This window comes from Rhynchophorus ferrugineus, unplaced genomic scaffold (assembly GCF_030347505.1).
Source record: "Rhynchophorus ferrugineus isolate W39M unplaced genomic scaffold, kcgeb_rfMv2 rfM11, whole genome shotgun sequence".
NCBI lineage: Eukaryota > Metazoa > Arthropoda > Insecta > Coleoptera > Curculionidae > Rhynchophorus > Rhynchophorus ferrugineus.
In genome coordinates this window covers 9,209,257-9,275,658 of record NW_027472590.1, presented here as the reverse complement: position 1 = coordinate 9,275,658, position 66,402 = coordinate 9,209,257, and the positions used below count along the sequence as shown (strand labels likewise).

Sequence of the window (66,402 nt, the reverse complement as noted above, 5' to 3'; positions counted from 1 at the left end):
TAGCGACCCGCCCCGGCTTCGCACGGGTGCAATGCTATGGGTGCTGATATTAAATTAAATACACTACAGAAAAAATATGAACGTTGTATATAAAAACATAGCGGCCCGCTCCGACTTTGCACGGGCATAAAATATATATGCCTATGTCACTCAATGAAAACATGATTAAAATCGATCCAGTATTTTTGGTTCATTCATTACTGCCCTTGGCCTGCACGCATTAAATTTGGAGTAAAACAATTCTTCTTCCCCTATACTTACTATGAAGATTTCCTGCTATCTTTGGAATATCTAAATTCATACAATTTTTATTACATTACACATTTTTAAACGCAAATTTTAAATTTGTAATATCTCCGAAAATATTTGTTTAATTTACATGCTGTAAGGAACCATATTGATCTATATTAATTGCACACTGTATTTAAGGTACTTAATTCGATAAGGATTAATGCCGTATTGCTTAAAATAGCTTCGTAAATAAGCCATTTTCTCACGTAAAAAGTAAACAATAAAAATGGTTAATGTGGTTTATCCCTAAAAGATAAACATATACCATCGCGGACTTTTTTGTAGACCTTTTTATGGTGTACAATACTGTAGTACATTAATTTGATCTAACTCGTAGGGTTAGGCAGCGTTTTTGCTAATTGCTAAATAAGCCTAAAAAAATAGGTTAATTTACGACATCACGTTAGAAACCTCTAAAATTAGCAATGTTGCCTTAGTATATTATGCATGTATTATACATATAAACCTTCCTCTTGAATCACTCTATCTATTGAAAAAAACCGCATCAAAATCCGTTGCGTAGTTTTAAAGATTTAAGCGCACATAGGGATATAGGGACAGAAAAGGCGACTTTGTTTTATACTATGTAGTGAAGATAACAGAACAATTGAAAAGTCCCCCGCCTGACGCATAGATGGAGTTACTAGAATTAAAACTATATGTTTTTTTAGTTAGCCCAAACTGATCTAGATCTGACTAGATCTTCACTGCCCCTTCATAAATATGTCATTTTATCAGTTTTATAAAAAAACAACGTTGTCGATACATTATTCAGTTCAAGTTCTGTTGACTTCTCCACTCTTACTCTGGCTGCAAGCACATATATACCGATGGCTCCAAATCTCGCAGCGGGCTTGGCAGTGCATTTGTTGTGGACAACCGGCCATTCCGTTTCAAGCTCCTTGAACAGGGTTCAGTCTTGACCGCTGAACTCTTCGCGATATTCAAAACATTATCGTACATCTCAACACAAATCTTCAAAGAATGGCTAATCCTGACCGACTCCCGAAATGTTCTCCACTCTTTCCTGGAACAGAAGTTCAACCATCCCCTGGTCACCGACTCACTGTCAATCATCCGTGCCCTCTATCTGAATGTCTTGTTTTTCCACTTGCTTGTTAATGTCATCAAGATCATACCATTTCGAGTATCGTTTCCATTTTAAGCATAATATGGATGATTTACCAGAACTGATCCACAATTTTTTTTGTTTCGGTTAATTAAAAATAAAATTAAAATATTTTAATCATTGTCACTTCTCGTTATTAATTAAAACAATCCAAGGAAACTAATTAACTCGTTAATCATTTATTAATAATGTCAGACAAAATACGAAATTCTCATCATCTCTCAAACTGCCATTGATCTCTCAATTGATCCGCATTCCCGTTAAGAAAGAGAAATAAAACAAAATAATAAAAATGTCCGCCAATACGTCAATTATCATTTATTACATTCGATTAGAATAAATGAAAAGTATTTGTAATAAAAACAGCTTTCGTTCGGTCGTTGGAAAGTAATTTATTTAGTAATTAGGTCGTAAATGTTTATATAATTCAAATGTTTTGATTATATTCGATATTAAATATTGCAAATGTGCTTAATTTTCTTTGAACATAATAGAAACGAAAACTAATTGAAAATAATTAAGGATTATTTTGATGCAATTTTTACTGATTTTTCAAAAAAAAGGTTTGTTGTGTTTCTTTAAAATAGTAGTATCTAGTCGCTGAATTTGCTTCTGAAGCAGTTTCAATTTATGGAGTATTTGTATTGTATGGATTGGATGACTTCTTGTCATTAACAAAATTGTTTGCACTTAAAGTTATACATTTACCCTTCTTTTGTTATGGTTAACTAAAAAATTAAAACAAAATTATCTGTACGCTTATTACAAGCATATTTTGAATAGTATTCCTTTGTTATATTCTTTTATTCTGATTCAAAATTAATAAAGTTTGACTATAAATACCTATAAATGCTATACCATAGATATTATACTAAATATGCTATAACAAAAGAAAATCTGTTTTTTTAAATCTCTATACGTGTTCTTTGAATACATGAATTACGGTCTCTGAATTAGTTTTGGTATCATTTTTAGTGTATAATTATTTCTGTTCTTCTCCTTTTCTTTTTATACATTTGTGATAATTTTCACACATATTTTCATACTGTTGCATTAAAGTTAGTATGTTAATATTTTTTTGAGCATTCTTTGTTAAGTCCTATAACTTAACCAGTCATACGAATAGTTAAACGATAGCCCTATAGGGTTACATTAACTGTTTTTTAGTTTCATTTATCACATTTGCCGCACGTAAGAATACTATTGGCATATATTTGTTCTTGGAAATATATCTTTAAATTTCGTTGATATATATTTTCGGATATATAAATGGAAATATTTTTGTTTAATATTTATTTATTACATTGTTACTTGTCGTTGTAGAATAACCTACAATTTATCTTTAAAATAACTGAAATGTAGGTACATATCTAGGAGGTCCTATCTTATTTTCTGGTGTAATAATGTTTAGGTATTAATACCGTAGTTTTAACATTTAACGCTGTCTATTAAATGAACCTCATCACATATTATGTTTGCTCTAGTTTGATTGGAACATTTGCCAAATTACCTAAACTAGGTAGCGGTCACCAGGGTTTGAAACATTTCTTATATTCAGTCATTGTTTCTTTATTCCTATTTTTCCTCATAGAGCGTGTACTTTTACTTGGAATATCCATTGTAATATTTAATAAAACGACTGCGTAATTTATTGAGTAAGTATCTACGACTAAAAAGAGAACAATAAGATATTTTTAAGAAAAAAATTTAACCAACTTCAAATAATAAGAAACTCACTAAAAAGTAAAAAAAATAATCAAACTTTGAACTCAAGTTAAAATAAAATATGTACATAATAAACGTTGTAATAACTAAATAAAAATAAACAAAAAACTTTTTTAACCTATCTACTACACGTATTTTATATTTTACTATATACACACAGTTTAGCTTAATACCTACCTAAACCTATTTATTTACAATATTATTTTAACTACTACCAACTTATCACTTTGAAGTCAGTGCCAAGCAACAAATCATATTCGAACGTACGTATTGTGCGTAATTTAATTAACGGCACCGACTCTAAAATTATTTTTCACTATTAGATATCGGTTATCAAAATATATAAAAATTCCTAATATGTACCTGAAGTTGTTTTGGAAAGAAATGTTTCAAACAAGCAAAACTGTACCAATATAAATGAGTGTTATCAAAGCTAATATAGATAAATATTCCATCAATACTTTCAAGATTCTCTAGGCGGATGAACTAAAGCTACTGTAAATGAAGAACAATATTTTAAAAACAAACCAATAAGCGGCTTACTAGAACCAGTTCCAAGCAACCAATTAACAATTTTTTCTATACAAACGATCCTTTGTTATCTAAATCCACTAATTAAGCATTCATTCTGACGTGAACGTGATTGGTTATAGAAATTAATGGTCAGCTGTCTTTATAAAAAGGAAACAAATAACGCCATGAAAAACCGTTTCTGTTCTTAGTTCTATTCTCTTTATATCTCGCATTTTCAGTCCAAATTATCGCGTTTTACAATGAGCCTTGTTGAAAGATACGCTCTCTGCTATTTAATATCCACTGTTCCACGCCTTTCACTATTGGCATGGACGTAGGACATAAAAAATTACCTATCAAATTTCACATATATTCAGAAAAACCGCCATATTATTTACACCAATTTGCTTTAATTAGTAGCGAGCACTACATATGATTTGTAATAATATAATTGTACTATTTTCATTGACTAATATGTTTTAATAGTTTTGGTTATTAATTATTTGTAAATCTGTTATTGTTCGAGTTTTTTTGTCAGGACTAAGTCTTCTTTGAATATCCATATTTATTTTCTTTTGTACAAATTATAGGTAATTATATACCGTAATATACTACAATGTTTGGAGCGATTTGGCACCAGAAACCTTGGTTGAAGCACAACATTTTTACAAATTCTTTACATTCTACTACTAACTATTAAATTAATATTACCAACTTATAGAAAAAATAGATCTTTCAGATCCAGAGGCAGAATCCATCCAGAGGCGCTGTCGACCAACGTAGAAAGCTTGGAGCAGCCTCCTGGACATAAACAAAGCTTTCGACAAGATCTCGTACGATGGTTTGATCGTTCTAATCAAATAATATCTCTTTTACGGATTTTTCCAGGTCAAAATCAGGAAAACATTTTCAAGTCGAAAACAAGTTAATGTTGGCGTACCTCAAGGTTCTCCGCTTCCTTATTTAACCTCCTTGTTTCAGATCTGCCAAGAAAAGAGCACATTGATGTTGCGTTTTACGCTGACGACACTGCTTTCTTTACGACCTCCGGCAGTCAAGTGGTTCACATTCTGGAGGTTGCAAATCAACCCCATGAGAACCCAGGCTATCATTTTCTATAAGAAGCGTTACGCACTGCGCGTCAGACAACTTAAGATTGACACTGACGGTTCGGTGGGTATTCCCAAATCTAGAAAGCAATCCAGAAAAGATTGGGGGATAGCAAACCTGGTATCTTCTCTTATCTGCCCTTATAGCAGACTTCCCTTCAAATGCTTATTTTAATAGATGTTAATTCGGTCCGGGTTTCTCTACGGATCTAATGTTTACCTCAAGTTTGTTACACCCAATCAGGTGAAACGTCTTCAAGTTTTCCAAAATAAGCTCCTTAGGAAAATCTTAAACGCTCCATAGTTTTCTAGAAATAATCAAATTCACAGGGAAGCTGATAAACAACAACTCAGCTCAAGTTCTTCTGAAAACGCGATTGTTTGCAAGCTGGTGGACATGCTGGGAGGACTGCGTCACTGTTAACCTCTCCTTTTCCAAGCTGAAACGACCTCATCCGTCACTATAGTTATAAATCTTGCCCCCATGCGACAGCATCCAGTCATGTGTTAACAAAGTTTGCGAATCTATAGTCAGTTTAACTATATATTTTTCCGCAGGGTCCTCGTGCCCAATAACGGCTGCTTAATAAAGTTGGCGGGTGCTTTATCCCCAAAATTTAATGTTGACCCACAGGGGTCAACTGTGAGACAGTTTCTGTTTAATGTATTGGTAAGCCCAGAGACAGTTCCACATAATCCGGTCCAACTTGTCACTCCAGGGCAAGTTTCCGCGACCAGATATGAGCCATTTACTCCAGTGCCTGGTTTTAGGCCAGAACGAAAAAAAAAGTAATTGAGTATAGGAAAATGTGGTGACGAAGGCGACGAGAGGCAAAGACACGGTCAATGAAAATTGAGAAATAGGAAGGAACTGAAGAACATTCAACGAGGTAAAGCAGCGAGTAGGAAAAATAGCACAAATTAGAAAGACATGCAAAATGTGTAAGATGAGAAGTTTGAGTAGATGAGGACAGGCCAGTAAAGAGAATTTGGGGTACGAATTTAAAAAAATTAAGCCAAATCAAAGTATCTCAAAATAAATCTTGATGCAAAATTTCACTAAAAAAGAAAACAAAAGAATTGAAATTAAAATGTATTGGTTAATTACAAGAAAATCACAGCGAAAACTAATATAATAAGTTTTCCGGGATAGAGTCCTGAAAATCTATTGCAACATATTCTCCAACATATTCTCTATTTAGTAACAGACAAATGTCACACAGACACACATCTAGCGAATGTATTAGGCATTTTGATATCAATATATATCACAATTATATCTGTTGTTTTAAAAATATGTTGTTTCACTTATTGGGAATAATTATTCCGTTCATTTGTCTTTTAACAAACTTATAAAACTTACATTAAGTTAACAAAACTTTGAAGACAGTAATAGAGAAGACTAATAAGACATTTTCAGATGGAGTGTAACACAATATCTTAATAAATGTTTGAATGTATAACAACCAGTTTTCAGCGGGTAATGTACTCTTCAGTATGTTTATTTATTTTGAACATAACAAATGATAAATCCATGTATCTACGTCGCTGTTATATGATACAAAGAGTTATATGGACATTATTTTAAACAATGCTGTGTGTTTTATTATAATAGTATCTACGGCGTGATTCGTAAGAGAAACAGCAAAAAATTGAATTTTAACTGTCGACTATGTGAAAGGATATATCAACAAGAATTTTAATGTATCAACTTCATCGATTATCGAATACTGGTAATCGTTTCTTATTTCTTACAAGTTATAGAATGTGACCAACGTTCGAGTATAGTGTTTTTGTGTCTAATATTGTTTATAAACTAATTTCGACAAAAGGCTAGTACACGTTACGGATATAATTACCGGTGATTTCTCCGAACTCAAAATAAGGCTCAAATTTCACTGTTAGGTGATACATTCAGCAGATGCCTTCGGTGTGCATAATCATTAGGGTTCAACTCTTGTGCTTGTTGGACCTTGTTAGCATGAAGCACTACCATCTAATTCAATTATTCTAAATTTTTCGATTTTTCGATGTTTCTCTTCACAGTAGGTAATATTTAATAACATCATCACTACATAATATAAAACAAAGTCGCCTTTTCTGTCCCTATATCCCTATGTGCGCTTAAATCTTTAAAACTACTCAAGGGATTTTGATGCGGTTTTTTTCAATAGATAGAGTGATTCAAGAGGAAGGTTTATATGTATAATACATGCATAATATACTAAGGCAACATTGCTAATTTTAGAGGTTTCTAACGTGATGTCGTAAATTAACCTATTTTTTTAGGCTTATTTAGCAATTAGCAAAAACTCTGCCTAACCCTACGAGTTAGATCAAATTAATGTACTACAGTATTGTACACCATAAAAAGATCTACAAAAAAGTCCGCGATGGTATATGTTTATCTTTTAGGGATAACCCACATTAACCATTTCTATTGTTTACTTTTTACGTGAGAAAATGGCTTATTTACGAAGCTATTCAGGAGCGTGCAGGCCAAGGGCAGTAATGAATGAACCAAAAATACTGGATCGATTTTAATCATGTTTTCATTGAGTGACATAGGCATATATATTTTATGCCCGTGCAAAGTCGGAGCGGGCCGCTATGTTTTTATATACAACGTTCATATTTTTTCTGTAGTGTATTTAATTTAGTATCAGCATTGCACCCGTGCGAAGCCGGGGCAGGTCGCTAGTGTAATTATAGTAATATTGTTCAACAATGAAAATCATGCACTCAAATAGTTTTCTATTTTGACCGTTTCCTTTATGGAGTTACAATACATTATTGGTACAAAATGAAGAAAATACAAAACCATGGGAACACCCTATATAATAGTCGTTTGCTGTGTCTATTTTACATTATCTGGCATTATAGATGGATGATATTAATCAATGTTTATTTTCTGCATATAAAATGGACGTTTTATTACCATACGAAAAAGTTAATAGGGATTATAGGGAGTTGTAACTGAGAACAAAGAAAGAAATCGAGAGAATAACTCGAAGTCACGATGAAAAACCCAACCTTAATACACGGTTTTGTTTTTTCTTTACAAAGAACCAAACCTCTTGAGATACAATAACAGTGAATAATTGTTGGGAAATATTTTACTAAAATGAAACCTATAGGTAAATACAACAGTTAAATTGGTTATTATTACCTATATCTTTATATATATAAAATTTTGCTTAATAGGAATTTACTATTATTTTGTTAATTTCAGCTTGCGTAAATAGTAGTAGAGCAGAAGGAAAAAAGATCTGCAGATGGCAGATGTGATTATGCAGAAACGTCGTCAAAACATTAAGGGTTATCTTAAGAACAAAACGCCGAATGCTGTTGAACATATAAATCTTGAAACATCATTCATCAAATCTTAATCTCAATCAAATATAACAGTTAATTAAAGTTATTAAAAATTAAAGTAAATTAAATACACTACAGAAAAAATATGAACGTTGTATATAAAAACATAGCGGCCCGCTCCGATTTGCACGGGCATAAAATATATATGCCTATGTCACTCAATGAAAACATGATTAAAATCGATCCAGTATTTTTGGTTTATTCATTACTGCCTTTGGCCTGCACGCATTAAATTTGGAGTAAAACAATTCCTCTTCCCATATACTTACTATGAAGATTTCCTGCTATCTTTGGAATATCTAAATTCATACAATTTTTATTACATTACACATTTTTAAACGCAAATTTTAAATTTGTAATATCTTCGAAAATATTTGTTTAATTTACACGCTGTAAGGAACCATATTGATCTATATTAATTGCACACTGTATTTAAGGTACTTAATTCGATAAGGATTAATGCCGTATTGCTAAAAATAGCTTCGTAAATAAGCCATTTTCTCACGTAAAAAGTAAACAATAAAAACGGTTAATGTGGGTTATCCCTAAAAGATAAACATATACCATCGCGGACTTTTTTGTAGACCTTTTTATGGTGTACAATACTGTAGTACATTAATTTGATCTAACTCGTAGGGTTAGGCAGCGTTTTTGCTAATTGCTAAATAAGCCTAAAAAAAATAGGTTAATTTACGACATCACATTAGAAACCTCTAAAATTAGCAATATTGCCTTAGTATATTATGCATGTATTATACATATAAACCTTCCCCTTGAATCACTCTATCTATTGAAAAAAACCGCATTAAAATCCGTTGCGTAGTTTTAAAGATTTAAGCGCACATAGGGATATGGGGACAGAAAAGGCGACTTTGTTTTATACTATGTAGTGATATATATATATATATATATATATATATATATATATATATATATATATATATATATATATCATACACCTATACATAATATTAAAATTCAACATAAAAAGTTCAAAATCCTTGAAGCTGTGTAGCTGTCAAAAAGCGATAGTGTTTTCTTTTATTTAATACGACAAATTATTATTATTAAAGGAAATCGAGCGCCCGATCGGGAAAAGAATCACATAAACAGTGTCATTAAATCATTAGTCGAAGAAAAAACACGAAGCCTACCGTGGGGTATTAATTATAACGCTCAAGGTTTTGCCATTTCTAGAAATTAATGGCTCTCAAGGCATATAATTTCTAATCAAAGATCGGATTAATGCAGATTTCTCTGCGCACAATGCAATATGGGTCAAAGCAAATTCACATATTACCGGCTCCAGCTGTACCGTTGCTGTAATTTTTGCTTTTTGGGTGAGGTGATTACAATAAACTATGAGACAATGAGATGGGAATATTGTATGTGTTACTGGACGGGTATTTTCCATAAACAAATGTGTTTGCCAAGCGAAATATTGTTTTTATTACATTAAATTGAAGTAGACAAAGCGTATTTGTTTAAAATGACCAAGATTTGCGTGAAATTAAGCTTATCAATAAAGTGAAGTGAAAATATGTCCACAGAGAACTCATAAAACTTAATGAAGTTTGAAAATAATTGTTATATATGCCCCGTGGACGAAACTGGACAACAATTTATTAAGTTAATGATTTTTCTCTCATAACAGAGTAAAGGGAATAATTTCAAAATGATGTATTACTATACCTTGTTTTAACGATATTTTCAATATAAGATCTGAAATGTATTTGATATAAAACATAAATTAAAATAATAAATGCCTGTATATTAAAACATATTAAAACATTAACAATTTTAACAATAATAATTATCACTAACATTTTTTAAAAGGCACTTAACAGATCAATTGAAAAGTCATCAGTCAACACATTTTTATTGACAAAATTAGTTTTTTTATTCAACATAATTCCATTCAAGGGTGACACACGGATTATAGCGACTATCCAACTTTTCGATACCATTTTTGTAGTACGATTTGTCCTTTGCTTCAAAATAGGCCTCAGTTTCAGCGATCACCTCTTAATTCGACGAAAATTTCTTCACAGCGAGCATTCTTTTGAGATCTGAGAACAGGAAACCATCGTTGGGGGCTAAATCTGGAAAATACAGTGAATAAGGAAGCAATTCTAAACCGAATTCATGGATTTTTGTCATCGTTTTCACTGACTTGTGACACGGTGCATTGGCTTAGTTAAGCAGCACTTTCTTTTCCTTCAAATACGGCCGATTTTCGGCGATTTCGTCCTTCGAACGGTCCTATAACGCTATGTAATAGTCGCTATTGATGGTCCTTCCCTTTTCAAGGTAGTCAATGAAAATTATTCAATGCGCATCCCAAAATACAGACGTCATAACCTTACCAGCCGATTGTACTAGGATGACTGGCGATTGGACTTCAGACTGAAATGATGGAGCCATGTTTCATCCATTGTCACATATCCACGCAAAAACCCGGGTTTATTACGCTTGATCACCTTCAAACACTGCTCAGAATCATCAACTTGTCGTTGTTTTTGGTCAAAAGTGAGCTCGCGCGGCATCCACTTTGCACAGAGCAATCTCATACCCAAGTAAGATATGATGAATATGATACAAGTTCAGTTGATATCACTAGAGTGTCTGCTATTTCATTCAGTTTCAATTTGGGTCATTCAAAGTCATTTTGTGAGCATTCATTGCGTTCACCGCCTTTGGTGCTCATTTCACCATGTCTAAACTTAGCAAATCAATCCTTGATGGTTAGTTTTCCTAGGGCGGTGCCCGGAAACTCGACATCAAGCCAAGTTTTCGCTTCAACCGACTTTTTTCCCTTCAAAAACCAATATTTTATCGACAAAATAAATTCCGTTTTATCTATTTATTTCACAATAACAAAAATTTCTTCACTCAAAATGCTATAATTCACAAACTAATGATCCGCCAGGTGTCAAATTTATACACGCAACTTTGGAGAGTTAGGGCTAACTAAAAAACTAGTAGCGCCATCTATGTGTCAAGCCCCGGGGTATTTTCAATTGGCCTATTAAGTTTTAACCGTTCAAGTTTATTCATATAATACCACCGGATCCTCAAAAAGGGGACATTTCGTCAAGCTTTATGGCACTTAAATCTGGAGTTGTGTCAGCAAGGGCAATAACATTTTAGAATAAAGCATTAAAGAGCATCATTGAATCATCCTAGTACTACCGATTCAGAGACATCCACCGAGATAATGAATGCAATTGATCAAACTATCACCAGCATCGGACAAGTGTTACTTAGTCATGTGAATGTTGAATCTCTCCAGCTCCTTGACAATACTAGTAAAAAGACTCAAGAGGATGAAATTTCATGAGTTAGAGAAATAGCGCCTCTGCAAAATAGAGTATTTCGCAACTTGTTAATTTCAGGTTAGTTAAGTTACCAGTAGAAATTAGTAATATAAATACCATGTATCATTTTAAGGTACAACAAAAAGTGCTCATTAATCTACATAAGAGATCAGCTTATAATTACTAGGGATTAAAAGACCTGTAATGGTTATTTTAAATTAATAATTAAAAAAATAACAAATCAATTAGAAAGTCCCCGGCCTGGCACATAGATGGCACTACTAGAATTAAATCCATGTGTTTTTAGTTAGCCCTAACAGATCTGGCCCCCAACGATTATTTTCTGTTCTCAGGTCTGAAAATAATGCTCGCTGAAAGCTACTTTGGAAAAAAAAGGAGAAATTGTACTACAAAAAATGGTATCGAAAAGTTGGAGGGTCGCTATAATCAGTGTATCACCGTTGAAAGGAATTACGTTGAATAAAAGAAATTGCCAAAAAATGTGTTACTATGGTAGGCCGGGAACTTTTCAATTGATCTGTTATATCGGGTAGAATATCCAACCAAGGTTTTCATTTTTTCCTTTGTTCAGCCTATATCGAGTGAATTGGTGACCATGGCATCAAACCCACACGAGTATTTAAAATCCAATTATTCAAGACATTTAACTTGCTGATGTTGCAAACCAAAAGAACCGGGTAAAATTCCTTCCCTATTGCGAATTTGTAAAAAATCGCGGTTGGCATTGAGACTGCATCATAATTTCCAATGCAAAATATCAATAACGAGCAAAATGAGCGTACTATTAACAAAATGACCCTTGCCGACATTGCAATTTCCTACATTACTATAAAATACGATATTATAACTGACCTACTTTTGATCATGTAACGTTTATGATACTGGGTAAGAGTAGAATCCAATATTAGGGTTTTTTCCTATGATTCTATTAATAAAAAGTTTTTGAAGGCTAGTTCATGAAATTCCTCTACATTTTTCATCATCATAAGAATAAAAAAATGTTGTTATTTTCATATTCCGATCTATTTTTAACCAGCGGACTGGTCTAGTTTTCGAGTATTTCTTTTATATCTGGAGACAGCCTTCAACAGATTCGATTATTTCTTTCAGTGTCAGTTCATTGACGTGCTTTTTAATTAGTGTTAAGATATCGATTATCGTTTTAAGAAACTGAATATCGTTAAAATTCATTTTGGCTAATATATTCCACCCATTACTTATTTTTTGTCTAAATTAAATTGAAGAACACCTTGAATATTGAGTGTGTTTTTACCAGGTCGTTTTTTCTTAGTCCCCATTTTAACGAAAACATTCGGTTTTACCCAGCCTGGTGACTGAATGGATTTCCTTGGTTGGAATTAACATTGTTGCTAATTAACAACCATATATACACTTTCTTTAAGAAAATTTGAAGAAACGAATAATGAAAACAATTCTAACTAGTAAACTGAAATATTTTGACACGTATCTACACAAAATACCTGTTTTTCATTTGGTATTAATATTATATTTAGAGACGTTAATTCAAACAAAAATTAATAATAATAGACATTTACAAAGTTTGTTATTTTATTAAATTTACTGCAGAATCTAGCTCAAATTTTCAAATAACTTTCAGGCAGATTAGATGAATTTCAGATGATTTGTCTGAATCGATGATTGATGATGCCTGTTTTGGAAAATATTAAAAAATATATTTTGGTAGATCTACTACAAAAACTCCAAACGCAAAATGATATAAACATCGACAACAAAGCAGAATATTCATGGTCATAAAGTGTTGCTGCTTATCAGTGATGATATCAGTAGGGTGTACTATATAACCAGCTGCTGCAGATGAATTAAAATGTTATTTCAGATGCTTACCTACGGCAATGGAACAAAATCAGCGTTTAATTGTTGCAAAAAAAACCAGTCAATAGTTCCTGACAGGCAGTTGCAAGAGTTATGATGGATACACTATTGCAGCTAGAAAAGGAAGTTCTGATCCACCCAGTGTGCTTTCCAGACATAGTACTTCCTGATTACGATTTGTTCATATCGATGCACCACAACTTAGTTGTTACGCGAGTTGAACAGTCTGAATAAGAGTGAAAACACATCTATGATTGGATCTATAGCTAACTAATATTCTTTTTTTGACACGTTATCACCATGTTCACAGAAATGTTTAAGAAATTATAGAAAATATTTTGGTTAGTATGTATTGCACCAATTTTTGTGCTAGCGCCAAATATATTATTAAAGTAATATTGAGTAGGTTAAAGGTCGAAATATAATAAAGAAGTAGTTATGTTATTTTTAACTTTACATTTTAATTGTACTGTTAAGTAATATGTAAACATATTTGACGTTGTTTCATGTGTAATATCATTACGGTCGACAATGTCTAAATTATTTAAAAAACTTCTATTGAAACGGATAAAATCAATCAGTGAGGAAAAGCATCTTATTTCCAAAAATCAATGGCTGACAGAATCACTAATATCACAGAAAAATCACTGATGCTCCGTGGTATATTCGTAAAAACAATCTACATAAGGACCCGAAGGTATAAACTATCGACAATATTATGAAGGACTATTCTCCAGAACATTAACAGGGGCTCCATCAGCACATCAAATGTTGAGGTTCCCCAGCTCGTAGAAAAATAATAAAACGATTTGATCTAGTTCAGTGAAGTAAAAAGTAAAACTCAGTTCGCATTAATAATATTTACATACATAACAATCAACAAACTAGTTAATTGAAAAATCTCCGACCTGACATATACATGGCGCTACCAGAATTATATCCATATGTTTTTAGTTAGCCATAACCCTCAAAAGATGCGTGTATAAATTTGACAGCTGTCGGGTCATTAGTTTGTGAATTATAGCATTTTGAGTGAAGCAACTTTTGTTATTGTGAAAGAAATGTATAAACAGGAATATCGCGTGTTGAAAAAATATTGCTTTTTGAAGGGAAAAAATACAGTTGAAGCAAAATTTGGCTTGATGTCGAGTTTCCGGACACTGCCCTAGGAAAATCAACCATCAAAGTTGGGTATGCTAACTTTACACGTGGTGAAATGAGCACCGAAGACGATGAACGCAGTGAACGCCGGAAAGAGGTTGTTACCGAAGAAAACATTTAAAAAATCCTCAAAATAATTTTGAATAACCGCAAATTGAAATTGAATGTAATAGCAGCCAAAGATATCAACTGAACGTGTACATCATATAATTCACGAATAATTGGTTATTTGGAAGCTCTGTGCAAAGTGGGTGTCGCGTGAGCTCACTTTTGACCAAAAACAGCGACGAGTTGACAAGTTGATGACCAGTGTTTAAAAATGATCAAGCGTAATAAACACGAGTTTTTGAGTAGATATGTGACAATGGATGAAACATGGCTCCATCATTTCAGTCCGAAGTCCAATCGGCAGTCATCCGAGTGGACTGCACACGATGAGCCCGCTCCAAAGCGTGGAAAAACGCAACAGTCAGCTGTCAAGTTTATGACTTCTGTATTTTGGGATGCGCATGGAATAATCTTCATTGATTACCTTTAAAAAGGAAGTACCACCAACATCGACTATTACATAGCATTACTGGTCCGTTTGAAGGATGAAATCGCCGAAAAACGGCCGCATTTGAAGAAAAAGAAACTGCTGCTTCACCAAGACAATGCTCCGTGTCACAAGTCACTGAATACGATGGAAAAAGTCTATGAATTGGGCTTCCAATCGCTTCCTCATCCACCATATTCTCCAGATCTGGCTCCAAGCGACCATTTCCTGTTGCTGAAACTGAGGCCTATTTTTAAGCAAAGGACAAATCGTACTACAAAAATATTATCGAAAAATTGGAGGGTCGCTGTAATCAGTGTATCACCCTTAAAGGGAATTATGTTGAATAAAAGAAAGACATTTTGCAAAAAAATGCGTTTTACTATGGTAGGCCGGGGACTTTTCAATTGACCTGTTATTAATCTCTAAAGTGTCTATCGTAGAATAAGCGCTATGTAATTTTACAGTCTTAAGAAATTAGAATAAAACATATAACTTAGTTAACTTATTAATAAATAATAACTATGTAAATATATAAAAGAATGAAAATTTGCTGGCATATAAAGAAGTTAATTAAATTTTATTAAAATTTAATGTCCATTTCATCCGCGTCTTTTTTGATATTAAACCACGTTTTTTCACCGGATATTATTTATGTTAATTAAGTACGAATAGGATGCATTTTCAATGAACAAATTGAACAACCCTGTACAAATTTTCTCTAATTCAATTTAACGGGAACAAATACATTTCCAACTAATTAGGATGTTACAGTTGGTGTAAACTCCCACACACCTCAAGTTTATAGTTCGACGAGGAAACACTAAGCGAGGATTCAAATAGAATGTCAAAGGTTTTCCTTTTAAATCGTAATCTAAGACCGATTCAAAAGCACCAACGACCAGCGAGTGAAATGGAGAAAGCGTCATATTTTATTAGCTCGATTTTGACGATTGTTGCCGGAAAAACGTAACTTTTTTGATAGAAAAAAATCAATTGCCAATTTATTAAATCGAATAGGGTTCCTGTCGTAAATTAAACTATGTCGGATGTGTGACAGACTGTCGTTGAAATCTTGGTGAAAGTGTAACGGCAAATTGCATCGTTTATATTTAAATCGAACCAATTTTAATGATTAAGTAATAAATCCCTGCTGATAGTTGGTAAGGTTAAGCAGTAACTTGTTCTTTCAAAGATTTGTTCATACAATTAATGTCTCGTCATGTTACTGAACTTGTTAATAATGTTAAAAATGAACACTGGATGGTGAATATGCATGTAAGACGGGTTCTTTATTGCAAGACCGTAGAATTTTCATTCGTAGGCAGTTTAAGAGCTTGCGAGTGGGTATACGATATCAGTTGAAAGTATTTATTTCCACATACAACAGCTATATTCCAAAATATATTTATTTTAATCGTATATAAGACCAATAAAAAATAACGAACTTCAAATATAGTACGCACATTCATGTATTTTGCTTATCGATATCATTTGTTGAAAATGTCAGTATCAATGTAAACAACGATTGAATAACATAAATTAACATTTAAATTCATTGGATTTCACACTGCTCTACATAGTATTACTGAATAATATGTTAAATACTGTAAGTTTTAATATCTAATAGCTGCATATTTCGATAACAAGAAGCAAGGAAGAAAATTATTCTTTTCTTTTATATGGTATTTGATATGTGAGAAATAATAAAAAATTGTACTGGGGTAATAGTAAAGTACACATTATGTTACAATTAACCATCCATTCGTTTAAGGTTAGCAATCATACAATACATTAACCAAAACCTAGCCAGTTTAGTAGTTAATTCATTAGTAGGGTTTGTCCATTAAAGATAATAGCAGGCATTACAGTAACTGATAAATATTATACATTTACTTTAATCATAATATATTTTAATAACTATGTAATTTTTTTTATAGGTGTTGCTGGATTTTGTTGTGCAAAAGCTGAAGAAACCCAAATTAGAATAAGCGAAGAAACTACATAGGATTTCGTAAGATGTAAGAATAGTGGAGGACGGTACTTTGAAAATATCAAATTTGCTAATAAAAGTTGACCTGAATAAAATTAGCAAAACATATAACATTAGTCATCAATAACACCCTAACGATCTAATGACTACTACTCTGAAGATGAAGGAGTGAAACAAACAAGGAAAAAATATATATTTTTATAAAAGAGCCTAGGTAAATAAATTATTGTTTTGTAAAAATAATGGTGTTTCCCTTCGTTCTTTTTAAAGATTTGTAATAAAATTTCCTAATACAATATGGCTTTTCTCTTCAAATGTTGCCCACTTTGTATTTCCTCGTTGTACAAATTTATAACATATTCAATTATTAAAATGTCTTTGCTAGTCATTAAATTAATTCCTAGCACTTCCTTACTAATGTAACATATGTTTGATTACCTGCGATATCAAAATTATTTGAGAAACTGCTGTTAAAATGCATTAAACCATCTATAGAAATACCAAGTTTCCAGTTTGTATTTCGGAATTAACATTCGACAATCGACCAAGTGCTCAGAGTAACGGCGGTTGTTGAAAAGCCATTCGAAGAAAAGAAATAATGCCCTGCAATATTCCTGGATGCCTTACAAGCTTTTGACCTGGTGTGGCATTTGAGATTAATATACAAAATGAGCAAATTACTACCGCGGAATTACAGTCGAATCATATCTTTTCGAAAGAAGATTTAGAGCCTCTCGTGGAGGGGCATTCTCAACACCTAAACCTATTTCGGCTGGAGTTCCCCAAGAATGTGTCTTGGGACCATTTTTATATCTGCTCTGTACTGCTGATATTCCAATAACAAAATAAATAATGCTTGGAACATTTGCTGACAACACAGTTACAATGAAAAAAGGATGTACCTCTTACATAGGCTAGAGAGAATGTACAAAACGTTATGAATGTACAATGTTAATTTTACATTGTGGCGAATTGATAAAATCGTAATTATATCACTTAACGGATTCCCGATTACTCAAGCAGTATTAGCTGAATACTTCGCAATATGTCGATGGTAGATTAAACTGGAAATATCATGTCAGACAAAAATCAGAGCAGATTAGATTCAAAATCAAGCAACTGTACTGGCTGGTCGGAAGATACTCTCAACTTGACCTAAAATCAAAGAGATTAGTTTATCAGTCAATCATAAAGTCCATTTGGACCTCTGAAGTGCAAATATAGGGTTGTACTAAAACATCAAACCAACTAGTACTCCAACGGACCCAAAACAATGTTCTAAGATTAATTACCTATGATTTTCGCTACCTAGCCGATGAAAAGCTGCATCATGACCTCAGAATCAAATGTATAGACGATGTGATTCAAGATTTCGCCCTAGAGCTTGAAATAAGGCTGATAAATCACAGCAATGTGGAAGCAATACAGCTAGTAGACAACACGCACGAAATAAGGAGTTTGACGCGAACCAAACCACCCAAACCGAAATAGTTAAGTGCATTTTTAAGTTTAGCTTAAGTAGATTAGTTTTATTCTAATTTGAGAACTACGTATTGATGTATTATTCCCGTACACGCCTTGCTTGTATTTAAATGCAAGTTCAACAGAATGGTAGTAATAAATTAATATATAAATTCAGATTGTACTAAGAATATCGATGGTAAGATGTAATTATAAACATAATATGTTTAATTACTGATTTTTAATATCACGTGGCTATATTTCTCCGTCGCGAAATGATATTTTTAAAGAATAACATATTAGATTAAAATCTTCAACAACAGTCACAAAATAAAGTATGGTATAGGCGCTTGCATAGAGCATGCCAGAAGAACCCTTGTTCACTCAAACTATTAATTCAGATAAATGAAAAGTGATATGCCCTAAACTGAAATTACGTTCAGTTTACTGTATCCTGTAGATATGAGTGCGTAGCTTTACAGTGTCCCAGCATTATCCGATTTAAAATGATGGGGCTGATCAGGATTTATAATAGATATTGGAGGAGAAAAACCTTTTTGAAGTAAAGTTGCAATTTTGTCAACGAGTGCGCACCATTTTGTTGAGACATCCCTATTTATCAGACTGTAATTTTTTATATTTTTAAAATTTCATATTCTTTAAACTTTAATAAATACCTTACAAAACCAATTAATATTAACAATACTGTTGGTTTTTTAATACTCTTGAAATAAAGCCCTAAAGTTTATGCCTCTAGACTAGAATGCTCCCTTGATACTCGTATCCCCTACGTCGGATTAACCGGGCGAGTACTCGATGCAATCCAAGCTCGGGTCGTACCAAGTGCAGCGGCGGCAGCAGCATTGATAAAGTGAAGGGGGTATATAAACTTACAAATTTAGTTGTTTCTTCTCGTAGTCGAAAGATTATGACCGATTGTGGTACAGTTTAGCAACATTTAGCGGTTTAAACGAACTAAGATGAAAACGGTAATCACTTTATATATTTTTTTGTTTCACTCGTTTGCGGATTCTCGCGATCTACCGGGTGTTGCTTCCTCGGGTGCCCTCCGCCAAGTGTTCCTTTTGGTTTGGATATAATCAGTGGTGGTTTAATGAGGTTTGATAAATATTGCACAGATATATCTATATTTTGCAAATTACTGTTAGTTATAAGTATAATAATTGTTTAAATTAAATAAATATATGCATTTTAATGTTGTTCTTGTACCAATATTATAATTTGAAATTTTTAATGTTTTTTAGTGTTACAAAAAGTGAATCTAAAATTATTGTTTAAAAAATTATAACAGAAACATAAATATTTCACACTGTTAATAACATTTTACGATTTTTAGGTTCTTGTTTCTTTTAGTATATATGATAAAATATAAACAACGTTTTTTAATTATAATGATTAAGTATTATGAACACTATTTATAGTTTATCTAAGAAAATTAGACCTAAGAAACTAGAAAATTTTGAAAATCATTTTAATTAATCTTAAGAGTGGTTAATTATTCTATTTAATAAGCTTAAATTTTATATTTTTTTGATTCTTGGTACTCCACAGTATGAACTTTAAAAATGGTTAATTATCATGAACACTTTTGTTATAAAATAATTTAAACATGAATACTTAATATTGTACATTTATGTTTTGCTACTCTAATAATTCATTAGTGTGTTCTTTTAATACTATTAAGTCTCATGTTTCATATAATTAGTTCCATAAAACATCACAATTTAAAGACTTACATCTCTTATGTATTTTGAACATCTCATTCAGAAAATGTCGTGATTATAAGACTGATTATAAGAGAAAAATAAATGTGAACTATAAACAGATCCTCTTTACACTAAAAGAATAAATAATAAATAAAATATATACCACTACGATGATTTTGAACGTTTTGTACTTTATTTTTACAAATAAGAACAAGCTTATTGTCTTGGAATTATTATATATTTTAATCACTATAACCATAAAAGAGAACATGCTCGTTTTTTCTTGAATTGGTTGTTTAATTCAACCATAAATGTGGTATATTATAAGTTATTGATTTCTAGAGTATGTATGTATTTGGCACACTATTTTTACGTTAAATTTCGAGTTTATAATGATGGTACTCTAGTGATGCGAGTGAATAGTGCGTTATGTTAACATGATGCCTATACTTTCATCAGCTCCATAAAAAATTACTTCTTAAGGAGTAGTAGTTAATGTATTTTAAACACTACATTACGAAAAGCTTATGCTGGTCATACTTTGAAAAATAAATATATATGCAACAACACTACCTCTTTATACTAAAAATCTAAAATATTTTAATAAAATACATTAACCATTACTATTGGTTTTAAGAACCTTGTTCTTAATTTTGTTTACAAAAAAAATAATATCTTAGAATTAACTTGTATTTTATACACTGTCATCATAAAAAAAACATAATTTTTTGGGTACTTAAATAACACTGAATATCATTAAAAACTATTAATTTATTAGTTATATTATGCAATATAAACAATGTTGTTATAGTATGTAGAAATTAATTTGGTATCATACATACCAAATATTTCACATGAACAAAAATATCTGAAGCCCTTATTCTATTGATACGATAAAATAATCCAATATTACCAGCTTTTTTGTATTATGAACACTATTTGCCTTAATGATGTTCAACATCAAGTCAAATATTAGGTGTTTCGACGTATTCTGATCACTTTTTTACATTAAAAGGCATTTATTGTTTATATAAAATAATTTTCTACAACTATGCATTTTTCTGGCATCTTACTGTCTATTGCCAGTGTTTGTTTTTGTAATAATACGTCATTCACTTTGTTCAAGTAATATTGGCATACATTTTTAGTAACAGCTTCATTTGGATTTAACAACCTGTAATACACTACACCTTACTACTGCCTGAATATGGATTGCTCTTTTGGACCAAACCTTGTTGGGCTTGCAATTGCCGTAGTAAATATATTATTCACCGTCACTCACAATATGCCACAGATAATACGTTTTTGTCTGCCAAGTTATGAGTTCACGATATTGAAACGCTTTCAGTTCGTGTAGTAGCCAGTTTCCATCTGTTAGCTTTTTCACAACGCGTGTAAACATTCAGAAAGAGTGGGTTAACCAACTGCAAAACTGCCTGATAGCTCTCTGAGAGTTTCAGCCGTGTTTTTGTCCATTAAGTATTGAAGGTCATTATCTTCGAACTTTTTTGGTTCTCCAGGCCGTTTTTATCACTGACCACAAAATCGCCACTTTGAAATCGTTGAAATCAAAACAATCAATTGAGATATGATGGAGAATCATCATCATAAGTTTATAAAAGTTCCTGATGGACTTTGGCAAGAGATTTCATGAAATCAAATGATACAAGTAATGAATATCGAATATACTATTTTGACCGTCTATATACACTGACTGAGTCAATAATATTATATGGAAATATTGTTAATTTATGCAGAGAACTTACAATACTCTAGAGTTTGGCGAATAGTTAGTTTTCTAACAGTTCCTTGCATTAATGCTAGTAAAAAAATAGTTGTGCCAAAATATAACTGCTAATTATCTAAATCATTATTTAAAATAGAAAATAAACATTTATGAACAAACAATCTCATTCAATTATTACCCCTTTATATAAAATTAAAAAATTATGTAAGAGTTACAAAAAATAGAAATAGTGAAATAAATTATATTAAATTAGTTATAATAATGTTCATTAAGTTCAAGCATAGACGAAATAACAATTCTTTAATTTTACGGTATCAAACAATGAATTAAATAAGTATAGGGTATTATTATAAATTATGAAAAAGTTAATTTCATCTATGAGCTGTTAATCATTCTATTCGATTTACTTAAATCATATATTTCGCATTTAAATCAATAAAAAACACGCGAATTATTGCCATTTCTATGGGTTCTAGTTTTTTAATTACAATTCGCCGAGCTTGAATAATTAGCTGTTCCTAATTTCGACCAAAATATTTTCGATGTTAGAAAAAAAAGCAGAATGCCAACAATCTCTTATTATCTAACATTTTCTGAGTAACCTTTCACTTCATTCTGGTGCAGGTTGATCCAGTATCGGACGAACCCATCATGATTGAATGAAAATTAAAAGGTTTTCGGTTCGCGTGAAGCAAAAAAAAACCGAAATGTTCACGGTCCGAGAGATTCGTGAGACCTTATGATGAAATTGAATTGTGAACCGTATCAAGTACAAGAATGTTGACAAAGTGAAGGGCTTTGTGTGTGTGTTTTTTTGTAAGCTGAATATTATTTACGGTAGTGGTATAATGTCTGTTATGGGAATGTTTGCTAATATATAATAGTATTTTAATGATACACCGATTTTATACATGTTAATATTAATGGTGGTCTAATTATTATGTATTAAATTAGTTCATTAAAACACTATTAATAACATTGTCAGCTAGATTATTTTCTGATTAAATTTTGTTTTTTATATAAATTATGTTCAAGAATGACTGGAAATTGATCTTTTAAATATGTATGTTTTCTAGACTAGAAAATCGAAAAAATCGATTTGTTCCCTATTTTTTAAGCTAAACCCTTTAAGAGGATTTTTCAATATTCGAATTATTTTCGGATACATAGCTGTTTTAGAGCCTAGATATCTAAAAACGAAACTTTAAACATGTTTGCCTATTTATTTGAGTTTTTTATTGAGCCTATTTACTTAGAACTTGGAGTGAGCTTTCTGCTGATATTCTTCAATAATACTAAGTTTTCTTGTTCCTATACTAAAGAGGACTTTCAAAACCCTCTACCGTTTATTTTTTTCTTATAGTACTTTAATATTTTCTGTTCCGAAGTTATTAGTAGATTCAGAAGTTATCGAAATGCCAGCTAGATTATTTTCTGATTAATTTTTTTTATATAAATTATGTTCTAGAATAACTGGAAACTGATCTTTTAAATATGTGTTTTCTAGACTAGAAAATTGAAAAAATCGATTTGTTCCCTATTTTTTAAGCTAAACCCTTTAAGAGGATTTTTCAATATTCGAATTATTTTCGGATATATAGCTGTTTTAGTGACTAGATCTCTAAAAACGAAACTTTAAACATGTTTGCCTATTTATTTGAGTTTTTTATTGAGCCTATTTACTTAGAACTTGGAGTGAGCTTTCTGCTTATATTCTTCTATAGTACTAAGTTTTCTTGTTCTTGTACTAAAGAGGGCTTTCAAAACCCTCTACCCTTTATTTCTTTCTTATAGTACTTTAATATTTTCAGTTCCGAAGTTATTAGTAGATTCAGAAGTTATCGAAATGCTAGCTAGATTATTTTCTGATTAATTTTTTTATATAAATTATGTTCTAGAATAACTGGAAACTGATCTTTTAAATATGTGTTTTCTAGACTAGAAAATTGAAAAAATCGATTTGTTCCCTATTTTTTAAGCTAAACCCTTTAAGAGGATTCTTCAATATTCGAATTATTTTCGGATATATAGCTGTTTTAGTGACTAGATATCTAAAAACGAAACTTTAAACATGTTTCTCTATTTATTTGAGTTTTCTATTGAGCCTATTTACTTAAAATTTGGAGTGTGCTTTCTGCTGATATTCTTCAATAGTACTAAGTTTTCTTGTTCTTGTACTAAAGAGGGCTTTCAAAACCCTCTACCCTTTATTTCTTTCTTATAGTACTTTAATATTTTCAGTTCCGAAGTTATTAGTAGATTCAGAAGTTATCGAAATGCTAGCTAGATTATTTTCTGATTAATTTTTTTTATATAAATTATGTTCTAGAATAACTGGAAACTGATCTTTTAAATATGTGTTTTCTAGACTAGAAAATTGAAAAAATCGATTTGTTCCCTATTTTTTAAGCTAAACCCTTTAAGAGGATTTTTCAATATTCGAATTATTTTCGGATATATAGCTGTTTTAGTGACTAGATATCTAAAAACGAAACTTTAAACATGTTTCTCTATTTATTTGAGTTTTCTATTGAGCCTATTTACTTAAAATTTGGAGTGTGCTTTCTGCTGATATTCTTCAATAGTACTAAGTTTTCTTGTTCTTGTACTAAAGAGGGCTTTCAAAACCCTCTACCCTTTATTTCTTTCTTATAGTACTTTAATATTTTCAGTTCCGAAGTTATTAGTAGATTCAGAAGTTATCGAAATGCTAGCTAGATTATTTTCTGATTAATTTTTTTTATATAAATTATGTTCTAGAATAACTGGAAACTGATCTTTTAAATATGTGTTTTCTAGACTAGAAAATTGAAAAAATCGATTTGTTCCCTATTTTTTAAGCTAAACCCTTTAAGAGGATTTTTCAATATTCGAATTATTTTCGGATATATAGCTGTTTTAGTGACTAGATATCTAAAAACGAAACTTTAAACATGTTTCTCTATTTATTTGAGTTTTCTATTGAGCCTATTTACTTAAAATTTGGAGTGTGCTTTCTGCTGATATTCTTCAATAGTACTAAGTTTTCTTGTTCTTGTACTAAAGAGGGCTTTCAAAACCCTCTACCCTTTATTTCTTTCTTATAGTACTTTAATATTTTCAGTTCCGAAGTTATTAGTAGATTCAGAAGTTATCGAAATGCTAGCTAGATTATTTTCTGATTAATTTTTTTTATATAAATTATGTTCTAGAATAACTGGAAACTGATCTTTTAAATATGTGTTTTCTAGACTAGAAAATTGAAAAAATCGATTTGTTCCCTATTTTTTAAGCTAAACCCTTTAAGAGGATTTTTCAATATTCGAATTATTTTCGGATATATAGCTGTTTTAGTGACTAGATATCTAAAAACGAAACTTTAAACATGTTTCTCTATTTATTTGAGTTTTCTATTGAGCCTATTTACTTAAAATTTGGAGTGTGCTTTCTGCTGATATTCTTCAATAGTACTAAGTTTTCTTGTTCTTGTACTAAAGAGGGCTTTCAAAACCCTCTACCCTTTATTTCTTTCTTATAGTACTTTAATATTTTCAGTTCCGAAGTTATTAGTAGATTCAGAAGTTATCGAAATGCTAGCTAGATTATTTTCTGATTAATTTTTTTTATATAAATTATGTTCTAGAATAACTGGAAACTGATCTTTTAAATATGTGTTTTCTAGACTAGAAAATTGAAAAAATCGATTTGTTCCCTATTTTTTAAGCTAAACCCTTTAAGAGGATTTTTCAATATTCGAATTATTTTCGGATATATAGCTGTTTTAGTGACTAGATATCTAAAAACGAAACTTTAAACATGTTTCTCTATTTATTTGAGTTTTCTATTGAGCCTATTTACTTAAAATTTGGAGTGTGCTTTCTGCTGATATTCTTCAATAGTACTAAGTTTTCTTGTTCTTGTACTAAAGAGGGCTTTCAAAACCCTCTACCCTTTATTTCTTTCTTATAGTACTTTAATATTTTCAGTTCCGAAGTTATTAGTAGATTCAGAAGTTATCGAAATGCTAGCTAGATTATTTTCTGATTAATTTTTTTTTTATATAAATTATGTTCTAGAATAACTGGAAACTGATCTTTTAAATATGTGTTTTCTAGACTAGAAAATTGAAAAAATCGATTTGTTCCCTATTTTTTAAGCTAAACCCTTTAAGAGGATTTTTCAATATTCGAATTATTTTCGGATATATAGCTGTTTTAGAGCCTAGATATCTAAAAACGAAACTTTAAACATGTTTGCCTATTTATTTGAGTTTTTTATTGAGCCTATTTACTTAAAATTTGGAGTGTGCTTTCTGCTGATATTCTTCAATAGTACTAAGTTTTCTTGTTCCTATACTAAAGAGGACTTTCAAAACCCTCTACCGTTTATTTTTTTCTTATAGTACTTTTAATATTTTCTATTCCGAAGTTATTAGTAGATTCAGAAGTTATCGAAATGCCAGCTAGATTATTTTCTGATTAATTTTTTTTTTATATAAATTATGTTCTAGAATAACTGGAAACTGATCTTTTAAATATGTATGTTTTCTAGACTAGAATATCGAAAAAATCGATTTGTTCCCTATTTTTTAAGCTAAACCCTTTAAGAGGATTTTTCAATATTCGAATTATTTTCGGATATATAGCTGTTTTAGTGACTAGATATCTAAAAACGAAACTTTAAACATGTTTGCCTATTTATTTGAGTTTTTTATTGAGCCTATTTACTTAAAATTTGGAGTGTGCTTTCTGCTGATATTCTTCAATAGTACTAAGTTTTCTTGTTCCTATACTAAAGAGGACTTTCAAAACCCTCTACCGTTTATTTTTTTCTTATAGTACTTTTAATATTTTCTATTCCGAAGTTATTAGTAGATTCAGAAGTTATCGAAATGCCAGCTAGATTATTTTCTGATTAATTTTTTTTTTATATAAATTATGTTCTAGAATAACTGGAAACTGATCTTTTAAATATGTATGTTTTCTAGACTAGAATATCGAAAAAATCGATTTGTTCCCTATTTTTTAAGCTAAACCCTTTAAGAGGATTTTTCAATATTCGAATTATTTTCGGATATATAGCTGTTTTAGTGACTAGATATCTAAAAACGAAACTTTAAACATGTTTGCCTATTTATTTGAGTTTTTTATTGAGCCTATTTACTTAAAATTTGGAGTGTGCTTTCTGCTGATATTCTTCAATAGTACTAAGTTTTCTTGTTCCTATACTAAAGAGGACTTTCAAAACCCTCTACCGTTTATTTTTTTCTTATAGTACTTTTAATATTTTCTATTCCGAAGTTATTAGTAGATTCAGAAGTTATCGAAATGCCAGCTAGATTATTTTCTGATTAATTTTTTTTTTTATATAAATTATGTTCTAGAATAACTGGAAACTGATCTTTTAAATATGTATGTTTTCTAGACTAGAATATCGAAAAAATCGATTTGTTCCCTATTTTTTAAGCTAAACCCTTTAAGAGGATTTTTCAATATTCGAATTATTTTCGGATATATAGCTGTTTTAGTGACTAGATATCTAAAAACGAAACTTTAAACATGTTTGCCTATTTATTTGAGTTTTTTATTGAGCCTATTTACTTAGAACTTGGAGTGTGCTTTCTGCTGATATTCTTCAATAGTACTAAGTTTTCTTGTTCCTATACTAAAGAGGACTTTCAAAACCCTCTACCGTTTATTTTTTTCTTATAGTACTTTTAATATTTTCTATTCCGAAGTTATTAGTAGATTCAGAAGTTATCGAAATGCCAGCTAGATTATTTTCTGATTAATTTTTTTTTTATATAAATTATGTTCTAGAATAACTGGAAACTGATCTTTTAAATATGTATGTTTTCTAGACTAGAATATCGAAAAAATCGATTTGTTCCCTATTTTTTAAGCTAAACCCTTTAAGAGGATTTTTCAATATTCGAATTATTTTCGGATATATAGCTGTTTTAGTGACTAGATATCTAAAAACGAAACTTTAAACATGTTTGCCTATTTATTTGAGTTTTTTATTGAGCCTATTTACTTAGAACTTGGAGTGAGCTTTCTGCTTATATTCTTCTATAATACTAAGTTTTCTTGTTCCTATACTAAAGAGGACTTTCAAAACCCTCTACCGTTTATTTTTTTCTTATAGTACTTTTAATATTTTCTATTCCGAAGTTATTAGTAGATTCAGAAGTTATCGAAATGCCAGCTAGATTATTTTCTGATTAATTTTTTTTTTATATAAATTATGTTCTAGAATAACTGGAAACTGATCTTTTAAATATGTGTTTTCTAGACTAGAAAATTGAAAAAATCGATTTGTTCCCTATTTTTTAAGCTAAACCCTTTAAGAGGATTCTTCAATATTCGAATTATTTTCGGATATATAGCTGTTTTAGTGACTAGATATCTAAAAACGAAACTTTAAACATGTTTCTCTATTTATTTGAGTTTTCTATTGAGCCTATTTACTTAGAACTTGGAGTGAGCTTTCTGCTTATATTCTTCTATAATACTAAGTTTTCTTGTTCCTATACTAAAGAGGACTTTCAAAACCCTCTACCGTTTATTTTTTTCTTATAGTACTTTAATATTTTCAGTTCCGAAGTTATTAGTAGATTCAGAAGTTATCGAAATGCCAGCTAGATTATTTTCTGATTAATTTTTTTTATATAAATTATGTTCTAGAATAACTGGAAACTGATCTTTTAAATATGTGTTTTCTAGACTAGAAAATTGAAAAAATCGATTTGTTCCCTATTTTTTAAGCTAAACCCTTTAAGAGGATTTTTCAATATTCGAATTATTTTCGGATACATAGCTGTTTTAGAGCCTAGATATCTAAAAACGAAACTTTAAACATGTTTGCCTATTTATTTGAGTTTTTTATTGAGCCTATTTACTTAGAACTTGGAGTGAGCTTTCTGCTTATATTCTTCTATAATACTAAGTTTTCTTGTTCCTATACTAAAGAGAACTTTCAAAACCTTCTACCGTTTATTTTTTTCTTATAGTACTTTTAATATTTTCTATTCCGAAGTTATTAGTGGATTCAGAAGTTATCGAAAGGTGGCGAAACTACTATCCTCTGAGTCAATGTCAAAGGATTAAAGTTAACATCGCTAAAGTAAAGAAAATAGTAACTGAAAAAACATATTCCTCGGAATCCTATGCCAACAAATACCATCGAGAAACTATGGTTTTTTTATTTAAAACTTTACAACAACTGTAGTTTTCAGTTGGAAGAAGACATAAAACAAAATTTGCAGGAGGAAATTAATTAATTATTTTAAAATTTAATTTTTTCCTTTCCGAGTGGTCCTTTTTTTCTAACTCTAATCAAACAATATATATGCCAGCAAGTTTCGAAGTTTTTAATGTTTCAGCTGATAACACAAGTATGGATGACTACTAGCTGAGCTACAAGCGTTTCTTGTGTTTATATTGACTCCTCATTTAGTATTAATTGCTTGCATCTGTTCTGTTCATTTACCATTTTAAAATAACATTTATTGAAAAACATTATAGAAATATATAAATTATGTGTAATGTAATAAACATACTTAGATATTTTTCACAACTTTAGCAACATGTGTCCGAGCAATGTCATGCAAAGGGGTGATTTTGAATAGGTTAGTCATTATACTTGGTCTTTTTGAGATATTACGTCGTTTAATTTGTTCACTTTATGTCGGAATACATCATCAGTACCAATTTCATTCGGTCGTGCTACTTCGATATGGATATGGAATTAGGTTTATTCTATGACTAATCTAGCACTTGGAACTGACGTACTACATAAATTTTTTAGTGTATACCATAAACTTTTTTCGTTTTGGCTAGCAAATAATGAAGCCGCAATAATCAAGCGGTTAGAAATCATATTTGCAGTCAACTCCTGTGATAGCAATTTCCTTACTTTCAGATCTTTCTTATCACATGTAAAAACTTAAAACAGTTCACTCATAAATTATCGAACTGTCTTGGTGTTTTAACTAGATTTTCATCCAATAAATATTAATATCCATTATTTTCGAAAATAAATTATTTTTTCCAGCTTATCCTGAATTTATACAAACAATTTAGGGTCTAGTCTACAGTTAAGTAAGAATACAATGCAAGAAAATCATTTAATGTTGCTAAAGCAATATTTATAATATATAAGAGCAGTTACTTTTAACCATTCCAAGAACTTTCAAACGTTTGAAAATGGTTCTTATCGTAAAGTAAGGTCTCTCATGTAAAATGGTAATCATCTTTTAAAGTTTCTTCACCAGTTTGGAACGGATTTTCATCCCAAAACGCTTATAATTCTTCATCTTCATATATTTATAAATAGCCTGTGTGTGTGTGTGTATGTGTGTATATATAATATATAATATATAATAGGGAATCTATTAATCTTTGGTTCTATTATGTTTCCAATAACGCCAATGGATTCCACTTATGTACACAATAATATGAACTTTTCTTCTACTACATCAACGTAAATTAAATATTTAATTAAAATATTATTAGTCATAGCTTCAGATATTTTATTATTAATGACTGATATTGAGTCATTCATTTATAACTAATTTCAATTCTAATACAATTAAATGAAAGCAAAGACTGACGGGACAGAAAAAAGTAATATATCAAATTTTAATTAAAATGTCATAGAGATTGCAACATTCTTTTGCATTTTTATCTGCGTTTCTTTGGATTGTTATGATTAAAAGTAATAATAGAGAGTTGTATATATTATACCGTACATATTAACACCATTCAATGAATGTTTGGTTTTTAATCTAGATTCCACTAAAGGTGGTAAACATAATTCTAGGTCCTTCTGAGTCATCTTCATAGTTTAGAACTTCATTAAATTATTGGCCCACATAATTTCTCCACATTCCAAATTAAAAAGTTTACTTATTAAAATCAACTTTTGTTCATAAATGCAATAGCAATAAAACAATTGTATGTTATTAGGTATTTAATTTGCTTCGTACCTATTTTTCTTATTAAAAAGTTTAACATTTTTCCGATCTTTCAAGTAAGAGATTGAAATATATTTATCGTTGAATTAGCAGCACTCAAATCAGTGCCAATAAATCAATACTCAAGAGTATTTAAGGTCTTCATGAAGCATTTTGTATTATTTTTACCAAATAAAATGTACTGAAATTAGTACACAAAAAACTTGTTGTTTTGTGGAGATTAGATTGTTAGAGAATATCTCGCCATGTTTTGTAAAACGTTACGAATTAACTCCAACTGTTTTTAAATAGTAATTTTAAATATGTTACGGACGCAGTATACCAAAGTATTTGAACAAATCTTATTTAATAGTAAGGTGACAAACATTTTTACCGTTATAATGGAGAAAAAACTAATATGAATTATTACAAAATGCATTTGTTTATTGAAATATCCTTTTTATAATGATCCTTTCACGTCGCGACTTTAATAGTTTCAAGTTATTTTTTATTTTTATTTTCAGTAATTTATTCGAAAATCACCAGTCATTTGCTTTAGAAAATTATACTAATGCAATCAAAAAGGTTCCACACCAATCCCCAATTTCAATGCAATACGTTTACGTCGTTATATCCAATCGTTGTATCGTTGTAATTTTTAAAAACAGTTGTAGAGTTGAACTTTGATAATTTTCCTCGATGCTGTCTTCCTCCTCAATAGACTCCAAAATCCTTCTATCGAATTTAGTTTAAATCTGAATCAGAATGCATTATCATGTAAAACCAATAATTATAAACCCATAATTCTTATATACAACAGACCATTTAAAAATCCCGGCCTTGTACAGTAAAACAAATGTTTTTGGCAAAATTAGTTTTTTTTTAACAAACATAATTCCCTTCAAGGGTGATACACTGATTATAGCGACCCTCCAACTTTTCTATGCCATTTTTGTAGTACGATTTGTCCTTTGCTTCAAAACAGGCCTAAGTTCGGATCAAGAGGTGATTCTTCATTCGACGAAAATTTCTTCCCAACATTCTTTTGAGATCTGAGAACAGGAAGGAAATAGTCGCTGGGGGCCAGATCTTGAGAACACGGTGGATGAGAAAGCAATTCGAAGCCCAGTTCATGGATTTTTGCCATCGTTTTCACTGACTTGTGACACGGTGCATTGTCTTGGTGAGGCACCACTTTCTTTTTCTTCAAATGCGGCCATTTTTCGGCGATTTCGTCCTTCAAATAGTCCAATAATACTATGTAATAGTCGCTGTTGATGGTCCTTCCTTTTTCAAGGTAGTCAATGAAAATTATTCCATGCGCATCCCAAAATACAGACGCTATAAACTTGCCAGCTGACTGTTGCGATTTCCCACGTTTTAGAGCAGGTTCGTCGTGTGCAGTCCACTCGGAGGACTGTCGATTGGACTTCGGAGTCAAATGATGGAAGCCATGTTTCATCCATTGTCACATATCAACGCAAGATCTCGGGTTTATTATGCCTGATTATCTTCAAACACTGCTCCCAATCATCAGCTCGTCGTTGTTTTTGGTCAAAAGTGAGCTCGCGCGGCACCCACTTTACACAGAGCTTTCTCATACCCAAATATTCGTGAATGATATGATGTACACGTTATATTTAGAGTGTCTATATTCCATTCAATTTCAATTTACGGTCATTAAAAATCATTTTATGGATTTTTTAAAGGTTTTCGTCGGTAATAACCTCTTTTTGGCGTACACTGCGTTCGCGTCTTCGGTTCATCATTTCACCACGTCTAAACTTAACATACGAATCCCTGATGGTTGATTTTCCTGGGGCAGTGTCCGGAAACTCAGCATCAAGCCAAGTTTTTGATTCAACTGTATTTTTTTTCTTCAAAAGGCAATATTTTATCAACACGCGAAATTCCGTTTTATTTTTGTTTCCCAACAACAAAAGTTGCTTCACTCAAAATGCTATAATTCACAAACTAATGATCCGAGAGCTGTCAAATTTATACACGCATCTTTTGAGGATTAGGCCTAACTAAAAAACTAAAACTAAGTCTGCACTCTTACCTAGGACAATCACAAATATTAAACATCAAAAATTTACGACCATGCCTCAGCAGTATTCGGACCCGCGAGTATCGCAACAGTAGATGCACCGTCCTGTCGTATTTACCACTGCATCACAAAGCCGGCACCAATAATCTGAGCTTTTGATATGCATAGCTCTAAATAAACACATACATTATTTATAAGTAATAACTTGAATTTGAATTAATAATATTAATTTTTAAACATTCGGTTCATGAATTTGACCCCTAATCTTTAATATGTTAGTTGACATTTAATTAAAAAATTTAGTTTATAATTTATTGCATATTGATGAAATTTTATAAAATTTCAAGGATTTATAAGAAGAACCCCTACACCTCCACACTCGCAAGTCATTAAAAATCCGACTCTATTCAAACGCTTTGTACGTGATCAGTCGCTAAAGCAAACGCAATGATAAAGTGAAGGGGGTACATACAGTTACGATATTACGCATCCCTTTTCGTGGTAGAACAATTATTATCGTTTAATGTGAGGTTTCGTGGTGACAAGTTGATTGAAAAACAATGAAAACGGTAAAGATTTTTTAATATTATTTTTAATATTGATAAATATATATTTTCGCTAGATTGCCATAAAAACTTGCCATAATATTAAATAGCCCCTAATATATTATTTTTATTATTCAGATTCATATACGTTAAAGTTGATTTAGTTGAATCTAGAAAACCTTTTTTCCTCTGTATATGTACAGAATTAATGAAAGTAAATGTAAATAATTGCAACACATGGCTGTAATCGAGCTTATATGTTCTTAGATGCAAATTACTGATCTAAATATTATGATATTGTTGCAATGATGATACGTGTAACTATAAATATTACAGGTTAGATTGTAAATTGTTCAAAAATAAAGGTTTGTTTGTTCATGGAACAATTTTATATATACGAACACATCCACGTTTTATTTATATGTACTAATGAAAAATAATGTGGTCTTTTCTAATAAAGAGATTAAAATTTTATGAGAGATTTGTTATAAATCCAAATCCTTAGACTTGTAATATATTCTGTCATTAATGGTCACTGATGATTTTAATAATCTCCACAAGATGTCGCTATATTACTATTTAATCGTCTTTGATTATTACTTTGATTATTATTGCAAGTCTTAACACTGTTATTTAATATATTCTTATACAGTTTGTCTTTTATATTTCGGGATTCGATATTATTAATTATTTCTATCCATATTATATTCAATGTACTTTTGAAGCTTTTTGAAATATTCTTCATGACTGCATATCAATCTAATGCTACAATTATTTTAATTAGATTTGGTGGGACTTCCAAAACTCTCTATAGCTATCAAAATCCTATAGCTTTAAAACACAATTGCTATGGACTTACTCTTGTTAGGCGAGAATAAGAATTTTGTGGGTTACAAATTAAGAACTTAATTCGTATGACCCTTTAAAATAATATTCCGAGTTACTAAAGATCTCAGTTGGCATTTGACAGACAAATATTCATGCAATAGTGAATGTATACTGATACCAGAAAAACTCCAGAATATCTCAACCTTACACTAAGCCAAATATATAATTGCAATTTAGGTCCTTTGTCAATCTTTGCCAAAAAAAAAAAACGTCCAATTTAGCATCCACGATATCAGCCGCCCAGTCAACTTAAGGTGAACCAACTTGATTATTGCGCAAGTTGCTATAAATACACGTATTATAAAGCTGAAGAACGTATCTCAAGGCACTCTTAATGTATACTAGCAAAAAAAGCATCAACAAGTGTGTTTCATAGCAATAAAGTTGGTTATCATATGAGGTATTAGATTAAAGACGTATACTCGATATATATATATATATATATATATATATATATATCTATATATATGTATACATATACATATTTATAGGTGCTTGCATATATTTTGATCAGCGATATCAAAATACGAATTATTAATATAATTAATTGAATAATAATGTAATGTCAATATTAATATAATTACTTTATTTGTTTGATTTGAATAAAGCTATTGTAAAGAAAGAGACGTCTAAAAGTAGTGATACTGATATAAATAGCAAATAATGGTCAGGGGAATCAAACGGCTACCGGCTTAAAAGAAGAACCTTTCTTTTTTCCTACCATCCAAAGAACTTTTGGACAGTTTATGAGTTGATGAATCTACTATTTTCATACTTTTTCATGCGAAGAGAAAGATCCAAATAGAGGCAAAAATTACCACATCTCGATTCAATATCTCGATATTCTTACATATTAGACAAAAAAGAAAAGCTTTCTGTGTATTGTGTCCGATGATGAAAAGTGGAGATACTACGACAATTTCAAGCACAAGATGTCCAGAAAGAAAGAAGATACCAGAAGATCTATGCACATCGACACCAAAGCAGATAAATAAGTTCAATGACCATAAAATATTCCTTCGTATATTGTCGAAGCAACAAGGCGCAGCCAATTACGAGTTGGATGATCAATTAAACAAATTTAATGACGTATTGTTGCAAAAAAACCAACAAACTCAAAGTATTTTTCTTACATGTCAATTTTTGACCAGACATTGCAAGACTTGTGCAGGATACGTCTTCAACATACTCACCAAACCACCACATTCGGATTTGTTACTTGTTTAGGCAGATATAGCATAATTTGTCTTGGCAGAAGGTCTAAAAATGTTGAGAAGTGTATAAATGGATCGGTGATCTGCCAAACCAACCTCGTTTTGTCGCATCAAAATCCCTATGTTACTAGATGGAAAGGAAATGCTAAATTGAAAGGAATGGATGGATGTTATAAGATGGGAAAAAGTTGTAGAAAATGATAGCTTAATATATATTGTACCAACATTTTACCAACAACATGTCTCACTGATACTGAGTCTGCTAAAACCCCATTTTCATTTATCCATTAGCCAATCCTATTAACTAACAAATTCCGCTCAAAAAATATCCCGACTTCTTATTGCGTATCACACTAATTATATACTACAAAACGATTTAAACTTATTCAACTTATTACATTGTTAAACGCTCGACAAAAATAAAGAACTAATTGTTACTTGTTAAACGGAACATAATGAGCTCGTTTCATAACGTATTTGTAAATATAATTTCGATTATTTTATTGGTTTTCTGTTTTAATGGTAAAAAGAACATTCCGGTCAAGTAATTTTAGAAACTCTGTCTAATTTCCAAGAAAAGAAAAAACCACACGGGTCCAGTAAATCGGATTGATACGGTTACTTTCTAAAATTGCTCGAATTTTATATAAAACTAAAAAAAACAAGAGTATTCGGACAAGTATTGCAGAGTAAAACGCGCCGTAAATACATCGATATTTACCCAGTTTATTCTAACGACATATTAATCGCGGTACCCACTCGTGAACCTTACACTTATTCATGCTAGCCATCTGTTAATTCATAGTTCTTTATTAATTCTCGTTCATTGTCGAGTTGCACAATGGTTCATTAGGCAAGAAATCGAGGGGAATGTCGTTTTTGTTCGTCATAATGAATTACAAGGAATTCAACTACAAAATATTACAGCAACCTAGGCAGTGTCTAACTTAGAAACCACCCCGGCCGACATCCTGTCTTACCCAGCATGGTTAACGGCGTGACTGACATAGTCCCTGTAAGATTTTACACTATTGCTTACAGAAATTTACAATCGAAAACATATTTTTTTATGTATTACATTGTTACTAGTCGTTGTCGACTAACCTAGAATTTGTCTTTACATCGACCCCATCATTGTCGCCACTATAATAATGTTTATGTATTAACATTGCTGTTTTTTTTATTAAATATACTTCCCACTACACTACAGAGTACAAAATCAAATGGTTTAATTATTTTCAATCTGTGACTTGTTCTAGTGTTATCAAGGAGCTATACAACTTTGATATTAATATGATAATATAGTCCCTCCTAATGTCTCTTTGCGATTACCTTGATGTCCCAAGTGACAGTCGGTGTCTGAAAGTCTCAGTGTAGGTAATTAGTCTTGCAGTATCTGGATGCACCTACAATAGTTCTCAGAACATTGTTTGAGATAATGTGTATTGTATATCACTTTTCGCGGAACATACCCATAAATGAATGATATTTGTCCATATAGGCTTCCATCCCTGCTAAATGTATTATGCAGTGATAATTGTGATTTTCGTCCGATTAACTAATACATTTGCCTATAACAGGTCAATTTAAAATTCCCCTGACATATAGATGGTGCTAAGAGAATTCAATCCATATGTTTTTAGTTAGCCATAACATTCAAAAGATTCGTGTATAAATTTGACAGCTGTCGGATCATTAGTTTGTGAATTATAGCATTTTGAGTCAAGCAACATTTGTTATTGTGAAAAATAATGGATAAAAAGGAATTTCGGATGTTTATAAAAAGTTTCGACTTGGTGAAATAAGCACCGAGGACGGTGAACGCAGTGGACGCTCAAAAGAGGTTGTTACCTGCGAAAACATTTTAAAAATACAAAAAATGATTTTGAATGGCCGTAAATTGAAATTGAATGCAATAGCAGGCACTCTAAAGATATCAATCATATAATTCACGAATATTTGAGTATGACAAGGTTCTGTGCAAAGTGAGTGCCGTGCGAGCTCACCTTTGACAAAAAAAAACGAGGAGTTGATGATTCGGACCAGTGTTTGAAGATGATCAAGCGTAATAAACCCGAGCTTTTGCGTCGATATACGACAACGGATGAAACATGGTTTCATCATTTCACTTCGCAATCCAATCGACAGTTATCTGAGTGGACTACACACGATGGACCTGTGGGAAGCCGTCCAAAGTGTGGGAAAACGCAACAGTTGGCTGGAAAAGTTATGGCGTCTGTATTTTGGGATGCGCATGGTATAATTTTCATTGACTACCTTCAAAAAGGAAGGACCATCAACAGCGACTATTACATAGCATTATTCGACCGTTGTAAGGACTCAATCGCCGAAAAACGGCCGAATTTGAAGAAAAAGAAAGTGTTGCTTCACCAAGACAATGCACCGTGTCAGAAATCAGTGAAAACGATGGCAAAAATCCATGAATTGGGCTTCGAATTGCTTCCTTATCCACTGTATTCTCCAGATCTGGGCCCAACGACTATTTCTTGTTCTCAGAGCTCAACAGAATGCCCGCTGAGAAGAAATTTTCGTTGAATGAAGAGATGATCGCCGAATCTGAGGGCTATTTTGAAGCAAAGAACAAATCGTACTACAAAAATGGTATCGAAAAGTTGGAGGGTCGCTATAATCAGTGTATCACACTTGAAGGGATTTATGTCGAATAAAAGAAAATTGCCAAAAAATGTGTTTTATTATGTTAGAATGGTGAACTTTGAATGGTACACAGCTATATTTTTAACAAAATTTCTTTGCGAAATACTCAAAAAGTGGCAACGTCTGATTATTTTTCATCATGACCATCAATTCATCACACAAGAATTTATAGAATATAAATATAACGCTATAAGAATATATCACACAACTTATATAGCTTCTAAATTAATTATAACCTAATATTTTTGTATGAACGACTAGGGATTGAAAAATTCCTGAGATATCATATAATATAATATTTTATTCATGTCTACCACCTGTTAATTATTCCATATCAATTCCCATTCATTGTCGTCTTGCAAAATCCTCCTCGGCCATTTACATATTGCAACAATGATTTTAGAAATCAATTAAATCTATTAAAGAAAAAAGAAACGAAACCTCCACATCCTCAGTTAGAACAATAAAGCGGTTCTGCAACGCATTATAGTTCTGAAAACTCCGGTGGCACCCGACTTGACGCTTGATTAAAAAAATTGAAAAGGTCGTTGCGAAATCGCCTGGGATCGAAAGCAATTCCGCGCGTCTGTCGAGTATTTCGATATTATCTCCGTTGTATTAGTTCGGTGATTATAGTTATTAAGGATAATTCGTTTGAAATTATCGTAATTCGTTTCCTATTTGCTGTAGTTGATATTCGTTCTTTCCATGTTCAGTTTAATTGTTTTGTTAATGAATAAGAAATCATTTTTAAATTCATGTGTTTTAATTTTTTGGTAGCATTATCGCTAGATTTTAAATATTTTTTAATGATTGATGATTTTTACATTTTTTAAAATTATTTATTATAGCAGTCTAGTAAATTAATAGTAGTAAGCTATTTGCTTTTATCCTTATATGCTACGGCTTTAATATTACAAAGTAATTATTCTACGATGTATACATTGGGCTCACTACATATACAGTGAAGTGAATGAATTTTACTTATAACTTCACTGAACTACTACAAATGGTTCTACTCTGTTTAATCTTCTGACTAAGCCATCATTATCTAAGAACGGGAGAACGTCAACATTCATGTGCTAATGGAGCATCTGTTCATGTCTTTGGCCAAAATCTTTGATAATGTTATCGACAGTTTCTACCTTCAGGTCCTTATGCAGATTATTGTTACGAATGTACCATGGAGCATCAACATACATACAGTACATTGTTTCGAAATCTTCATAAGATATTTCTATTACTTTGGCTGGTACAACCCCAAAGTACGACACTATACGTCCATTTAGTTTAACGATTTTTGGTATGGTAAAAAATATTATAACAACAATTATTATAACAGACTGTGAAGGATTTGCTAAAGAAGTGAAAGAACGAATTCAACTAAACTTACCTCTCAAGACAACTGAAAAATTAAATTTTGAAGCAGAAAAATTCGTAGTAGATATTCAACAAGCTGCTTGGAATAATACTTCAGAAATTACAACGTAAGGAATACAACGAAAGGAATTAATTTAAAAAAAAGTGAAGGAAATGGTAGCTGAAAAACGAAAATTACGAAAAAATGGCGACAAAACAGAACAATGGAAATAAAAGTACTTTAAACAATATAACCCAAAGACTGAAAAGGTAAATACTGGAAATTAAAAACAAATCCACAAATGACTATCTGAGAAATTTAATAGATGATAAAGAAACTGATTATTCACTCTGGAAAGCCACGATATATCTAAAGCGCTCACATGTGGGTATTGGGCACGTGACAATCGCCAAAAAGCAGAAACATTTGCTGAGTATCTAGAATAAACTTTCAAACCAAACTAAACCAATATTGAATATAATTTGCCTGACATAAAAGCTGAAAATTTGATGATTGAATTAGTCACGTCGAAAGAGCTAACCAAAGTTATTAAAACTGACATAAATCCAGAAAATCAGCAGGCTAAAATTTAATAACAGGAGAATTACTGCAAAAACTACCCAGAAAGGGAATTGTAAAACTCACCTATTTGATCAATATAACATTTAGATTAAAATGTGTTCCATGCATATGGAAGATGGCGGATATTATAATGAGACCAACATCTGGGAAGACACCAACCGAAATAAAAGCCTATAGACCTATATCTCTGATGCCAGTAATATATAACGTTTTTAAAAAACTTCTGTTGAAAAGATTAAAACCGATCATAGAGAGAAACAACCTAATACCAACACACCAGTTTGGGTTTGTTAACAAACATTCAGCAAATGACTAGGTCCACAAGATAACAGATGTTAGTGAAAAAGCCTACGAAAATAAAAAATTATGCTCAGATTTATTCTTAGATCTAGCAGAAGCCTTCGATAAGGTTGTTCATAACCACACAAAATGTTACCAAAACAACACACCGAACTATTACAATCGTACATTACAACCAGAATGTTTAAAGTCAAACAAGAAATGGCTTACTCTACAATAAAAGAACCTAAAACAGGTGTACCACAAGGAAGTGTACTGGGGTTAATGCTTTATCTACTCTATACTTGTGATATACGACAAATGGAGAATACCACGATGGCTACATTTGCTGATGATACTGCGATTATAGCTGTCGGAGACAATAGTGAAGAAGCCTCACGAAAATTACAACAGGTAAGTGATAATATAAATAATTGGACACAAGCTTGGAAAATAAATATTAACGAAAATAAATCCGTGCATATGCAGTTCGCCTACAATCAGACCGTACAAGCACCTATAACATTAAATAATATTATCATTCCATATAACAACAAGGCTAAATATCTCGGAATGAATCTTGATGCAAAAGTTTTCTAGAAGGAACATGTAAAGAAGAAAAGAAAAGAACTGGAATTGAAGTATAGGAAATTGTACTGGCTAATTGGAATAAAATCACAATTATCAGTGTGTAATAAATTCCTATTTTTTAAGCAAATACTGAAACCTATATGGACATATGGAGTTCAATTATGGGGATGTTCTGCGAAGAGTAACATAAAAAATAGAAATTTTTCAGAACAAAATCCTGAGAGGTATTGTGGGCGCACCCAAATACTATAGGACTGATTACATAGACCGAAACCTTCAGATACTCACAGTAAGTTAAGAAATCAAGAAAATTGCAAAGGGGCATGAGGAAAGACTGCATTCTCATGAGAATATTGAAGTATTGCAGCTTTTGGATACCACCCGAACAGGACACAGGCTCAAAAGTATGTGTATCTAAAGTATCTAAAGTATCTAAAGTATCTAAAGTATCTAAAGTATCTAAACTATCTAAAGTATCTAAAGTATCTAAAGTATCTAAAGTATCTAATGTATCTAAAGTATCCCTCTCTCTATTTCTGTCTCCATTATAATATTAATTTAACATTATATTAACTAAGATACGAATAAATTTCTTAATTTAATTAAAATAAAACTATTATAAAGGTTAATTGGGAATTTCAAAAATGCGTATAATTTCTTTTAAAATATGGAAGAAATTATTTTAATCGATTTTCTGTGATACATTTCCGATATCACGGATAAACCGTGAAAACAATCAGCATGAAATCCTAACAGTCGATAATCATTCCATAAATTCCTCATTTAGTGTCGCTTTCTCGCTCTTGTTTTCGTTCTAATGGATGTAACTAATAACCATAACACGATTTTATTCAGCTTTAAACTTGCGTGTTCGTGTTTATTGGTTATCATTGTGAAATTCTGGCTTATTTTGCGTGTAATAAGCAAGCGTTTTAATATATTCCTTTATATTATTTACTTTATAAAGATGTTTTTGCAACTACCGCTGATTATTAGTCATGCATATACATATGTTCATAGGATTATAATAACACCAGGACATTGGATTTGTTGGTAGTTGTTTAACGTATGTCTTCAAACATGTAAGGTAAAGATATAATCCATTTACAAACTTTTTAACATACTAATTTTATATTAACCATAATACGGTACGACCTTTGGTACGACATAATGTGACGTGTGTTTCGTTTGGTAGCCATTCTCCCTTGTTAACTGTATAAATTCGTTTTATTTCTTTTGCCTCTGCTCAGTTTTCTTCTCTTCTGAAATATTTATTTAACTTGATTCATCGCACCCACATTACTTGCCCTATTGTCTTTACCTACCTTCTCTCTTCGATGCGCTGTAGGTGACCAGAATAAATTATTCCATTCGCATCCCGGAATATAGACGCCATAACTTTGCCAGCCGATTTTTGCGTTTTCCCACGCTTTGGAGTGGGTTCATCGTATGCAGTCCACTCGGATGACTGTCGATTAGACTTCGGAGAGAAATGATGGAACCATGTTTCATCCATTGTTACATATCGACGCAAAAACTCTGGTTTATTATGCCTGATCACGTTCAAACACTGCTCCGAATCATCAACTCGTCGTTGTTTTTGGTCAAAAGTGAGCTCGCGCGGCATCCACTTTGCACAGTGGTTTCTCATGCCAAAATATTCGTGAATGATATGATGTACAGGTTCAGTTTATATCTTTAGAGTGTCTGTTATCTCATTCAGTTTCAATGTAAGGTCATTCAAAATCGTTTTGTGGATTTCTAAAATATTTTCGTCGGTAACAACCTCTTATAGGCGTCCGCTGCGTTCACGATTTCGGTGCTCAGATATATATATATATATATATATATATATATATATATATATATATATATATATATATATATATATATAATGCGTTCGACTTAGATTGAACTAATCAAAACTATTTGATACGATTAATAACAGTAAACTATTTCCTGATTATTCCGAAACCAATTTAAGTTTCCAACCATGTCGAAACAAATCACTGCATACGCTGCAGAAAAAAAATCAAGAACCCAGATGACTGGACTTTCACCAGTCCTTAGAAACCCGTTCAATCGAATTATGAGGTAAAAAGCAAGTTATATCAGGCAATTATATTTTCTTTGTGGAATGTTCAGCCCCGAAAAAGTCGTTATAACCAATATGTTGTCGAGGATAGTTGTTTGAAGTCATGTATAGCGTTGATATATTGGGATCGTTGTTATATTAATAAGAAGTATGTTCGTGTAAGAGCATTTGTTCGATTGTGCGTGTTTTAAAAGAAATTGTGTATTGTATCGGGTATATAAAAAATATTATATCGGGTTTTGACTTTCATTTTAATTGATTATCGATGCAAATAAAGCTAATATGTCTAATAATTAATTAATAGGTACGATTCTCATAAAATCGATTCATTAGGATTATGTTTTAATTAATTATCTCCAGGATGCTGCGTCAATTGAATTTACATATTTTCCAGTTCACTATTCCATTTGAAAATAAAAATATCTTAACTTTTCTATCCCTTTTTATAGAAATGTTTACTTTATAAGTCTTGGTAGTAACTCTTGCCCGCTTGAATGACGATCTGTATGTTTCGAAGAGTTGTCAATTTTCGTTTGGTGTACTGAACCTGAAGACATGTTGAAAATTATAATCACTATAGTTTCTGATATAACAGGTCAATTGAAAAGTTCCCTGCCTGGCACATAGATGGCGCTACTAGAATCAAATCCATATTTTAATTAGCCGTTACCCTCAAAATATGCGTGTATATATTTGTTGCCTTGCTTGATACCGAGTTTCCAGACACTACCTGAACGCTGCCTGAATATCAACTGTCAAGAATTGGTAAGCTAAGTATAGACGTGGTGAAATGAACACCGAAGACGGTGAACACTATAGACAACAGACACTCTATAGATATTAACTGAACGTGTACATCATATCATTCACGAATATTTGGGTATGAGAGTGCTCTGTGCAAAGTGGATGCCGCCTGAGCTCACTTTTGACCAAAAACAACGACGAGTTAATTAGTCGGAGCAGTGTTTGAAGATGATCAAGCTTAATAAACCGAAGTTTTTGCGTCGTTATATACAAATGGATGAAACATATCTCCATCAGTTCACTCCGAATTCCAATCGACAGTCATCCGTGTGGCCTGCACACGACGAACACCGTGTCACAATTCAGTGAAAACGATGACAAAAATCCATGAATTCGGCTTTGAGTTGCTTTCTGATCCACCGTATTCTCCAGATCTGGTCCACTGCGACCATTTGCTGTTCCCAGATCTCAAAAGAATGCTCACTGGGAAGAAATTTTCGTCGAATGAAGAGGTAATCGCCGAAACGGAGACGGAGACCCATTTTGAAGCAAAAGACAAATCGCACTACAAAAATGGTATCGCAGAGTTGAAGGGTCGTTATAATCAGTGTATCACCTTTGAAGGGAATTATGTTGAATAAGGAAAATCTAATTTTGCCAAAAAAATGTGTTTTACCATAGTAGGCCGGGGACTTTTTAATTGAACTCTTATGTATGCTGTTGCGGGCACTAGGTAGACGTCCTTAGCACTTCAGCAAATAATTGGCGGATGCCACTGTGTAAAATGTTCAGATCACATTTTCTTAAAACAGTTAATTTCATTTTTTCAATTTTAAACCGTTGCCTTGAGCTCGGAAAGTCGTCAATAAATTTCAACATCAATGCCCTAATCTAAAGTGTACTTGATATAAGAATGTAGTAATTATCCGGAACACCACATCAGTAAAAGTATTCCATCCTTAACTTGTAACTTAATTAAAAAGAACAAACCCAGTACGAGTATTCGTAGACTGAAAAAGCGTTTTGATATTGATCAACAATAACTTACACAACTTTTTTAATTGTTCAACATCAGTACAAAGCGTTCCCGGTGTAGATTTAAGTGGCTCTTAACTGTTTATATCGGTGACAAATGAATGGGATAGAGTTCAGGTGAATAATAGTACTAATTTTAGCAATTATGAGTAAGTCAGTCGGTAGCTATATACTCAACCGAAACTTAGAGATCCGCATTCCCCATTTTTATAATTCTGTTATAATTTAAAAATTATTATATGAAGAATAAAACTTTCCATTTACAAGGAATTTCAACTAATTTTGTTACATATTCCCATGAAGTTATATTGTATTGAGTACTCGTTATATGAGGTTTTAGTTTTTATTTATTTCATTATTACATATATTATATATTATCTGATTTAAAAATTATAAAACCAGTAGATAATGCTCCGAAAACTATTGACCATGATGCTGAGGGTGATGCTGTTTTTAGCCGACTTTAAAACATGAGGGGGTTCTATGTTCGGCTGTATATTCTTTTTAATGTATGTTCGCCGATTTCTCCGTCAGTTAGAGACCGATTTTCAAAATTCTATTTTTATTCGAAAGAGTGTAGTTCCAAAGGATACGCTACTCCTCAGTGATCTCCATATTTAAAACGTAATCAAGGATTTTAAGCATTGGAACGAATCAAGGATTTGGAGCAGGCGTACATACAGCTTTATTTGCTTACATTTTTTATCGTGATTAGTAGATTTGATGTCATATATATATATATATATATATATATATATATATATATATATATATATATAGCAGATAAATGGTTCAGAATGTAATTAATATATGTCCAGTCATTTTAACATCATATTACACATCATTATTTTTTATAAATAAATATACACAAATTTAATAATTAATTGACTTAATGTTGAAACTATATACAAGGAGGGAAATAAACATTAAACATTTTTTGATATAGCATATTTTATTTTAAAAAATATTGAATAAAATGAAATAATAAAAATAATTTCTATATGCCTATTTTTATAAAAACACCTTAATTAAATTAATTTACATATTTGAACAAGTAACAAGATCTCCAGGAACCATATAAAGAAACATTATCATAAAAAAGACCAAAGTCGTTTAGATCAAACCCGGCCAATGCAGTTAAAACCAAATGAAAAAGCCCCCACTATATAGGAAAGCAATGAAATTCTCCTAAATATCTCCAAATATGATCAATCATGATTGCTACTATTCTTGATCCACAAATCCCATTAATTAATTGACAACTTCGAGCTTTCGACTAACGTATTGTACATTTACTAGCCTAAACTTTTGTTAGCAAACTTCATTATTTCATAGCACTGTACACTGTTCTTACATCTTAGCAAAATGCTGTCTAATTTCTTCTTCTCTGAATTTCACATTCATCGGCTTTCACTCTCAACAAATTCTAGCTACATCTTAATTACCTATAAAATAAAATGTAAATCATTACTAAAATATATTATATTTAAAATAAATGTCCAATTATTATCAGTTACTAGACCTCACTAATGACTTGACTAGTTCCAACACAACAAGAATCATTTTCTTCCCTGTCCTTGTTATCATTAAATTTTGGCTATGTATATATGTTGTTGATACCTATTCGATGTCATTGAAAATGATGTGTTATAAATTTGGCAGCAATATAAATAAAACTGATGCTGTTTGGATTTTATAACTTTTAAAAATATAATCTTACATTCTGCACTTACCCTCGTTTTTCCATATTTGAAAACCAATGTATGTTAAACCTCCAATAATAACACAACAATTTAATTACTATTACTATAGAATTGTTAATGTAACACAAAATCTAAATATCCTAATTTTTTTTGATTTTTTTGTCTTGATCGACTGTACCGATCGACTCAGAAAGAATGAAAAGGATAAACCATATTGTTTTCCTTTTCTATGGTTTATTTACGGTTTGGTGCAGAGTTAAAAATTATAACGTTTGTTCTCTAATTTAGATAATTTATTTAAATACATCCTGACATGTCTCCATGGGTTTAAAAGTATTTGATGTCCTTTTTTATAAAATACCACGTACCCATCCTCTGTTCTCACATTTATATTCTAATTAAATAAAAATTTTTTGTTAACTTTAAAAACAACTCAAATAGTATGCGTTCTTATCGTAGTCTCGTGGGTTATACAAGGAGAAAACTTGTCGTCATTTTAATTTATAAATCTCCTCAGTACTCGAACCTGACATGTTGCTATCTTCACCTCTTCGTCGCTCCCTTCTAAATGTAGTCAATACAGATTCCATCTTCTTTTTTGTATCCGTTACACTGGTATCAAGTACTTTTAAAATTTCTGCCCATTCATCATTGGTTTTTGTCCTAAGTTTATATTCTGAATGATTGAGATTCCAGAGTAGATGCTTCTCTCTCTATAAGTCCATCAATAAAAACAACTTGTTATTTGACCACTCTTTTTTGTTTCATTCGCCATGTTAACTGCTCAAAAACAGCATAAAACACGTACACTGCCTTCACTGTCTAAAAACGAACTATAACCGTTCATTGGTTGGCTGTTATCTAGTACCCACCGTCCACATCGTATTCGTCGATTCCGTTCATTTCTCTTGATGTTACCGGCACTCTACCGGATAGCAAGCGAACGCCAACAAACCTTTGTTGGCCATGATCAAACCGTCCAAACACAACTAAAAATATACCAACGAACCCATTCGTTGGCTTTCGCTGGCCCTGTAGGTACGCGGCATTAAACGAAGTACACCAATGATAGATCTTACTAATGTCTGAACACTAAATAATTGATTGACAATCATTTACTGTATTTATTTGTTACAATGATAAAACAGGGACATAAATAAATTTATAAAAAAATCGTTAGCAAGTACCTTTCCAGTTATATAATATATTGTATTAAATTATATGAATGTCAATATCAATAAATCAAACATCACAATAAAAAAACAATCAATAATAACCACCTAACCTTTTCAGAACTATTTAAAACGCGTATGTAAATTATTTTGAAATAGTTTCTATACCAACACGTAATTATTTATAAAATCCGATGACCATTCTGACCCATAAACCTTGCCGTTAATATTTCACGAATAACATTCTCCAATATTAAAGTTATACGATATTTTCGTCCTTTTTCCGAAACACTAGAAGTACTAAATTACGAGAGAACCAGTTGTTGCTAAGGATCGAATGACGGTCTTTCGACATCGTTCCATGTCGAGATGATTTTTGTATGTGTGCGTACGAATAAATTCTATTATTTCGTGTTATGTTATGGGTGAATTTTGATTGATGCTGATTCAAGTTCGAAAATTCATTCAAATAAGTTTGTGTTACAATAACAACGTATTAATTTATATTCCTTGATGAATATTAACGATTCTTCATGCTTCAGTGGTATTTGAGAGTGCTGTTGCATGTCTGAACGGTTTGCAATAAAAATTAATATATATATCCACCTTGGTATTGATCTCTTTTGTAACATTTCCTGTTTTATCGCTTAATACAGATTTTATTGATATTTTACGGTATTTTCTATTGTTTTTAGTAACTACTACATTATAGTTTTTCTCTACTTAAGTCCTTGTGTTGTATCTAAAATCTTTGTATTTGTTGTCTCCTCTGCTTATTTGCTATACTTGAAGTCTTTGGGACAAGGTAATTGATAACACATTGACTGAAAAGTCCTGGGCCCAGTATATGATGACGCTGGTTTTATTGCATTCACCGTTTTTTTTTCAGTTAGTACTAACCTTCGAAAAAAAGCTGTTAAAATTTCATGATATTCTACTCATAAGTTTGTTGGTTATTGTGTTAAGACTGACACCACTTATGTTATCTTCAAAACAATGGATCAAAAACAATTTCGTGTTTTAATTTTGATGGGAAAAAACACCGTTCAAGCGAAGCAATGGCTTGAAAAGTATTATAAGGACTCCACTACATCAGAAACAAAAAATCGTAAGGACTCCCTCATTCGAAACAACAATAAAACGTTAGTTGGTTGATTTCAAACCTGGTCGTAGAGACACCGATGATGCAGAACCAAGTGGACATCCAAATGAGGAACTAAAACCAGAAATCATCTAATATCATAAAGATATGAAAGAACGTGTTAGGTTTATATTTAAGTATATATATACACACACACATATATATATATGTATAAGCTCTATACAAGGAGGGTGCCGCGTTTGTTAACTTTTGATCAAAAACACGAAAGTTTTGAAAATTCCGAGCATCCTTTGGCCATGTTTGGACCAGAATTTTTATGTCGATATGTAACAATGGATGGAACATGTATCCATCACTTCTCTGTGAACAGTAAGTGGCGGACCTCGTCCAAAGTGTCCGAAAGCACAAACAATTGGCTGGAAAGGTTATGGCCTCGGTATTATGGGATGTGCGTGGTTTAATATTCATCGACTATCTTAAGAAGGGAAATACTATCAATACTGAATATTATATAGTGTTATTGGAGCGTTTGAATGCTGAAATTGTAAAGAAACTCCCGCATATGGCAAAGAAAAAAATTGTTTCATCAGGGTAACGCACCGTGTCACAAGTCAATCAAAACAATGGCAAAACTACATGAACTGAACTTCGAATTGCTCTCACATCCACCGTCTTCGCCAGATTTGGCTTCAAGCGACTACTGGCTATTCGCAGACCTCAAAATATGCTCACCGGTAAGAAATTTCGCAAGAATAAAGAGATTAACTGAGGCCTATTTCGAGGCAAAAGGTAAATCGTTCTAAAAAGTGGTATTGAAATGTGAGAGCGGCGCTGGAATGATTGTGCGGTTCTTGATAGATACTACGCTGGTGAATGAAGCCAAATTTTAAACAAAATAAGCGTTTTTTGTTACGCCCGGGACTTTCCAACCTATGGGTTAATAATGGCGTTCAATGTTCAGGTCAATACAATTATATTTAAGCACTGCCTGGCGTCAGTCAGCCTTAAAGAATAATTTCAACCTATACATAGTAACATAGTTTTATTTTAGGATGACTTTTATCTATACAAAATTTAATTATTCATATGTTTGTCCAGATATTTTGTTTGGTCTCGATGTTTGTTGAGTAGGTTTTATTTATGCTATATTCAAATCCTTATCAGTTTTGCGTTGCAGTATGCTATTTATATCACTTCGAATATGCCCGTTTCCTCAAACAGAATCGCCGAAATACCTTGACATCCGTATCAATGGCAGATTAAATTAAAAACATCACGTTAGACAAATCTAGGAACCCAACTTTATCTAGAATGAGAGAAATCTGCACTAAAATATCAGACCATCCAGTAATCTAGAGCTGCAAAAACAAATTCCTTCAAAATTACCGATGTTTATAGTTACATAACCAACGAAGGACTGCACGGTGAAGTTATCCAAGATTTCGCCTTAAAACATGAAATAAGATTGCTAAATCACAGCAACATCGAAGCTATGCAGCTACTGGACAACTTTTAAGTAGTCTAAATGAATTTTAATTTATGAATTACATACTTTTGTATTTATCCCGTACTCGTCTTGCTTTTTATTAACGTAACAGGTCAATTGGGAAGCCCCCGGCCTACCATAGTAAAACAAATTTTTTGCAAAATTATTTTTTTTTTATTCAACATAATTCCCTTTAAGGGTAATACACACTAGCGACCCTCCAACCTTTCGATATAATTTTTATAGAACGATTTGTCCTTTGCTTCAAAATAGGCAGCAATTTCGAAGATCAACCTTTCATTCGACGAAAATTTCTTCCTAGCGAGCATTATTTTGAGATCTGAGAAGAGGAAATAGTCACTAAGGGCCAGATCTGGAGAAAACAGTGGATTAGGAAGCAATTCGAAGTCCAATTCATGGGTTTTTGCAATCGTTTTCACTGACTTGTGACACGGGTCATTGTCTTGGAGAAGCAGCACTTTCTTTTTCTTCAAATGCGGCCGTTGATAGTCCTTCAATTTTCAAGGTAGTTAATGAAAGTTGTTCCCTGTGTATCCCAAAATACATACGCCATAACCTTGCCAGCCGACTGTTTCATTTTTTCCCACGCTTTTGGGTGGGTTCATCGTATGCAGTCCACTCGGATGACTGTCGATTGGACTTCGGAGTAACATGATGGAGTCATATTTCATCCATTGTCGCATATCGATGTACGTTAAAGTTCGGGTTTATTATGCTTGATCATCTTCAAACACTGCTCCGAATCATCAACTTGTTGTTTTTGGTTGAACGTGAGCTCGCGCGGCACCCACTTTGCACAGAACATTCTCATACCCAAATATTCGTTAATGATATGATGTAGACGTTCAGTTGATATCTTAACAGTGTCTACTATTTTATTCAATCTCAATTTACGGTCATTCAAAATCATTTTGTGGATTGTTTAAATGTTATTGCCGGTAACAACTTCTTTTGAGCCTCCACTGCGTTCACAGTTTTCGATGCTCATTTCACCACATCTAAACTTAGCATACCAATCCTTAATGATAGATTTTCCTGGGGCAGTGTCCGGAAACTTGGCATCAAGCCAAGTTTTTGCTTCAACTGTATATTTACCTTCAAAAAGCAATATTTTATTAACACCCGAATTTCCTTTTTATCAATTTTTTTCACAATAACAAAAGTTGCTTCACTCAAAATGCTCTAATTCACAAACGAATGATCCGAAAGCTGTCAAATGTATATACGCATCTTTTGAAGTTTAGGGCTAACCAAAAAGATATGGATTTAATTCTGGTAGCGCCATCTTTGTCTCAGGCTGGGGGCTTTTCAATTGGGCTGTTAAATACAACATAATAATATATAAAAAGTCATTTTATAACAAATAATAGAAAAGAACAATTAAATACTGAAAATATTATTTTATAACCCAATTATCATCAGCTGTACATCTTACAATATTTGCATTTTTGGTCTCTATACATTTATAAAGATTTGCTGTTATTATGTGGGGAAAAATCACGAGTGATGATGCTATACATTTCACAGTGAGAAAGTCGTGATATATCACGACTGCGGATATAAGTGGAAATATATTATCGCCAGTCAACGTATTATTAGAAACGTCCATGTTTTACCCATTAACATTTCTTTTGTAATCATTAATAATTTACGGTATATCTCAACAGATGCTGTTATCCTGTACAAGTAATGTTTTTTGTTAATAATACTAATAATATTTTGCATACACATAAAAAATAGTAGATTAAACTGTGAACTCGTATTATTGCGTAAAAAAGCACTTAATGTTGTAAAACTGCCTTCAAAAGATGCTCGTCAAAATCACTTCGTTTAATTTTTCTACAACTGGTATACGTTATAAATGGATATATCATCTACAAAATATTGCAAGCTATCTCGTTATAGTTGTGGTATATACCTGGTGTATAAGAAAAAACAATTAAATACAAACAAGCAACGCCTTTTCGTTAAAGAAAATTGATCAACTATTTCTATCTTTTTCGACAAATTTACATTTTCGACATTTTGTTATTCCATACTCGTTCTGAATGCATAACACAATAAGAACATTTTTGAATATGACTTTAGAGCGTATTAAAAGTGTTTTTGTCTTATTTCATGGCTATTCATGCAACTATAATCTACTATCGTCACTTTTTGGCTCTGAAATGATATCTTGTTCACAGATCAACCAAAAAATGATTATCATTCGTGTTTTTTTTTAATACAAAAACAGCAAAAATTTTTATTTAAATTCTTTGTAGAAATTGGAAGCAAATATGTATTTAAAAATGTTGTAATATTCTCACAGAAAGAAATAGAAATATTCCATCAGTATAACTCACCTAGAAACCCCCTAGAAATTTATTACAGATTTTTGGCACCATCTTCTCACATCTCATTAAATCATTTAAACAAATGAAGCAGGAGTATTTTTACTCTAGTATTGTTGTGTTAATACTATAGCTACTAAACTACTACTACAAAATTAAAACGAATTTTGTTCGTGAATTCTCAGACAACTTAGACAATAAAACAGATTATTGTATAGTACATTTGTGTAGAAATTGGATTAAAAAATTCATAAAAATCATCAACAGGAATTGCTTCAATGATCAGCTTATTCCTCAGATTTAGCTCCCTCTTATCATGCCTCAAAAAACTATTCCTTGAAGAATTTTTTGCAAATGAAGAAAAATTATTACTATTGTAGATAAGTATTTTGCAGACCATTAAGATATTCACACCAGTGATGTGTATTAAGGTTTTAAAAAAAAATATAATGAAGAATAAAATCATTGTTACAACTCGAAATTCATAGAATTCCTTGGACAACAAAAATTTGTCTCAGAGGCTAGTCCAGAAATTTGAAATAATAGATTTTCAAAACTTAATCCTTGAAAGATTTTTAAAAATATCTATGTCCTAAACTTATCATCATCATGCTTCATCAATAATTGTCAAATACAATTATATGAAGAAATATATTGATTTAATGTAACAAAATAAATAAATTCGATTTATTAAAAATGTGTATAATAATCTCATTAAACTGTTTATATAACTAATATTTCTTTTAGACCGATTCATGGAAAAATCGTAATACCATGAAACAAGCGAATTAATTTTCTATTTTTATATAATACCCAAAATCATTAAACACCTTTTGGTTGTTTAATTTTGTGGTAATTTTTATGTGATGCTAAAAACAATATAAAAAACATTTGAATTGCTTTAATCCATTATAAAACCGTTGATAATTTTTAGGTACTTTTTACGTTAGTTTTGGTCGGCCTTAGTCAATCCAAGAAAGACGATCGAGACAAGAGGGGTACCTTTTCGTTTGCGGATACCTTCGAATCGCTCAAGATTCCTCATGGAGATACTCAACTGTTCGATCTAGGGGTCGATACGTTCTTACCCATACCACAGGGTAAGGAATTTTTTTTTCTTGAGTATGGAAAGAGATGTCACTATTTATTTTTGTATCGTTTTAGGAGATCGCATACACTCATCTAAAGGAAGTATAATACCAGTTGCTTCATCGAACTCTGTGGAGAAACCTGTTCAAGAACCACAAGAACCCATTCCACAACAACCTACAGGTACATTTATTTATAGAGTAATAGGGAGAAAACTAAATAGGTGTCTCTGGAGGAAAGTTTTGCCAAGGTCCAATATTTAGATGGGGTTATAGACGCTCATTCAAGTAATTTAATAAAAATTAAATTAAAAGAAAATTAATTTCTGAAACATTTTATTCAATAAGTTCTATAAACATATAAAAATTAATATAGATAAATATAAATTTATTTAACAAATGTAAATATAACATAACAACTTAACTATGAAATATAACAGGTCAATCCAAAAGTCCCCGGCCTGACACAAAGATGGCGCTACTTGAATTAAATCCATATATTTTTTAATTAGCCCTAACCTTCAAAAGTTGCGTGTATAGACAGCTGCCGGATCATTTGCTTATGAATTATAGCATTTTGAGTGAAGTAAGATTTGTTATTGTGAAAAAATATGGAAAAGAAGGAATTTTGCGTGTTGATAAGATATTGTTTTTTGAAGGGAAAAAATACAGTTCCAAGTTGGCTTGATGCCGAGTTTCCGAACACTGCCCCAGGAAAATCAACAAATCAAATTAGACTGGGTGAAATAAGCACTGAAGACGGTGAACGCAATGGACGCCCAAAAGAGGTTGTTACCGATGAAAACATTTAAAAAATCCACAAAATGATTTTGAATGGCCGTAAATTGAAAATTGACACTCTAAGGATATCAACTGAACGTATACATTATATCATTCATGAATATTTGAGTATGAGAAAGCTCTGTGCAAAGTGGATGCCGCGCGAGCTCACTTTTGACCAAAAACAACGACGAGTTGATGATTCGGAGCAGTGTTTGACGGTGATCAAGCCACATAAACCCGAGTTTTTGCGTCGATATGTGACAATGGATGAAACGTGGCTCCATCATTTTACTCCAATGTCCAATCGACAGTCATCCGAGTGGATTGCACACGATGAACTCGCTCCAAAATATGAGAAAATGCAACAGTCGGCTGGCAAGGTTATGGCGTCTGTGTTTTGCCATGCGCGTGGAGTAATTTTCATTGACGACATTGAGAAGAAAAGGAATATCAACAGCGACTATTACATAGCGTTATTAGACCATTTGAAGGACGAACTCGCCAAAAAACGGCCGCATTAGAAGAAAAATAAAGTGCTGCTTCACCCAGGCAATGCACGTGTCACAAGTCAGTAAAGACGATGGCAAAAATCCATGAAGTAGGCGTCGAATTGCGTCCTCATCCATCGTATTCTGCAGATCCAGCCCCTAGTGACTATTTTATGTTCCCAGATATCAAAAGTATGTTCACTGGGAAGAAATTTTCGTCGAATGAAGAGGCGATCGCCGAAAATGAAGCCTATTTCGAAGCAAAGGGCAAATTGTACTACAAAAATGGTATCGAAAAGTTAGACGGTCGCTATAATAAGTGTACCATCCATAAGGGGAATTATGTTGAATAAGAAAAACTTATTTTGCCAAAAATGGATTTTAATACGGTAGGCCGGGGACTTTTCAATTGACTTGTTATATATCCACCAGATATATAAAAGAATATATCTAAAAAATATACATGTCATATACAAAATATACATACAAGCAAACTTTGAGTATCTCCCTGTTAATTCTTTTATTTATCAGGATTCGAACCCGCGACTATTACAACCACTACGCCAGCAAGCCGGCCCGTTTTAAAATTATATTTGCATGTTTCATTCAAAAGTATATGGTGTAATTTGTTACAATTTCTAATTCTATCTGGAATAATTTGAGAGACTATTATATACTATCCAATTAAAAAATTAACTTTTTTATTATATCTGAGAAAAAGTGTTGAAAGAAAAAGTTTTGTTGGTTCTTGAGAAACAGTAAAAGACGTCGTTGTGACCACATGGAATAGAAATTTACGTTCTAGTATACATATATTTGTAGGTACCGCAATCATCCCATTAATACCACCACCTGCTGTTCCTGTGAATGCTGCTGCATCCAATGTACCTTCAAATAACGGAGCTACGTTCTTAGGATCCGGGGCATTAGGTGTCGTAAACCTTGGAAATGGTAATGTTATTTTTTTATTTGTTATTGGAAAGAATATTACAAGTATACACGGTTTTAGATCTAAGTGAACAAAAGCTCCAAATAAGCAGCCCATTTTTTTTATTGGTTCTAGTTTTCGAAATACTCAATGAATTTAATATATAGTCTATTTAAAGTTATTTTGTATATATGTTAGGTAATCTAAATTTGTGATGTCAAAACATCGCAATGTTGGCGCATCAACTGTGAGTTTTAGTTCAGTTGTGCTTTGATATATAACACAATTTTAATGAGTATTCGAGAAGGAGCCGATTGATCGAGAGTAACGGCGCAATGGGTTCCTAAACTGCTGAACTTCGAGCAAAAAAGAAAAAATAACAAACTAACAAACTTGAAAGTTTGTCGACGCTTGGTGACGCGAGATGAGGCGGAGGGGGACATTTTTAACGCGAATCTTCACTACAGGCGAGCTATAGGTACACTATTACACTCCCGAAAACCAGGTGTCATCTAATGAGCGGTGGAAGAAGTAGGAAGGGGCGCTAGTCAAAACGAAGGTATGGTATTCTGAGACCGGCGGGGTGTGCTGTACGTCAATTTTCTGCGCACCCAACGTACCATTGCTGTATTCTACCCTAACCTTCTCAAAAACGCACGTGAAACCCGCTTATCATTCGAAATGGAGAAGCATTCCAGTACGAAGTTCGATTCTTCTCAAGGATAACGCGCGCCCTCATACCGCGCGTCTCACGCTCGATCCAATATCGGAATTAGCACCCTGCGACTACCACATGATTGAACCACTGAAAAAAGCCCTCGGAGGTCAAAAATTCAACACCAACGACGAGGTAGAGGAGTTCGTGAGCACATGGTTGTCCAAGTTGCCCAAGGAATTCTTCGATACCGACATCAAAAAACTTCCGGAAAGATGGACAAAATGCGTAATTAGTGAGGGGAAATACCTAGAAAAGCTCTAAATTTTTGTAATTTTTTTCAATAGTATATAAACGCGCCAGAGTATTTGTCTCGATCATATTTGAACCACCTTCGTACTTAGGATTTGCTTCACGCATTCAGGTCCAACAACAGTGATCATGCTTATCATTCGCCCCAAAATCCTTGGTATCATCATTTGATTTTCGCTATATTTTGGTGTAGTCGCTCTCCTTGCTTGTAGCTCGTGTCCCTAGTTTCCCAAGTTTTGTGGGAAAAATCAAGATATGAATATATAGTACGTATCTTGATAGACATTCGAGCTCCAATCTTTGATATATTTTATAGGAATTTGATTACGTGCTTGTAATACCGTGTTTTGTGGTTACCGGGAAAGTTGTGAACAACACTTTGAAACGATGCCCATACAGCTGCTTCATTAGGTGTTGAAACATTTTGTAAACTTTGCGTCATCTATTAATTTTCCAATATCAGGTCCGACATTTATTCCTTCTTTGATTTTTGCATATGACTGTCCATGAAACCAACAGTCGCATCCAGTATCCAATGGATCATTGTACGTACTTGGATCTGTCTTCGACACTGATGACACGTCAAGATATTTATGCTGTGCTATTATTTTTGCATCAGTGATTTTTCTGTTCACTTCACAGCGTTGGTACAGGAAATGAAAAGTAGACATGTTCACCCAGTAACCACTTGTATAGCTTTGTTCTGCACGCGTTACAAAACGATGTCGGTATTCATAACTTGTCAGTTTTCACTACAGTAAAACCAAATTACTGAAAATACGCATCTTTGAGAGCATTTGTCATTATTTTTCCACATTTACCCGTCACATAATATCCACAAACGTAACAAAAACACTTCAAATCGACTTTCCAATGTTGTCTCTGCATTTTCACAATTGTAAAACACAATCGCAGCAGAAAAACAAGTTCCAGATGATGTTTAGTACAACGTCGTCAGCTGACAGCCGTTAAAAAAGCGCAGTGCTGCCACCATGCGCGAACCCGAAAACTAGAACCAACCTTGATACAAGGATTAATGATCTGACTTCAGGACATCAAATAACGCTAAAAATCATTTTTATCTGTTCGGATCCAAATATTGAACCGAATTTATAAAATTGTGTAGTAAATATTAAATTGTAAACACCAGCTTATTTTCTAAGCTATAATTTAATCTAATTTCGATTTATATATGTTTAGTAGAAGTTACTAAAAGGTCAATTAATGAAAATTGTTATTAGAAACCAAGAAAGTATTAACGATTACAGTAAAATATTCAACTGCAAAGTCAAATATAGTCATTTCAAATGAACTAGATATTTACCGCTTATAAAGAAACACAAAAAATCGGTACTATATTTGAACAGGTGTACTTAACTGCACCTAAATCATTTCGGCCGAATTATATCGAATGTGTTGGTAAAAGCAGTGCCGGCAAGTAGGTCGCCAAGCTTAAAAACGTATCATTTATTTGAATTAATAAATTACTACGACTGTCACTTGTCCCGCTTTATTTAAACGCACTTATTCACTTGCGTGACATGACAGGCAGATATCGCCGATCTAGATGAGATATCGTGAATTATATTTACTAATTATTTGCAATAATATAATCGCAATTCCAATAGTAAGTTATAATTCAGGCTTCTCACCTATCGAGAATATAGTAAATAATATTAGGTGCTTACATGTTTTTTGGTCAGCAATAGATCTTGTATTCTTACTTTTCCTAATATCGAGGCAGATCATTCTGTTGAAAACTTAAAACCTAAACGAACTAAAATCTAAACCTTGAAGTAATATTGCTCCGTTATATTTCAATTGTCAGTATTAATAGGTGAATTGAAAAGTCCCCGGCCTAGAACATAGATGGCTCTACTAGAATTACATCCATATGTTTTTTAGTTAGCCCCTAACCCTCAAAAGATGCATGTATACATTTGACAGCTGTCGGATCATTAGTTTGTGAATTATAGCACTTGAGTGAAAAAACTTTTGTTATTGTGAAAAAAAATGGTTAAAAGGGAATTTCGCGTGTTGATAAAATATTGCTTTTTGAAGGGAAAAATACAGTTGGAGCAAAAACCTGGCTTGATGCCGAGTTTCCGGACACTGCCCCAGAAATATCAACTATGAAGGATTGGTATGCTAAGTTTAGACGTGGTGACCGAAGACGGTGAACGCAGTGGACGCCCTAAAGAGGTTATTTGCCCGACGAAAACATATAAAAGATCCACATAATTATCTTGAATGACCGTAAATTGAATGAAATAGTAGAGGCTCTAAATATATCAACTAAACGTATATCATATCATTCACGAATATTTATTTATAAGTTACTCCTAATCATAAGCAGTGTTTGAAGATGATCAAGCGTAATAAATCCGAGTTGAAGAAAAAGGAAAGTGCTGCTTCACCAAGACAATGTACGTGTCACAAGTCAGTGAAAAGGATGGCAAAAATTCATAAATTCGCTACGAATTGCTTCCTCATCCACCGTATTCTCCAGATCTAGCTCCCAGCGACTATTTTCTGTTCTCAGATCTCAAAAGAATGCTCGCTGGGCAAAACACATTTTTTGGCAAAATTAGTTTTTTTTATTCAAAATAATTCTTTTCAAGGGTGATACGCTGATTATAGCGACCCTCGAACTTTACAATACCATTTTTGCAGTACGATTTATCCTTTGCTTCAAAATAGGCCTCAGTTTAAAATGTTGCCGTTTTTTTTTAAATTTTCATAAAATGATCTTTTTATCCATTTTTTTTCACAATAACAAAAGTTGCTTTACTCAAAATGCTTTAATTCACAAACTAATGATCCAAAGGCTGTCAAGTTTAAATACGAATCTTTTGAAGGTTAGGGATAACTAATGTAATAAAAGGAACTACAATTCAATTTACAGTAACACGTGATGTCACTAAATAATCATCATGGAAATATATTGATATTAAATAACGATAAGAAGCAATTTATAAGACAGTCATAGAAGAGAAGCACATAAGAGCTATTTTCCAAGCTGAGTAGAATAATAGTTGCACCATATTGTGGTCCCATGAACTAGAGTTTACTCCAAAAGAACTTCTGATAAGCTGATTCGTTAAAAGTGATTCGCGATTCTCAACAGAAGCCAATGTCATCTTCATGTGGCTGAAATTGTCCAACGTCCTGTCAAAAGATTGAGAACATTTCTGGCACCAGTGTATAAAAAGGCACGTCCTTTATCTCGGCCTATTGTAGAAATAAATTTTCAGAAGGATCATCCAAGGAATTGAAATAAAATTCATCTTGAACATCATCTATTCTCGGGAAACTCGAACAACTTGAGAAATCTCCTAACATTGGTTACTCAAGCCTTAGTACCGGAAGAATTCAAGAAGACATTTACGTGCTTTAAATATGTTAACTAAAAAAGTCTTAAAGAACTCAATAGCTTCAAGTAATACTTTTTAACACTAATTACAAATGGTGTTTCTTACCTTATGTTTGGTCATCTTCCAGGTTGAGAAAATACTGACTAGTTTTTGTAGATTACTAACGTAAATATAGTCCTAGAATATTACGCCGTCTAATTTAAATACCTCAAAATTAATTTACCTAAACTAAACTTTGGAAATCTGTCAATTGTTTTCCATTTTGGATTCATAGAAAAAAGAAAATAAGTTCAAAAACATATAACTAACTCTTTTTTAGGTGCATTTGCTCTGGGATCTGGTGGTATCGGTTATTCCAACGTTAGACAACAACCGAGACCGAACGGCAACTCCCCACTGTACCCTCTTCTACCAGCCAGTCCTCATTTACTTCCAGCAGCGACCCCAAGCCAACAAATACCACCTGGCTTCCAATTCACTCCACCACTGTTCAAACCTAACGATGATTTCCCCAAATTCCCTGGTAAAATCATCGTCACCACCCATCAGCAAACATAACCAACCGATGATATTTCAGATCCCAACGGATACGAACCCTTGGACCCCAGGAACGTGAGGTTCGGAGCCCAGAACCCCAGAAAACGACCGATCAAAATCAGGATGAACTTCGCCACGCCCACTGTTCCCCAAGTCCAAGTCCAGCCAGTCCATCCTAGTCAGAGGCCGCAGCCCGGTTTCGGAGATCCCATCCCTAGATTACCTGCACATTCGGTGACCTATTACAAGAAATAAAATAGTATCGTATTGTGCATTATTCTCGTTTATAGTTAATTAAATTTTGAATAAGTTAATATTGTTGTGTATATAAGAAACATATCGAGGAAGTATAGTTTTCTTGTAATATATGTTAATTTAAACTATTGAGTATGTGTGATTTATAGTCCCCCAGTTTTTAAATACTCCACCATTTCATCAATATAAATGTTCCTCCGCCATTTTATCATCAAACCAAACCTATTAGTCTATATATGATAGCAATTAAAAATCAGTAAGTTGTCTTCTTTCACATATTTTACTAAATATAGTCTTTACAGAATCACAGGTATCTTCAGACATTCTTGTTTCATTTTGGTCTAATAATTTTAGGATAATATAAGGCATCGAATCAAACACAAATTTCTTGAAGCTTTCTATCAGTAAATATTTAACAAAATTCGTTTATTCTACGAAATATAGGTTTAAAATTATGTACTCAGTTTCAGTTTTAACTAAATGTTTGAAAATTCTTGTTGTAAATATTGATAAAACCACGCTTGTTTTATGATTAACCATACAATTTTGAAAATAATGATTGTAACTAATTGATTATAAATTTGGTAGTAAAATTTTAACAGATTTTACGAAATTTCATTTATTTAAGGAATGATTAGTCTTTCAATAAATGGAAAAGGCGTAACTGGATTATTTTACCTATTGGAATTTGCATTGACCTAAGTGCAATCGTAAAAGTAAAACAATTATCAGACTTATTTATAAGTTCATAGTTATCAACTTTTTACTTGTATCAAATAATTTTAACAATAAAAAAGACAGAAAAGTTTTATAAATTTAACTGAAATATATCTTTTTGTTCATGTTAAGATAGGTTCAGATATTTTTGTAATTCATGACACTTTAACGAATTTGTTCTTACTTGGGCAATAAAATCTAAGCATTACTTAAGTCCTGAATCGCTTCGTACCAAAATTCCTTGTTTATTGAACTTCAGTTAATCATCTTTAAAAAGGTTTGCATTCAGTAGCTATTATTTTAGTGGAGTTGTAACTATCAAATAATTGATCCAAAACTACAAATATATACCCTTTGTGTAGCTTATTTAGGAAGGATATCAATTTCTAAAATTAAAAAACAAATATTTGTTATTTTCTAAAGTTGGTCACTCGCCAGTCGGTAGGCTTAATGCTGAGGACCGTGGTTCGGAACCCACGTTAAACTTTAGTGCAGATAAACCCAAAGTTGGTAAAAGAAGACTTTAAAATATATATTAAAAAAAATTATATGATTATTTTTTTTATTATTATTTAATTATTACATTGCTACTAGTCGTTTTCGACTAACCTACAATCTGTCATTATGATAACTTAAATCTAGGTATATAATAACTAGGTCCTCCATCGGTCCTGTCTCAGTCTCTGGTGAAATAATGTTTATACATGTCACTGCTGTATTTTTTATTATATGCACCTCACTGCACAACACTACACAAGATCAGATGCTGAATCAAAAGCTGAAAAACTTCAATATTCTCATCAGAATGGAGTCTTTACTCATGCCCTTTTGCAATTCTCTAGATTTCTTGACTTACTGTGGGCATCTGAAGGTCTCGATGTAGGTAATCAGTCCTATAATATTTGGGTGCGCCCACAATATCTCTCAGGACTTTGTTCTGAAATTTTTTTATTTTATTTATGTTACTATTTGCAGAACATATGTACTGATAATTGTGATTTTCTTCCAATCAGCCAGCATATTTTCCTATATTATTTCAATTCCAGTTCTTTTCTTTCCTTCTTTATATGTTCCTTCCAGTGGAAGATTCGTTCCGAGATATTTAACGTTGTTTCTATATGGAATGGTAGTATTATTTAATGTTATTGATGCTTGTATGGTCTGTTTATAGGTGCACATGCACAGATTTACTTTCATTAATTCTTATTTTCCAAGCTTGTGTCCAATTATTTATATTGTCACTTGCCTGTTGTAATTTTTCTGAGGCTTCTTCACTATTGTCTCCGACAGCTATAATCGCAGTTTTATCAGCAAGTACAGCCAACGTAATATTCTCCATTTGTGGTATATAACAAGTTTAGAGTAGATAGAGCATTTGTCCCAGTACACTTCCTTGTGGTACACCTGCTTTAGCTTCTTTTATTGTAGAGTAAGCTTCTTCTTGTTTGACTCTAAACATTCTGGTTGTAATGTACGATTTCAATAGTTCAGTGTGTTGTTTTGGTAACATTTTTCTGTAGTTTATGAACAAGGTCTTCATGCCAAATCTTGTCGAAGGCTTGTGCTACATCTAAGTATATAACTGAGCATAATTTTTTACTTTCATACGCTTTTTCAATGACATCTGTTATTCTGTGGACCTGGCCTAACACCTGGACGCCTAAAATGGTGTGCTGATATAAAAAGACAGTCAAATAATTATTTGAAGGAAAACGATTCTGCACTTCTTTACTGTCTATGCATTCGGGTACACGACACTTTCTAGATCGATAATTCATTTTACTTATCGTACTACTTACTTATATATACTAATGAACTAATAATTTATTCTATAAACATTATAAATATTTAAACACACTGTTCCTTACGCCAAGCACAGTGAAAATGGCGCCCAAAACAAATAAATAAAAAACGCACGAGATCAGATCTCGTCACGGCTCTAAGCATTTCGATTAAAGCAGGTAATAAGTTAAAAGTAGCGACCTCTACATATTGGACGTCGCGAAACATTTTCCCAAAATTTCCTATAAAGTTAAATATCTAATTATGTGCGAGTAAGACTTGTAACTGAAATTTGTTTCCTTTGTATGCTGATATTTCAATATTTTAATTAACTAATTTAGCATTGTAGTTTCAAAAATATTAGATGTGGAGACATATCCATTACAAAGTCCTTTAAACACAATTCGCATTTATGGTGATAAATAATAACAACCTCATTTCGTCTTTCTTCGGAGTTATTTTAAACCCCAATATTTCAGCCCGTAACGAGACATAAATCTGTTCGGTTCGCATACATATTCGGACAGTAGCAAGGCCAAAGTTGACCGGACTGAAACCTTATTGAAGACAATATTGCACAAGCACAAAAACTGGAAAGGCGAAAAAATGAACGAGAATTATATTCGTGCGTGATTGCGTGGCCACAAACCTTTCTGGTTTGTCCGCAAAGCGATAAAAGAAGCGTTCGATATCACTGACGACGTCGTCTCTCACTTACTTAATTTTCGGCAATTTTCAGACGATATTTTACATAATATTTAGGTCAATTGTTCCGCTAAATGTTTAGCAATAAACATATGGTTGACTGATAATATATTCTTGCGAATTTTTGGGAAATTAAAAGTGTTCGTTTAGAGTGTAAAATTATCTTAATAACTTTTTTAAATTTAATTAATCAGATAACGTAACGAAGTCGGACAACAAGTATGAAATGTCCATAATGTAAGCCTATAAATTAAATTTAAAGGATACAGAGTGTGTTCCTGTGTACTAAATGACATCCGGTAAATTTTTAACCAATCTCATGTTGTCAAGCTTCACTTTTCAGTATGTGTGAACAAAACATTTTTTTAAATACGTTGAAAGTATTACTTTTTACTTGAATTTAAAGAAAAATGCGTCTTAAGGTCGTCGAATGCTTTGTGCAGCTTACGGCAACCATGCTCCATCGATTTCGGCATCGAAGGTGGTTTCGACTTTTCAAAAGTGGCGATTTTGACATTGAAGATAAAAAGCGTCCTGAACAGTCAAAAGGACCAGAATTATTCGATGATTGTTGGTGTGAAATATAAAAATGCCATGCGGCATTGTTAAAAGTGACACAAGAAACCATTTTCAAATGCTTTGAGTACATCGTAATCGGTGAAACCATTACGATAATCAATTACGATAAGGAAAAAAATCACAGAGACCAGCTGGTGATGGATAGATATCAGCGGCAAAAGTGAATATCCATAATTCCCAGCTAACATTATAAATTTGGTGGGATCAAATTGGCGTGGTATACTCTAAGTTGCTAAAATTTAATGGAAACATCAACGGGGCTCGCTATCGATTACTATTTGTACTTTTGAACTCAGCGATATGCAAAAACACAACTTCTTCAGTTATTCTTCAGCATGACAACCCCTTGATCACTTGTTGCGCAGCTAGTGAAAATATACATGAAAACATTATATTGGAAAGTACTACTCCACTCACCGTACTCTCCAGACCTTGCTTCTTGTAATTACAACTTGTTTGAACAAATGGGTCGATAACCTCACCAGATACTAGAGATTGTTCATTCGAAAAATGATAAAAACCTAACCATGGACGATACATTTTATTTTTTACTATGAATAAAATATATTGTACTGATTTTTTCACAATAAGGTGTCAAATTTAAGAAAATCCATCAAAAATTATATATAGTCTTATATACACAAGTGGGACCCTGTTATTATAGAGGTAATCTTTTGCTAATTATTAACTATAACATAACATCAAAATATTACTAAATATTTTAAATGTATTCTTAAATAAGTCAAAGGCAATCTTATTCACCCTCAATGTAAGTACAATAGTTCATCTAGTACAGCATTCAGCCGTTCAATCAGCGTTCTGTCAGCATTTCATATATTCTAACCTATTTGTATATATATCAAGCCATGAAATTGTAAAGATGAAGCATTGAATGAAAACTTATAACAAACACGACACAAAACAACATAACACATAATAATTTCCACATATTTCAAAGTTACTGATATTTGTTAGACATAAAGCAAAACAGATTAGAACCAAAATATACTCTGAACTTAATATAAAAGCAAAGAGATTGATGCATCAGTCAACCATAAAGCTAATTTGGACCAATGGGATGTAAATATAGGGTTACGTTAAAAATGTAAATCAACTAGTCACCCAACGCTGCCAAAATAAAATTCTTCGATTAATTACCAATGTCTATCGCTATGTAACCAACGAAAAACTGCACGAAGACCTGGAAATCAAATGGATTTATAACTTATATAAAATACCTTTAATGTAAACTGTAGCTTAAGTTATTATAATTTTATAACAGAGGAACACATATTGATGTATTTATCTAGCACTCGTCTTGCTTGTGAATTAATCGAAGTACAAATGAAATGTAGTAATAAATAAAATTAGACTTAATATTTTACTAAGCATATCTAATAAAGATGTTATCGAAAAAAATTGTACCGAAA

At 32.1% G+C, this 66,402-nt stretch overlaps 1 protein-coding gene across 2 annotated transcripts; it reads left to right on the top strand.

Moving 5' to 3' along the window:
- The first annotated feature begins 19,355 nt into the window (after positions 1 to 19,355).
- Positions 19,356 to 61,318, top strand: LOC143205264 (uncharacterized). Of its 2 annotated transcripts, none has more exons than XM_076418448.1 (6): positions 19,356 to 19,473; positions 53,704 to 53,869; positions 53,934 to 54,041; positions 55,951 to 56,079; positions 60,717 to 60,920; positions 60,975 to 61,318. In XM_076418448.1, exons 1-6 carry the CDS (start codon positions 19,465 to 19,467, stop codon positions 61,187 to 61,189), a joined length of 831 nt encoding a protein of 276 aa, XP_076274563.1. In that variant the 5' UTR covers positions 19,356 to 19,464; the 3' UTR covers positions 61,190 to 61,318. The 2 variants fall into 2 exon arrangements, with proteins under 2 accessions (XP_076274563.1, XP_076274564.1); XM_076418449.1 differs by lacking the exon at positions 19,356 to 19,473 and adding an exon at positions 33,371 to 33,512.
- Positions 61,319 to 66,402: the final 5,084 nt, after the last annotated feature.

Bases quoted from the DNA above. Each gene is read 5' to 3' on its own strand.
- LOC143205264 (XM_076418448.1), top strand. The intron at 54,042-55,950 runs GTACATTTATTT...ATATATTTGTAG, and splicing joins CATTCCACAACAACCTACAG to GTACCGCAATCATCCCATTA. The intron at 60,921-60,974 runs GTAAAATCATCG...ATGATATTTCAG, and splicing joins TGATTTCCCCAAATTCCCTG to ATCCCAACGGATACGAACCC.